We start from the raw sequence: 72089 nt of genomic DNA on the forward strand, positions 1-72089 counted from the left end.
CTACACACCGACTCGAGACTTGAGAAAAAGACCCATATCGTCCAAAATATATATATTTTGGCCGATCAGTCGTTGTCTGTGTATAGGCTAATTCATTGGTAAAAGTATGCTAAATAACAAATTTTTAGACCATCTGGGAAATAATTAAATAAATAAATCCGCAGCGGCGGCGAGAGTCACACTTGCGTTGCCGTTGCGCGCTAGGTCTCCCGTGTCGGACTATTGCCTCGTCTAAACTACGGTTTTCAGACTATTGCGGGAACTTCTGTCTGTCTAATGTCATGTCGAACTGTTGGAGTAAAAAGACGGTATTTCAGACCATGATCCGACACTGTCGGACCATTGCCCTGTCGGCTATTTGGGTGTCGGAAAAAAGGCTGGTGGGGTCCCCAGTTCAAATATAATTATTATAATAATAATTATTATTATTTATTTTAAATTATTGTTCTATGATTGTTGTCATAGTCCAGCAGTGATGATCTTAGTCAGATTTTCTACCTCTAAATCCCTGATAAAAGATAAAATAGAAATAGTAATAATACACAATATTGAATATCTCTCACCTGGTGGTGGTGTCGGCGTCCTCTCCCTCAGCTCCTGCATCAGTCGGGTGTTCTCCTGCTTCAGTCGGCTGTTCTCCTGCATCATGTTGCTCTTGTCCTTTTGTAGTTCAGAAATATCATTCAACAGCTGGGCATTATCTGAGCATTCTCGCGTGTCATTTTTTAGTTGCAAAATCTCATCCAACAGCTGGGCATTCTGCTGGGTCAGGGCGTCGCAGCTGGGCTTCTGGACATCTGTAACATTAGGATTGTTAGGTTTTGTTACCTTGTTTCTACACGGACCGATTTCAGTGTGAGTCACCACCAGTGCAGTGGAGCTGACAGATTGTAACATGCTACGTTCTACATGAAACTTGAATAAATGTGTAAGCAGCTACAGGTGCTTTAATCATCCGTTCTTGGAGTATGAGAGGCAGGAATGAAACATCATCCAGGGTCAGGTTGTTTGTGACTGAATTATCTGCAAACAGAGACCAGAAGGTGATACTGAACACAGTTGTGACTGATATAAGAGTGACTTAGAAAACATCTCTACTTAGCGACACCGCAGCCTGGGGTTATGCAGCAACATAATGTTTGTTGAAAATGGATGCCATCTTGAAAACTAGAAGCCATATTGAATTTATATTGGCACCATTTAATTTGTCATAAAATCATTATACTCTGTTCAGACGTTCAAGCTCTGCACGGAAAAACCTTTCATTTGATGTGATGTAAAGTTGGACCTAGGCATTATTAATGCCAAATGCCAATTCTTCTGAAATATTGACTTAATCTGCTGGATTAATTAGTGTGGTTTGGAAAATCAGAAAAGACTTAAAGGGACACTTCACCCTTTTTGCAAAAAAATATATGTTAATGACGTTTAGAAGCTTTAGATCACTTTTCTGGGGGTATTTATGTGTGTAATATGTGGTTTTAGATATTTTAGATTGTAGCAGTGAGCCTGTTGTCTCTGATGTCATGGACACTGGTCTCACTACCTTCCTGGACTACAATTCCCATAATTCTTTGGTGCACTGCTCCTCCTTGTGGATAGGGGGGAGAGCTGTCTTACTGAGACAACATGTAGTCCAGGAAGGAAGTGAGCCCAGTGTCCATGACATCAGAGACAACAGGCTCACTGCTACAATCTAAAATATCTAAAACCACATATTGCACACACAAAGACCCCCAGGAGTGTGTTCTAAAGCTTCTAAACGTCATTAACATATATTTTTTTGCAAAAAGGGTGAAGTGTCCCTTTAAAGGACAACTTTAGTTTTTTTCAACCAAGGGTCATGTTTTAGGTTGTTATTAGAGAAAGTAAAAGATGATTAATTTGCTGCTTTCTTTCGTTTTAGCTATTTTTCACAGCAGCATTCCAACCTGGTAGCCCCATGTTCGAATATGTATTTTTCTTTACACAATTTTATAGCGATTATTTACTATAGGCTAGTCATACTAGACCCCAGGAAATTACATCTGGCCACAATCCCAGGTTTTTCTTGTTGAATTACATAAAATAATGGAACCTTCAAATCATCATAAAGTGTTTGCTACCAGTAAGACGCGCAAACGCGGGAAGCGAACGCAGCTGGTACATATTTGGGTTTTTTTAAGATTTCTTTTTAAGTTATTTTTTTTTTAAGTTAAGTTATTTTTAAGTTAAGTTTTTAACTTAGCCATAACCATATAAGGAGTCCCCAAAGCAGCTATACGTACAAATATGGAGTGTGTTGCATCAATCACAAACAAATCACTCAGCTCCATATATGGGCACAAAGGGGGGACACACAGACACACAGACAGACAGACAGACATGATCTGCTAGGTCTCATAGTAAGTGCTCACTGCATTCGCAACAATAACACATGAAATGGATTACATTGGATTACAACTGTTTGCTTTAACGGCCACGCATGTACGTATATACAGCACGCCCCAAAAGATACACCCCACTACCTTCATAGCTTTATATACGCCCCAAAAGATACACCCCACTACCTTCATAGCTTTATATACGCCCCAAAAGATACACCCCACTACCTTCATAGCTTTTAGCAGCAGCTACAATCCATGTTGGTCTGGATTCACCTGCTGCTGCAAAGCTACAATCCATGTTGGTCTGGATTCACCTGCAGCTGCAAAGCTACAATCCATGTTGTTCTGGATTCACCTGCAGCTGCAAAGCTACAATCCATGTTGGTCTGGATTCACCTGCAGCTGCAAAGCTACAATCCAAGTTGATCTGGATTCACCTGCAGCTGCAAAGCTATACAATCCATGTTGGTCTGGATTCAACTGCAGCTGCAAAGCTACAATCCAAGTTCAGTAATTACCCAATACCCAATCTTTCTGTTTTATGAACACAAGGCTTTAAATGCTTAGTGTGAGGTATAAAATACAGCAGCAATTGTGTTCATAAAACACTGAAAGATTGGGTATTGGGTAAGACTGACGTTATGTATCTTTCAGGACCTTTCACTGCTTCGTCTCAACCATTACTCAATGGCTCTGGTCTCAGCCACCGCAGTGGATATTTTGACATTCAGTTTTTTTTTTTTTATGTTGTCACTACTGTTGGAGCAGCCATAAACTACACAGGTTCATCCCGATGTTCTGGGCATCTTTGTGATTTTAGTGTTAGTAAAAAGCAGGTCAAAGAGTAACGTTTGAGGCAGACTAACATCAGTTACTCTGCCGTTCACTGTAGTGGAAGAGATGCGCCTGGTGAGGGTTTAAAACCTGCAGCTACGTTGAGTCCGCCTACAGGAAATACGTAGGCTGCGAACATGAGACCCGTTCCTGGATTCGTCTATAGAGGAAAGGAAAGGTACTATGTTTACCCAGGGTAACTGGACTAAGGAAAGGAAAGGTACTATGTTTACCCAGGGTAACTGGACTAAGGAAAGGAAAGGTACTATGTTTACCCAGGGTAACTGGACTAAGGAAAGGAAAGGTACTATGTTTACCCAGGGTAACTGGACTAAGGAAAGGAAAGGTACTATGTTTACCCAGGGTAACTGGACTAAGCTCAAGAACTTGTTTACAGCCAGGCCCTGCTCATAGAACATTTCATGGTAGAGGTTCAATGCCTTGTTGTTTAACCATTTCCACTCACATCCGTAGATGTCTTGAATCCCCTGGCGGTCGTCTGCTGGCAGCAGGAAGTCATCAGTCTCCATCCATTTGTATTGTTGGTGCATGATGGACGATGTGTCTTTGGAGTGACCCAAACCCAGGCTGTGGCCCAGCTCATGGACCGCTACCAGAAACAGATTGTAGGAATCTGGATGGATGGAAGAAGAACTCCTTCAGTAAAATAAAATGTGTTTTTGCGTCTGGGGGCACCACCTCCTCCTACAGGTTTAAGGAAGTGGTGCAGGCAGATTCTGCTCCTGAGAGATTATTTGAGGGGCGGGGAGGGGGGGACGGGGACGACGACGGACGGACTGCAGAACAGAAGATAAATTAGTGTAAATTTCCGCAATATTATAAACCAGGAAAAATACTGCAGAGTAGTCCTCTTATTGTTGATCTGATTTTAATTCTTATTTTTCAAAGTAATGATGTGTTTTTTATTTGTTTGCATCCATCCAAAGGGAATGCAATGAATGAGATGAGTTGTGCACCATGCTCTGTTCTGTAGCATTACAGCTGAACTAAAAACATCTTTAAAACAACTAAGCCCTCATTGATGTTAAATCTCACACATTTCAGTTGAAGTGTCCTGTTAATTGTAACAAGTGAACAAAAGCCCCTTCAACTAATTCCGGTTGTCTCTATAGCGCAAAACTCACTTTGTGTCCAAGTGACACCATCTCTTACCTTTCACATCCTGGTTGGTGACGCTCCATTGCCTGTCTAAGTTGAAGTGCACGTAGACTGTCCTCCCAAGCCCAGGCTTGGGGGGGGATTCGGCATGTGCCAGGTCCAATGATGTAAAGTCATGGCCTGTGTGAGGACCCGCATAGAAGGAGATCAGGATGTCGGCCTTATCTTTGTGGTCGTCATAGATCAGCTTGTAGGGAATATACTCAAAGGCGAACGGACTGACATCCTTCCAGACTGTGAAGGCTCTACGGATGGCCTTTAATATGTCCTTAGGTGGGATTCTAGGTGGATAGTTCTCAATACTAGAGGAAGAGGAAGAGGCAAAGAGAGACAAACTAAGCAAAGCTGTCCACGTGGAGTAGTACATTCCCTAACTAACCCCACAGTAATCCCACAGGAAGACAAAACACGGTTTGGGTTTGGCCAGTTTGGCCTGACGTTCATCAAGTCTCGGTCAATATGAAAGTCTCCAATGTGTCCAGTTTTGTGGTAGATAATAAGGTGTCATGATGATGTATAGATTATTGGCACATCAATACAAATACCTGAAGACTGTTCTGTTTGTACCTGTAAGTGAGGTTATACTTGTCCCACTTGTCTCCAACCGCTTTGTAGCTGCTCAACCCCACGTTGGTCTTCTCAGGAATGCCACAGCGGGGTCTCTTCATGGCTCTGAGGGACGGGGGGGGGGGGACAAGGAGACATTAGAGCTGAAAATACCAGAATATAATGTCCAGTAGCCTACAATTTAGCTCTCCATGTCAGACTTCTTTAATCAGACCCGTCTGTCAGCAGTTATGGGAGTCAGGGGGCCCAGGGTCAAACTGTCTACTTTCCAATATAACATGGTAAAATATGTGACTCTACTGGCTCGCAGACTGATACTGTTGAATTGGAAACAAGCACAGGTTCCGACTCACACTACACTTATGAGAGATGTTATGCACTACTTGCAATTGGAAAAGATAAAGTTTGAATTGAGAGGGAGTCAAGATAGATTTTACCAGACATGACAACCCTTCATTGACTATTTCAATAGGTGCACGCTAACCCCTCCTACACAATAGATAGCATAATAGAAAATTGGAAAGAAAAGAAAGGTGTTTTTTCTTTATTTTATTTTTCTCATTTAAAAAAGAATGTCTGTAATTCACTTGATTTACAACAACATGTTGGAAAAGTCTGCGAGCAAGATTGTCTGTCCTGTTGTCTGTTTTGTTTGTCTGTTCACACTTGTCATTGTTTCACTGTTTTTTCATGTTTTTTCATTCAGCGAAAATGTGTCTCTTCAACAAACAGCAAAGCTTTTTAGTGTGTGTGTGTGTGTGTGTGTGTGTGTTGGCCGTTGGGTCAGCGACTTCAACCACTCAGCCGCCGCCAGCTAGTGGATGGGGGGGGGGGGGGGGGAGTGGGAGTGAGCGAGTGGCCGAGATTTTGGGTATTGGAATTTAGCTTTAGTGACAAGTGACACTTGGTGGTGAACAAACGCTATTTTCGTGCTTGGACAGACAGACAGACACACCAGGGCTCTATTTTGGCCTCTACTATTCCTGCTATATATGCTCCCCCTCGGTCCCATCCTCTCCAAACACGATTTATCCTTCCACTGTTACGCTGAAGACGTACAACTGTACATGCCTCTCACACCCAACAGCAATAACTCCTTCGAGCCCCTGATTAAATGATGCATATAGCTTGCAGAGTTAGTTCAGTCAGATATACTCGAGGGGTTTCATGCCGTGCTCAAGGGCGCATACATATACTCAAGGGTTCTTATGCTGCATTACTATGTGGGTGTATTCAGTATGTGTAAGACCCACATGTCATTCGCTGATGTGGCAGTCAGCTGACCAATTGGGCGGGCTACTTAAGCTCACTAGTCTGAATGGTCTTCAAGCCTTCCTTCTGCTATGGTTCCTGGTTGTTATGTGATGTTTGCTCCCACCACCATCATTCCATAGGGCTGGACTACACAACATCATCACCTAGTGACGGGAGCAGTCCCTATTGAGGGCTGGACTACACAACATCATCACCTAGTGACGGGAGCAGTCCCTATTGAGGGCTGGACTACACAACATCATCACCTAGTGACGGGAGCAGTCCCTATTGAGGGCTGGACTACACAACATCATCACCTAGTGACGGGAGCAGTCCCTATTGAGGGCTGGACTACACAACATCATCAACTAGTGACGGGAGCAGTCCCTATTGAGTGAAAGATTAACTTTTTATAAAATAAACTAAATATTGAAGGTGTTTTTTCTTAACTTTATTTGTCTTGTTAGCCAGGGCAGTGCAGTGCACTGTGCAGTCAGGGTGTTTTGTGATTTGTCAAAACTTGAGGGAGCTTTTTCAATTAATTATATCAAAATATGAATATACGAGTTAGAAAACTAAAAATATAAGAAGAAGAAAATAATAATACAAATTAAAATGCCCCCTCCCCTCATGCTGCCCCCTAGTAATATACTGTATGAGTCTCAGAGGAAGAGGCTCTGAGTGGCTTATTTCTCTAGCGAAGGGTTCAATGAAGGGTTGACAAAACCAAGGAGCTACATGAGTAGATGTAGGAGACATACGTGATGGTTTGCTGGTCCAACAGTCCAGTGACATCCAAGTTGTAGGACCTCTGCATCTCCCTGATGGCTTCAGACAGATCCTGGTTAGATGAGTCCCTGCTGTCCAGGGGAGCCAGGTAGCCATATTGTCTCAGCCATGACTGGTGGAGACACAAAGACAAACAAGACACCATTAAAAGGTTTGTTCCACAATAAGAAATAACAAAACACTTTGAAGGAACAAATACTAACTTTTATTTACAGGGAATCATTAGTAAATGAAAGAAACATGCGCAGTTGAGACCAAGGAAGCTGAACGCGGAAGTATTGGCTGCATAAAGCCCATTGGGTATGTTTCTGTCCTTCCAGGGAGCAACATGGAGTCCACCGTACGGTCTTCTGTCCTTCCAGGGAGCAACATGGAGTCCACCGTACGGTCTTCTGTCCTTCCAGGAGCAACATGGAGTCCACCGTACGGTCTTCTGTCCTTCCAGGAGCAACACGGAGTCCACCGTACGGTCTTCTGTCCTTCCAGGAGCAACACGGAGTCCACCGTACGGTCTTCTGTCCTTCCAGGAGCAACATGGAGTCCACCGTACGGTCTTCTGTCCTTCCAGGAGCAACATGGAGTCCACCGTACGGTCTTCTGTCCTTCCAGGAGCAACATGGAGTCCACCGTACGGTCTTCTGTCCTTCCAGGGAGCAACATGGAGTCCACCGTGCGGTCTTCTGTCCTTCCAGGGAGCAACATGGAGTCCATCGTACGGTCTCCTTTCCTTCCAGGGAGCAACATTGAGTCCACCGTACGGTCTTCTGTTCTTCCAGGGAGCAACATGGAGTCCATCGTACAGTCTTCTGTCCTTCCAGGGAGCAACATGGAGTCCACCGTACGGTCTTCTGTCCTTCCAGGGAGCAACATGGAGTCCACCGTACGGTCTTCGCTTCCTAACCGCTTTTAATTAACCTTGGGTGTAACTTCCCACAGACAGCCCATTCATCCAAACAGAACAGTCCTATCTAATTGTATTACCTAACGTGAAACTCACCAACATTGCAGCTGTACGGAAAGCTTGAATCATCCTGTTTCGATCTGCAATGTGTTTGTTTCATAAAAATGCACTGTACTGTTAACTCAACTTAACTGTGAGTGGACGACCCAATAAAGCATTAGGCCTACACTTGTTTACAAGAGGGTCCACCTTGTTCAATTCATCAAAACATTTAGAGACGTACAAATAGACACTTCTATATAGTCAAAGAACAGAACAGGAATTCATCATAAAGGAAAATAAACATATAGGGGGAAAGGGGTGAGGGGGTTCCAAGAGGAAGGGAGAGAGAGAGAGAGAGAGAGAGAGAGAGAGAGAGAGAGAGAGCTCTATTTGGAAATAGCCGGTCTACACACAAAAAAAAATTGTGATAAATCTAGGCCCCTTATGGTACTTTTTGTTGTGATATCAAGATGACTGAACCCAAAATGCAGAGTCACGACAGTATGTTCAAATATAAAGGTATTTATTTTAGCAATGAGGCAGCGGACAACAAAAACTAGCTTCAAGCTCAGGAAAACCCAAAAATGTCCAAAGGGCAGAAAAATGCCAAAACTGAAAAATACTATACAAACACAAATGCAAAGCGCAAAATACAAAGTCCAAAACTCAAACCTCAGAGGAGCATACGGAACCAGGAACACACAGGGGACATCGACAACATCAAACTATGAACTGACAACAGTGTCTTGCAATGAGTCCAGTTAAGTAGTGAGCAGGTGAATTGTCCAAGTGTTCACAGGTGGGCTGACGAGGGAGTTGGAGACAGGTGAGTGCAGGGACTGAGTGAGTGGAAGGGAAAAATGGGAGCAGGGCGGGTGGAGGGGGCCTGGAGGAGGGAAAACTGAGGCAGAGCAAAGGGGATCTTCAGGTGGGCGGCCAGGACGACGGCCAGAGGCAAGTCGGGTGACCTCAGGGGGACGTCCAGGAGGATGGGGGGCGGCAGAACGAGCACCATCGGGGGGACGGCCAGGATGCTGGGATGAGGCAGTGACATCATCCGGAGGGCGGCCCCGAGGCCGAGACGAGGCTGAGGAGGTGGAGTCAGGAGGGCGGCCTGGAGGCTGAGACGAGGCGGAGGACCGTGGAAGCGGAGCCGGGTATGCTGCAGGAGCTGGACGTGATGCTGCAGGTGACATCAGGGGTGCCGCAGGCGGAGCAACAGGAGATGCTGCAGGCTCTGGGGCTGCAGGCTCTGGGGCCTCAGAGGCGAGCTGCAGCGGCGGGGCCTCAGAGGCGAACTGCAGCGGCGGGGCCTCGGAGGCAAGCTGCAGCGGCGGGGCCTCAGAGGCGAGCTGCAGCGGCGGGGCCTCAGAGGCGAGCTGCAGCGGCGGGGCCTCGGAGGCAAGCTGCAGCAGCGGGGCCCCAGAAAACGCTGCAGACGACGGGACCGCAGAGGAAGCTGCAGGCGGAGGCGACGCCGGGAATGCTGCAGGCTGAGGCGACGCCGGAGATGCTGCAGGTGGGACTGCAGGCGGAGGCGGAGCTGCAGGTGGGACTGCAGACGGAGGCGGAGCTGCAGGCGGGACTGCAGGCAGAGGCGGAGCTGCAGGCGGGACTGCAGGCGGAGGCGGAGCTGCAGGCGGGACTGCAGGCGGAGGCGGAGCTGCAGGCGGGACTGCAGGCAGAGGCGGAGCTGCAGGTGGAACTGCAGGCAGAGGCGGAGCTGCAGGTGGAACTGCAGGTGGAAGAGGCAGAGCTGCAGGTGGGACTGCAGTCAGAGGCGGAGCTGCAGGCGGGACTGCAGGCGGAGGCGGAGCTGCAGGTGGAACTGCAGGCAGAGGCGGAGCTGCAGGTGGAACTGCAGGTGGAAGAGGCAGAGCTGCAGGTGGGACTGCAGTCAGAGGCGGAGCTGCAGGCGGGACTGCAGGCGGAGGCGGAGCTGCAGGCGGGACTGCAGGCAGAGGCGGAGCTGCAGGTGGAACTGCAGGTGGAGGAGGCAGAGCTGCAGGTGGGACTGCAGTCAGAGGCGGAGCTGCAGGCGGAACTGCAGGCGGAGGCGGAGCTGCAGGCGGGACTGCAGGCAGAGGCGGAGCTGCAGGCGGGACTGCAGGCGGAGCTGCAGGCGGGACTGCAGGCGGAGGCGGAGCTGCAGGCGGGACTGCAGGCGGAGGCGGAGCTGCAGGCGGGACTGCAGGCGGAGAACAGGAGGAGGGTGCTGCAGACTCTGGAGACGGGACCCCAGAGGACGCTGCACACCCAGGAGACGAGGATGTTGGGACCCCAGAGAACACTGCACACCCAGGGGATGAGGAGGGTGCTGCAGATTCTGGAGATGGAGAGCCGGCAGACAGCAGCTGACGGAAGCAGCCGAACAAAAAGCCCAGGGCCAGAGCTTCCATAACGTCAGGCTGAGGCCGGTCACCACTGGAGTTGACTGCCACGGGCTCTGGCAGGTCACCGGCTGAAAGGACTGTAGAGGGTGCAGAGGGCGCAGGCAGGACACCTAGGGAGATGGCCGGCAAGGGCTCTGGCAGCTCAGCAGGAGGTACAGTCGGTGAGGGTGCAGAGGGCGCAGGCAGGTCACCAATGGAGGCCGCCGGGGAGGGCTCGTGGACGCCGGGCAGCACAGCACCCAGTGGAGTGCTGGGCAGGCTGGGCGGAGGAGTGCTGGGCGGCAGAAAACAGGACGACGGAGAGCTGGGCAGGCTTTTCACAAAGACTGGAGACAAAGTCACTGGGGGCGAGGAACAGGGGTCAGGTAGCTGAAAAACACCCCCGGGGTCCCGCTGCCGTAGTATAGGCCCGTGACGGGGCTGCACCGCTGCAGGCGGGAGTGCATCAGGACGTGAAGTGGCTGCAGGCGGGACTGCAGCTGGACGTGACAGGCTGGGTGGCGGTGGTTCCTGCCGTTGTAGGCGGCCATGCCTCTTTCTAGCAGGCCCCCGGTTCCCCACACTGTCAGGACAGGCTGGTCGGGTGGGCTTGGTGACTGGGAGACCCAGTGAGACACCCCCCCGCCTGTTGACACAACGGGGACCCCCCGAGCCAGACGGGTGCCATAAAACGGATTTTGAGTGTGAAGTTCAGAACAAACTTCATCGCTGGGAAAACATGGAAGATAATCCACACTCTGAGTTTTCTGCCGGTTAGCACCAGGGCTAGTGGGACGCAGGCTGAACACTCCAACCCTAATAGAGTGGGCCTGCTGGGAAGCACTGGGAAATGAGCTGGTCTCAAAGTTCTCAAGCCTCCTACAAACCACATCAAAGTGGGGGACAAAATGGCTCACCCATGGCCTCTCTTTAAACCACTGTTGCTGGATAGAAATCTCCCTTCGAAGTTCAGCATGCAGGTTAGGGGGAGAGGCCACAAGACGATCCACATCACTTCCAAAAATCAACACCTTCTTTGTCAAAAAAAGTAGCTCTGCTGGGTTCATCTTTATGGTCAGTTCATACTGTTGTGATATCAAGATGACTGAACCCAAAATGCAGAGTCACGACAGTATGTTCAAATATAAAGGTATTTATTTTAGCAATGAGGCAGCGGACAACAAAAACTAGCTTCAAGCTCAGGAAAACCCAAAAATGTCCAAAGGGCAGAAAAATGCCAAAACTGAAAAATACTATACAAACACAAATGCAAAGCGCAAAATACAAAGTCCAAAACTCAAACCTCAGAGGAGCATACGGAACCAGGAACACACAGGGGACATCGACAACATCAAACTATGAACTGACAACAGTGTCTTGCAATGAGTCCAGTTAAGTAGTGAGCAGGTGAATTGTCCAAGTGTTCACAGGTGGGCTGACGAGGGAGTTGGAGACAGGTGAGTGCAGGGACTGAGTGAGTGGAAGGGAAAAATGGGAGTGGCCGGGGCTGACATGGTCTGAGGAGGGACAGATCCTAACACTTTTGTCCTAAATGTACCCTTTGGATCGGTAGAGTACCATATACGGTACTAAAATGGCCCATATGGTACAAAACTGTAGCCCTTAAAAGGTACAAATTAGTTTTTGGACCCCTAGGTACATATTTGAACCCATTCTGAGCTTGTAGACCCGCCTTTGAAGCAAAATGGTCAGTGATTGGCTGAATGCAAGTCAGCTTTCTGCTGTACTGGCCAATCACAGTGCATCTTCACCAGTCAAGAGGAACATGCCCAGCCACCATAGAGTATTAAAAGGATAGAGACTAAACTAACGCGAAGCTCCGCCCCCTCTGCTATTCATGTCAGTGGAAGTTGCTCAGTGGCGTTTTGAAGCACCCGGAAGGCTGCCGGAAGTACCGTCTTTTCGCTGATTCAGCATTTCACCGAGGTGCACTCTGGGTGCACTTCCGCATTTGGACACCAAAATTTGGTGTCCAAATGCGGAAGTGCACCCAGAGTGCACCTGGGCTTTACATTGGGCGCTCGGTTGCACGGGGTTTCCTCGTCAAGAATCCACGGGTCCGCCTGCAGTCCTTCCTCTTACCACTAGGGACCAGCGCTTCAACATTGGAGTGCCTAGCTGGCCCCTTGCCAGCCACCCACCAGCTAGGCGCCATTTTACGGTGCATTTAAGTTTGCTTAGCAGTGCTGACACAGCACTTTCCACTCGGGACTTTGGGTCGGTAAGGTAGCTACTAGTTAGTAGTTAGCGGGAGTTTGGGTCGTTGTAGCCGGGTGGCGGCCGCCGGCCAGACGGACGGACAACCAAACTAACCGCGACATGGCGACAGTATTCGTATTAGGAGGAGTAGACGTACGAAAGCTGTCCACCTTGACTACAGAGGAACTGATTCACAAGCTTGTCGCGGAAGCTGGAATAGACGTTTCAGAAGTCGAGGCAAAAAGGTTTACCGGTACGTATCTTTATTTAATGTTTGCACTAACTTACAGTAAGCAGTTTCATGTTTAGGAACATATAGGCTATATAAATAAAATGTTGAGCACCAACATGTCGTTTAACATGTCGGGGGAAAACTGAAATGGCGGATATACGCGCCAAAACGTGTTTTCCCTGTTACTGTGTTTTGTTTCCCTGCTCGCGGGAGCAGACTGGCAGTAGCATGTTCATTTATAATATTTAAAGCGTCATTCCACTGTCTTTATTTCGGGGTTGTATCATGATATTATGGTTTGCGTCCGTATTGTTTTGCGGGCCACCACGCAATCATTCACCACCACAGTAATACGTTCATTTGCCAACAAATTATCTGTTCATTTCTGGCGTGTGTGAACACACCGTGCTGCTGAAACACGGGCAGACAAATGCAAAGCTACACAGTGTTTCCCAAACTGTGTGCTCAATGTTGTTTGCGCACCGTCCGTGCGCAAACAACATAGCACACTCTACACGCCATGGCACCGTCAGTGTGTGTGTGTGTGTGACCCACGGCTCCGTCCCACACACGCATGCGTTGCGAAATTCGTCGGGTGAAAGAAAGTGTGCTGTGCTGTACTGTATGCCACTGTTGTGTTGCGGCTGTGTGTGTGTGCGTGTGTGTGTGAGCGCCCTTGGCCGTTGTGAAATACTTTCCGCCCTGGGTGCGTTTCCGCAGTTTTTATTCACTAATGCATTCATTATTCTGCTTATTTTTTTTCATCTCCTATTATGACAGGGATACATGTGTAAAACGTATTTTTCCATTTCACCAGGTCTTTAGCCTCTGAAACCTGTCCGTGCTGTCTGGTCTGACTCTAGACTGAACTACCTGTACAATTTGTCCTTATGTGGGGAAACGGTTAGTGTGGAGGAGGAGGTGTTTAAATGGCTTTAATTAAGTATAAAGTAATAAATACAACGTTTACAATTTGTCATATGATTCATTTAATTAAATCAGCTATACTGTGTGTGTGTGTGTGTGTGTGTGTGTGTGTGTGTGTGTGTGTGTGTGTGTGTTTCCTCAGAGAATGAAGTGGACGGAGAAACGGTGGACTGTGGACTAACTGAACAAATGATTGGCTTCCTCTTCGCTGGATCATTAAAAAAACAAATTAAATTTAGACAATTTGTAGAAAAATACAAAGAGGGTGAGACAGAGATTTGTTTACAGCCAATTGAGCTTGAAGAAGCCTCCCAATCTCATCTTTCGACGGTTTCAAGGCAAGTGCATCTCCATAAGATAGTTGTGCTTATTTGAGGCTGAACAGTTTTCTGAAAAACCTATGTTTCCATGTCAGTAGTGCTCAACCCTTTTGATGTCAAGGACCCCCAGAATTATCTGTATTTGGCTGCGGGCCCCCATCTGAAAATGTGTAGTTCCAGGGACCCCACCAGAAGCAAGGATTTGAGTTGAATTTTGATTTGAGAACATATATTCAATGATTTGTGCCATTAAAAAAAAATGGTTTTCAATGGGTAAAGTGTATAACATAATGCTTAAAACACCAAAAGGGGTTCCTGTCCTGATTGGGTTAAATGGGTATGCCAACATATTGGGTGATTCAGCGGTCCAGGCACCTGACTGGCACTGCCGCAGGTTCGACCCCCGATCCCCACGGACTTTACTGCATGTCGTCCCCCCCCCCCCCCCCCCTGTCAGCCTACTGTCTATCCCTCCTACAAAAAAAAGAGACTGGATGACACTGTCACAGAACGAATATAAAACTAACAAAAGAAAACTGCTTGTTCCATTGCAGTGCTGAACCAGCCTGTGGGAGTGTTGAACCAGCCCGTGTGAGACTACAACATATCACCATCTGTCCAACCTTTCCCCATGACGTTCAGACGGTGCTCGATGCCAGGGACCCGCGTCTCGTAGTGCCGAGAATACGTCACAAAATTACCAGTGTGCTGTATGAAAAACTAATGTTGCACAACATGTAAGTATCAACTGTTAACCATTACTATAACTTTAGTACTTGGCATTCATACATTGTTAGCTGATCTTTTAAGAAACCTTGAGTTTGTAATTGCTTTTTGGGCTAGGTATCCAACCACAGCGGAGTACGTTCAGGTTGCCAAGTCAGTGGTTGTGAAATACCCGCATCTTAGAGATGCAGAGGGGAATGGCTATGTAAGTTGTGTTTTATTCTCTTCAATCTTCAGTGATTTCTGTGTGTATGTACATGCGACGAAAAATGGCAGATCTACAAGTTCATAGCGCGGCACAAAGTGCCGTGCTATGAGCTTGTAGATCTGCTATTTTTCAATAGCTAAAGTATAACATTGCTTAAAACACCAAAAGGGGTTAATAGCCAAATGTGTTCCATTTTATCCAGACAACCTGGCATGCGTCCCTAAAAAGAAAATGTAAAAATGAACGTGCACCACTGCTCAGCAATACCGAGGTCCGAAAGATGAAAGAGAAGTATGGCCACGCAAAGAAGCCCCAACCTCCCTCTACACCTAGTCTGCACAAACGAGCAGCTAATCAATGTGTAAGTCATTTGTCATATCTATATATTTTGAGGGTGACTGTGTTCCAGGTTGTCCCTAGCTAAATGATGGAGAGTTGGTAACCAAATTGACTCTTGAGAGTGTAAATAGAAACCAAATGGACCCTTTTAATTTTCTAATAAGTCTTCACAACATTTGCCTGTTATTTCTTGTATGGTTACCACATAAATACAGCATGGAATTGTGAACAGAATCTCATCCAACAATAACAAAATGGCTTTGCATACGTGGGAGCAGGCGTTACACTGTGCAACTCATCCACATCTGTCTATGCTTTTTCCACAGGAAATACTGGTTGTCGGAGAGGATGCCACTTCTGTGAAGGCCCATGTTGCCGTTCTTCAAAGTGAATACCAGAAGACTCATCCAGATCTCCCAACTGTGAAAGATCTCATGGTGCGAACCTTCTCCTGGAGACGGCGTGAAATCATGGATGGGATCTCTGTGGAAGATCTACTCCAAAGCTATCCCTTCCTAAGGGCTCCTGGTGGAGTAAGTATAGTGCACAGCTGAATGTTGCAGCATTATCAATCTATCAGGGGTCATTAACTTTATCTGGTTACAAAAATATGTTCTCAAGCCCAATGGCTAGCAAATCTTAACATTTTGATTCCTTTTTAAATCAAAACCAAACCTCTTTGCCAAAAATAGATCTACAAACTCACAGCATATCGCAGCAACGCATTGTGATGTGAGCTTGTAGATTTGCTATTTTCTGCACATTTTCCCCATCACACAATTAGGTAAGCACCCATGTAATAATATCTCAAACTTGTATAGCGCTTTTACGCTTTACATTGGGGGCAGAGCTATAGCAACAAAATGAAAACAACCTCATGTAAGTCCTCATGAGTACCTAGGGGTCTCTGTCCCTGTTGAAAACCCATCTATGTAGTAATTTCAAATATTGTGAGATTGTATATAATAGGCATATGCTGAATATTAATCATTCTTGTGTTTTCTACAGTTTTCTGATGAGGTTGATCGAATCCATCCAGCCACAAGCAGCCTGTGTGATCGCTTCAGGGAGGGCTTCGCTGGTATTTTGCCAGAAGTTCTAAAACGTGCAGGAAAATCCCACGCAGAAGTCTTCAACGTCGCAAGACAGGATGCCCTGGCTGAAGATCTACCAGGTAGTGAGCACTTTTCTAATTAAACACGTTGCACACTTTAGTTTAGACATACTATTGGTCCGACTGTCACCAACAACCTACTTCAAACCCTAACCTAACCACAAGTTAGTTTCTGACCGTTGTTTCCTCATGTCGGTCCGTTGGTGTGCATCCCCACTTGATGTGATTGGTGACTCTTGCTATGTTTACTGCATTCCAGAAATCGACTTCAGGGCCGGGCTGATCATACTGCCGTCCATCTTCAAAGAGAAAATTGAAGTCTTCATCATGATGGGAGAGGTGAGCATCTGAATTGTCCTGCACGGTGTTTCACTGCTTTTCAGTTCTATCACCATGTAAACAGTTTAGAGCAGCCACAAAGCCTGTGTGAGCAGCGTACTCATCTAGGCACAGCATTTGGGAACCACTGCTCTCCTCCACTGTATGCAGCCCATGTCAATTGTATGGGTCATCCAATCCTACTACTACAAAAACATATATAATTGTGGGGCCGTACTTCTTGTCACACACTTTCATAGCTGGAAGCTGCCCGGTACAACCACAGTCTGACCTGCTAGCCACTGAGCAGCTCCACCGGAGCGGTTTGGATTAAGGGCCTTGTTCAGTGGTGGTAATGAGGGAGAGGCAACCGCTGCCCCACCCAGATGTATTGTGTTTAACATAAATGACAAATCTGTTCTTTCTATATAAATGCCACTGAAGTTACAAAATGTAAACTAGGGGTCTTTTTTTCAAGCCAAGGAACCCTTAGCAGTGACCCTCACCAATGTGTATATGATGTAGTGTTTGTTTACACATTAGCTTTGGTAATAATATGTTTGTAATGTATAGATGTGAACCATTCTTGACTGCATACATTACACCCACAGTGTGGCCATGAGATGGCACTGTAATACAACACACCAGTGCAGCTATGCAACACGCATGCTCAGGACTGAGCATGCGCGTTACACACACACACGGAAACCACCAACAACACACACACGTTCATCCACTCTCCTGTGAACGCTTCGAAATAAACCTGACAACTGAGAACTGCAATCACTCGTCCTGTCTGGTATTTTACCGAACATTACATGGTGTCAGAAGTATACAATGGCAAAGTTCCCACCGCCGGAGAGTTTTGACTTCAGCTGTCCTGAACTATGGCCTGAATGGAAAGAGAGGTTCCACAGATACAGAATTGCGACGAAGTTGAACAAAGAAGACGGGGAAGTGCAAGTATGTACCCTGTTGTATGCACTCGGCAAAGAAGCAGAACGGATAGTTAAAACGTTTGTCTACAATACTGATGGTGACGAAAATAATTATGATGTTGTACTGGATCTCCTTGAGAAATATTTCGTGCCGAAAGCAAACTTGATTCACGAGAGAGCGAGGTTCCACGGGCGATCGCAGAAGCATGGCGAAAGCATGGAGGAGTATATTCGTCATTTACATCAGTTGGCGGAGACCTGTGATTTTGGGGTCGTGAAGAACGAAAACATAAGAGACAGACTTGTGATTGGTGTCTTGGACAAAGAACTGTCACAGAAATTGCAGATGGTATCGGATTTGAACCTGGAAAGAGCATGCAGAATGGCCAGACAGTTGGAACAGATAAAAGTGCAGCTTAATGAGCAGCAGAGCGGATCAGCGTCAGCGGCGTTGTGTGAAGTGGCTCACACGCACAGGACATCCTACGCTGTGCGTCCAAAAGGTGCATCCAGGCCGGAGGGGAGAGACCAGCGGCAGGGCGGACCTCCCAGGCAGCAGCGTTCGGACGCGGGAAATGCAGCGCAATGGACGTGCATGAGATGTGGCAGGCAACATGGACAGAGGGACGCATGCGCAGCCAGGCGTGCGGTGTGCCGCAAATGCGGGAAAATAGGCCATCATGCAGCTGTGTGTCGCTCTCTTCAGGTCAGTGATGTGTACACAGAGGACAAGGATGAAGATCAAGAAGTAGAGACATTTTTCCTGGGTTCCATTACTGTGCATGACTCCAATACATCATGGCCGATTACACTACAGATTCAGGACTCAGATGTGGAGTTTAAAATTGACAGTGGTGCTGACACTAGCGTCATCTCTCAACACACCTATGACAGTCTGGGAACAAAGCCACAGCTGGAGCAGTCTCGGGCAGTATTGGATTGCCCTGGGGGCAGGTTGACAAACAAAGGCAAGTTCAAAACCTCCACATTCTATAAAGGGACTGAATATTGTTTTAACGTACATGTTGTTGAGGGGCCAGCAGTCAATAACCTACTTAGCAGAGGGGTGTCAGTGGCCATGGGCCTCATTAAAAGACTGCAGGAAGTGTCAAGTGTGCCCAGTGAGACAAGTATGCCCATTGATCCAGTGGGGCTCCTGAAAACAACCCCTGTGAAAATAAAACTAATGGACGGAGCGGTGCCATATTCAGTCAACACATCTAGGCGGGTCTCCGTACCCCTACTTCCCAAAGTAAAGGCGGAACTTCACAGAATGGTGAAATGTGGAGTTATTGAAGAGATAACTGAGCCAACTGAATGGTGTGCTCCAATGGTGCCTGTGCCTAGGAAGAATGGGGGAGTGAGAATTTGTGTGGGACTGAATCGCCTCAACAAAGCTGTGCAGAGAGAGAAATACATCCTTCCCACTCTGGATGACATACTACCTAAACTGGCTGGTGCAAGCGTGTTCTCCGTACTGGATGCCGCTTCAGTGTTCTGGCAAATACCTTTGCACAAAGACAGTGCCAAGCTCACAACTTTCATCACACCGTTTGGAAGGTATTTCTTCCACCGCCTTCCATTTGGCATCTCCAGTGCTCCCGAAATCTTCCAGAGGGAGATGAACAACATTCTCAAAGACCTTGAAGGTACAGCGGCCTTTATGGATGACGTGATAATCTATGGGGAGACCCCTGAGGTGCACGACCGAAGGCTGGAGAGAGTGTTACAGACACTGAAAGAAGCTGGGCTGAAGCTGAATGAAGAAAAATGCAAGCTCAGGCAAACACAGATAAAATTCCTAGGTCACATTGTCGACAAGCATGGTGTCAGACCTGACACAGGAAAAGTGGAGGCCATAGGAAACATGCAGCCACCGAGGAACACCACAGAGCTTAAGCGCATCCTGGGCATGGTCCACTACTTAGGCCGTTTCCTACCGCATCTGGCCAACGTCACACGCCCTCTCAACGACCTGCTTAGGGCTGACAGCGCATGGGTCTGGGGCCCAGCACAAGACAAGGCTTTCATTCAAGTGAAGCAGATGCTGACAGAAGCACCAGTTCTAGCCTTTTATGATGTCAAAAAAACAACAACTGTGAGTGCAGATGCCAGCAGCTATGGGTTGGGAGGGGTTCTGCTCCAAGAAAGTGGGGGACACCTAAGGCCTGTCGCATACTGTTCTCGTACCCTGTCAGACGCTGAGACCAGGTATGCACAGATTGAGAAGGAGTGTTTGGCTGTGGTCTGGGCATGTGAAAAGTTCTCAAAATACCTGTATGGCTTAGACGGCTTCATTGTTCACACAGATCACAAGCCATTAGTCCCGTTGTTCAACGTCAAGGACATTGATGCAGTGCCACTGCGGTGTCAAAGACTACTCCTGAGAATGATGAAATTCAACGCAAAGGCTGTGTACGTACCTGGCAGGCTGCTTGTGGTAGCTGACACACTCTCACGACATCCTTCGTCTGCAGCACTACACCTGGAGGCAGTGGAACTGGAGCTATCAGAAGATATTTTGGCCCTGGAGGAGGCCACACAGGCAGCGTGGCCAATGTCAAGTTCACGTCTGGACGAGGTCAAAGAGCAGACAAGGAACGACCCGGAGCTACAGGCGGTGATGCGGTTTGTGAGTAACGGCTGGCCTAGACGTGCATCTCAAGTCCCAGAAAATATCAAGCCGTACTATACAGTGAGAGATTCTCTCTCGACATGTCACGACTTGCTCCTCTACGGAGACAGGATTGCCATTCCCGGAAGCCTGAGGTCAGAAATGGTGGAGCGCCTGCATGATGGACACATGGGCATCGTAAAGTGCCGTGAGCGTGCCAAACAGAGCGTATGGTGGCCAGGCATTGGCAGGGCGCTACAACGTTGGATAGAGAGCTGCAAACAGTGCCAAGTGGCGAAGCCTACTCAGTCCAGCGAGCCGCTCATGCCAACCCCTTTGCCCGACAGACCCTGGCAGATGGTGGCCGCAGATCTCTGCGAAGTTGACAAGAAACACTACTTAGTGGTAGTCGACTACTTTTCCAGATACCTGGAGATAGCCTACTTACCTGACATGACAAGTGCCACTGTGAGATCTCGCCTCAGTGCTATCTTCGCCAGGTGGGGTTGCCCGTCTCTTTTCGTGAGCGACAACGGCGCTTGTTTCAGTGGGCGCCAGTTTCAAGAGTTTGCCAAACTGTATGACTTTCGTCACGTCACCACGAGCCCACATTTTCCCCAAGGAAACGGAAAAGCTGAAAATGCTGTGAAGATAGCTAAGCATGTCCTGAAACAAAAAGATCCCTCGCTTGCTCTTCTCATCTACAGAGCCACCCCCATTCAAGCCACGGGCTACAGTCCAGCCCAACTGCTGCTAGGCCGCCAGTTGCGGACCCCCATTCCTACACTGGAGGAAAAGCTAAATCCTCAGTGGCCGGACATCGCTCTGGTGAAAGCAGCTGACTCCAGAGCCAAAGCAGCCTACAAGCGTAACTATGACAGACGTCATTCCAGCCGCCCGTTGCCTCAGCTCAACCCGGGTGACTCCGTTGCTGTCAGACTCGACAACCAGAAAGGCTGGACAACTACCGCCACTGTTCTGCAGAAACACGACGCTCCTAGGTCTTACATTATCCGCACCAGTGAAGGTGTTCTGCGCAGAAACAGACGTCATCTTCGTCTCCTGGTCCAGCCATCGACACAGGCCGAGTTCGAGGAGGAGCAGGTGGACGCGGAGGTCGACAACGAGCAGCAGCCAGAGGTCGACGACGGGCAGCAGCCAGGTGAGCCAGCAGCTCCTCCGCCGCCAGCTGTCACCACGTCAAGAGGCAGGGTGGTGAGACTGCCGTCTCACCTGATAGACTTTGTCCCTTGACAAGACACTCTGTAGTCAGTGCATGCCGCACATGTTGCTAATGAGGCAGAATAACCCTCAGCATCTGTGTGGAGGGTAACCGGTAGTCTACCCGGGAGCCCTGGTTTACGCTATTTTTTGTTGTTGCTGTTTTGTTTTGCACAGCTGTGTTAAAAGAAAAAAAAAAAAAGGAAGGAAAAAGAAAATGGGGAATAAGAAAGAATTGTATTGTTGACAAATGAAAAAAAATACCTAAGACAAGAAACATGTTCACTGTGTGCAGAGTTAAGCAGTCTTGCAATAATGCCTTGTTACAGAAGTTTATTGATTCAGTTATTATTTACACAGTCTTCAGTTAAGTGCACTCTTTGTTACTCAAAGGAAGGAAGATGTAATGTATAGATGTGAACCATTCTTGACTGCATACATTACACCCACAGTGTGGCCATGAGATGGCACTGTAATACAACACACCAGTGCAGCTATGCAACACGCATGCTCAGGACTGAGCATGCGCGTTACACACACACACGGAAACCACCAACAACACACACACGTTCATCCACTCTCCTGTGAACGCTTCGAAATAAACCTGACAACTGAGAACTGCAATCACTCGTCCTGTCTGGTATTTTACCGAACATTACAATGTTGACTTCATGTTAAAGTTTATTTTCAGTCATTTAACCACTTTAACCTTAAATACAATTTTTATTTTGTCTGCCGCCCCTTGACCAAATTTCTAAGCTCACAATGTGTCAGTCATGAGCTTGTAGATCCAATATGTTTGGCAAATGTCCCCAGAAAAAAGAACGATGCGGTTCAAAGTGGTTGATGTAACAAGTTTTGACACATATTTTGAAAATATTAATTTTGCATGTTTTGCTTTATGTAGGGGGATGCTGCTACGCCCAATCCAACCATACAAGTCATGGACCAGGACTGGAAGATGGCCATCGCTGGACGGGTGCGGTGTGTGGTGAAAGTTGACGGTGCGGACGTGTGCCAGTGCAGAAGCCTTGATGAAGCCTTCATAACAGCCTTCTGTATGTATTTTGTTTTCAACCTTGCATACCCACCAGGTCTGAAAAAAACTCTCACTTTCCTTCAGCTGCGCATCGTCAATATCAAGGAAGAGGGAGACAAGGCCATTCCAACAACCATACTGCGGGTGATTAACGCTCTGTGCACTGCAAATAATTAACCGTCTGTACTAGATCACAATGCATCAGTGCCCAAAATGCACTAGAAAGGTTTTTACCCTCTCAAAGTTAATTATACATATTGGACTAGTTCATGCACATCAACCAAATTTTAGTATCACATGTGGTTTAGGTGATTGTCAGTCAACATTTACCAAATATCCTTCTTGTCATGTGTTGACATGTGTACAGAAAACACAAATCAAGATTTAGATCTAGGCCTATTGATAATGTCTACGTAGAGCAACCAAGTGTGGAGAATGAACCAAGTACTTCTGATGAACACCAAAGTGTGGAGAATGAACCAAGTACTTCTGATGAAAACCAAAGTGTGGAGAATGAACCAATAGCTTCTGATGAATTTGATTCCAGGCCAGATTTAGATCAACTACTTGAGGATTTCAAAGATAATCTGTTTGGCTTTGTGCTTAAATGCAGAGAGAAAAACCTTCTAAATGTGTCACTTCAACAAGACATTACAAATGATGTCAAATTTCTATTTCGTTTTTTCAAAGAGAATTATGATTCATTTATTTCTTATCATCTGAAAAAAGGTGGTTTTGATATTTCAAATTGCCCCGAACTTCAGCAGGTTTTACACTCATCAGATTTCTTTGATAACGCTTATGAAGCAGTCCGTTCTCCACACATGATTCAAGAACACTGTAAATCCAAGTTGAACTATACAAAACCTGTACACTACACATTGAAAAGCTCTTCTGGCCAAAAAGTTGGATCCTTTTCCTATGTTCCCATTGCTGAAGTTTTAAAGAAGTACTGTGCTCATGATGACGTCTGGGATCAAATACTATCTGAAAATAACCAGGTCATAGATGAAGAGCTTCTGACAGATTATAGAGATGGTCTTTATTTTAAGGAGCATTCTGTTTTTAGAGAGCATCCCGATGCTTTAAGAATTCATCTTTTTGAAGATGAATTTGAAATAGTGAATCCTCTTGGAGCCAAGAGAGGGAAGCATAAGCTATGTGGATTTTACTACACTATTGGAAATATGAGTGGAAAGTATCGATCTCAACTCGGCCACATTCACTTAGCCATGTTGGTTCAATATTCAACCCTGACAAAATATCGGAATGCCATCTTAAAACGAATGCTAGATGACCTAAAACAGCTTTCAGCTGAAGGCTTTACTGTAAGTGTCCGTGGAACAGAGCACACAGTTTATGCTGCTGTAGCAACCTTTTCAGCTGACAATCTCTCTGCTCACATGATTGGTGGCTTCAGAATGTGTTTTAGCTCGGGTAGAATTTGTCGTAACTGTATGGCAACTCATGCAGAAATCAATGACGCATTCCTAGAAGATGATTTTGTTCTGAGAAACACTGAAGTCCACAAATATCATCTCCAGTGTGTCCAGCAGAACAAGTCCAATGTAGCTGTGTATGGTGTAAAAGGCAATAGTTATTTTGATTCACTAGGTTATTTTGATGTGACCAAGTCTTTGCCCCCAGACATCATGCATGATATGTTGGAGGGAGTTGTTCCACTGACAATGAAGCATGTTATTTGCGAGGCACATAGAAAAAAGCACATCAGTATAACTGAGCTAAACGAAGAGCTTAACAAACTCAGTGTAGGTCAGAATGACAAGGCTAATAAGCCTGTGCCGTTGTCTGAACGACTCCAAACTGTAGGCATTGTAGGATCTGCTACTCAAAAATGGTGTCTTTTCAGATTATTGCCTTTTCTAATGGGGCAACGTGTTCCTCCTGGCAGCAGTTACTGGCACGTGTTCTTATTATTGCGAAGTATTGCAGATGTTGTCATGGCAGCTAAGGTGCGGAAAGATGACCTAGCATGTCTTCCGTTACTTATTCATGAATTCCTTTCTGAGATGAAAGCGGAATTTGGAAATGTACTAACGCCTAAATGTCATTTTCTTATACATTATCCAAGACTTATGTTAATGTATGGTCCCCTCCGTTCTCTTTGGTGTATGAGATTTGAAGGAAAACATCAATATTTTAAGAACCTGGCTAAGAACACTAGAAATTTTGTAAACATAGCTATGACACTAAGCAATCGTCACCAGTTCAAGCAATGTTGGGAATTTTCAGCTGCCAACATCTTGGGTGATTTTGAAAAGGTGCCTGGTAAAAGTGTCAGCACACCATTTTTGTCTCTTCCCATTACTCTTCAGACTGCTCTAAAAACAAATGATAAGTTTAACTTCAGAGCTACAGAATTAGAGGACAAAGTCAGTCAACGTGTCTCTGAAGTAACTTTAGACAACATAAAGTATGCAGTTGGAGATGTACTGACATTAGACCTTTTACATGTTGAAAGAATTCCTGTATTTGTACAGATCAAATACATTCTTAACATTGATACCATGTGGGTGCTTGGCAGTAAAATGTTGCTTCCATTGTCCTTTGACTCACATTTTCATGCTTATCATGTAAAAGTAGACAGTGACTGGATGTTGCTCAAACCTGGAGACGAATTGGACCACACATCGCTTGACACATATTCAGTGGATGATCATTTGTATGTTGCGTTGAAACATTTCGTATAGATCTTTTGAAAGGAATTTGTAGTTTTGTGCAGACTAGCTGGATGTCACAGAATTGAGTACAATTCCCCCAGCATTTCAGCAATGCAAGACTGTTAATGAACGGCTCAACAGGCTCGATGCATCAGTCTTGTGTTGTATAAGTGCTGGGGGAATTGTACTCATTCATGTTGTTTTTTATTTTATTTTATATAGTTTTACATGTGTGCACTAAATGTTGATGTTGTATGTATTTTATATTTTTACATGTTTGCACTAAATGTACTCGAGTACATGTTGCACAAAACCTAATTTTGCACTAGGTTGTTCTTTGCACTAGGTTGTTCATGTTGCACAACCATAATATTATTGCCCAATTGACCTGCACTTTGGGAAAAAATAAAAAGTTATTGAATGTTGTTCATGTTTCTGAATCCATTTTGTATTTGTACATAAAGGTACATTGTTGCCAGTAGGGGTACAGAATTACTATTTTAGAGGTACAGGAATGTTATTTTAGAGGGGTACAGAAATGTTATTTTAGAGGTACAATGTTGTCCATATAGGGGTACAATGTCACTATAGGGGTACAGAAATGTTATTTTAGAGGTACAATGTTGTCCATATAGGGGTACAATGTCACTATAGGGGTACAGAAATGTTATTTTAGAGGTACAATGTTGTCCATATAGGGGTACATAAATGTTATTTTCGAGGTACAATGTTGTCCGTATAGGGGTACATGAATGTTCTTTTCGAGGTACAATGTTGTCCGTATAGGGGTACATAAATGTTATTTTAGAGGTACAATGTTGTCCGTATAGGGGTACATAAATGTTCTTTTAGAGATGCAGGCAAAGGTACAAAGTTGTCAATAGGGGTACAGGAATGTTATTTAGAGGTACAACCAAGAAGGGTACACCAATGTACCAATACCAAAGGTACATTTCTGTACTCAACTAGGGTACTCCGGGGGTGACAAGTGTAAGAGAAGTTTTGAAATGAGAATACTATCCACCTGTTGGCTGTCCGTCAGAGGACCTATTCTTACAGGAGGCCAATGTCTGACCATGTTTGACCACTACTGACCACACCTTCAATGTATTCTCTGCTCTCATGTGTGTATAAAGGAGAGCAATGTATAGGGCTCGTGAGGCTTGCATGCGTGCAGTCTCCCTGGGCTGGTGATCCCTTGTATTAAAAAGTATCATTGTTTCATACCACTCTCTGCCCTGTGTATTTCTTAATGACTCTGATTTGAGTTCTAGAAATATCTTTGACAATTATGGCGCTGTGTGAGCACGGTTTTTCCACTGTCCGTCAGCATTCTCTTTTTCAGGATATAGCGCTGTAGATATGAATCTGGGTTGCTGATCGACAGGGATAACACCAAAACGGACTTTGGGGTAAGAGTGGTTTGACTCAATGTTTAATTTAGGGTTTTGTATTTTAAAGCTGTGTCGTTACAGATACAACCGTACAAGATACTAGTATTCTTAAAAGGGTGACATTTCCCTTATCAATTGTATTGATAAATATGTTTTTGGCTATAAGGCCATGTGGTAGTATCCACTCCAAGGGTGACATTTCCCTTATCAAGTATTTTGATAAATATGTTTGTGGCTATAAGGCCAAGTGGTAGTATCCACTCCAAGGGTGACATTTCCCTTATCAAGTATTTTGATAAATATGTTTTTATGTGGTATTAATAATCCACTCTAGGTTAGAAGTCCTTTATCAGTATATCACTGGCATAAATAAATAGGCTAGAAGTCCTTTATCAGTATATCACTGGCATAAATAAATAGGCTAGAAGTCCTTTATCAGCATATCACTGGGATAAGTAAGCAGGTTATAATCCTTTATCGGTATATGACTGGTATAAATCAACTGAAGTCCATAGTTATGTTGCGCGTATAATCGATATGCCGATGTAACATCTCGATCATTAAAACAGGGACAAAGGAAAATAGGCGTGATATTGAACTACACGTTTAAATAATTATTTTCACATTACAGACGATATAATGAATACGTTGGCAGTAATGTAAAGTGAATATAATTACAGATGTCGGAGCCCGTAAAATAGAACAGGATCAAAATCGTTGTCCAGTAGCAAGCGAAAAATGAAGCCCGTATAGTTAGGCATTTATATAAAAAAAAAAACGAAATAAAATGTCAATGGGATGGAGCAAGTATAGGAATATCATACAAATAGCGTCCACTGAAATTCTCTGTCATTTCTCTCCGTGTGGGACCGACAAGCTCACCGGGGAGGTCAAAGGAGAATTGTGAGACAGCAAATTGTATGAGATTAATTCATAGGTTCTGTGCGTAAGACTCGAGCAGCTGAGTATGAATGTGCAATGTAGAATGTACACTTACATATGGATGAACGGAAATACTAGTATTTTGTAAAAATCAATCATGATCTTATAGTATGGTTGTGGCATTTTGAACAAAATAGTATAAAGAATGTACTCCTGGTAGTCAGCCAGGAATAGCACTTTCCATGGTGTCACCACGAAGAGTGAAGGGACAGCAGTGTAACCTTGTTGGCATGTGTCAAGCAGGATAGCAGAGCAGTAGGTAGGAAATGGTTAAAATTCAAGTATTCAAAGTAATTAACTAACAGCAACATGATTAACTAATTATTTTGGCCATATAGTATGCTATTAGTCTTATCATAAATGTAATGACAGTATAGCAATGTTCCAGTGCTATGGCTGGTTAGGAAAGGTGAAGCAAGGGGGGGGAAAAAAATAATAATAATATCTATGTATATGTGTATATATATATATGTATGTATATATAGAGTAATTGTGCTTTGTCGCTTCCTATATGTGGACTAAATCGATAGGCAAGATTATACTCTAAGCATTAAAAAAAAAATATATATAGGTAGATTATAGTATTCCATATAGAAAATAAGGTAATGTGTGTAACTATCATCATATTTTTTACCTAGTCAAGACAGGAACCCCTGTGTGTTTTTCCTGGGAGATTTCCCGTTTTGTTTTGTTACTATACAGAATATATCATTGTGCATTTTTTTGAAATACTAGAAGGTCCTTAGGGAACCTAAGGTCAGATTTAGCTAAATGGACATTTGTCAGGATAAGCAGTGTAGAGAATAGATTCCTTCACCCCCATCTTCTATAGCAGTGGCTACACACAGGAGAGAAGGCGAGCAACGAGATCCTTTGGGTGAGTGTTAATGAGTCGAGTATTAAGTTCAGTGTTACAGTATTACAGGAGAAAGTTTCTAAAAATGTATTACGTAATCGCTATAGGTATACTCTGTAACAAGTAATTGTAGAATTCAAACATGGGCTTACTTGAGTAAATTTATATTAGTTGTGGCTATATTTAAGAAACCCTTTCAATTTAGCAGATCAACAAGCTCACAAAAGTGTGCCCGCATGTAGAACAGATATTTCGACATGGCTAAAATGTATGAAGGGCTGAAGTATGTGGGTTGGGACTATCCAATTGAGCGCGAGACGCAGTCCCACCTAAATATACTAATAGGTCCATCCATTAGGGATAATGAAATTGGAATTGTGTTGGTCATATATGAACAAGCAGAAACTTGAGTTACCACATTGAAGCATTGAGTAATGGTATTATATGAACCTAAAGTGAAACGTGTGGAACTCTTACATGAGTCTTATTAGCAGAGTTGATTTACCAAACATAGAAATGAATAGTACTGTGTTTTTGCGTAACCTGTTTATTGTTGAACCACTGATAACACTACCTATCACATCGCACAGTTGCTAAAGAGAGGTCAATACAAGCCACATGCACAGTCAGTAGACTGTCCGGTACTCGGATTTCTGAACAATGTCTGCACTCTGCATGTGTTGGTTTGGGGCCCAACACGGCAGGAAATGGCAGGAAATGACATTTTGGGAACAAGGTGAGTGACAGCGTGCACTCGGACAGATGAACAATGGACTGTGGGCTTGATGAACTAATGATTGTTTTTTTCTTTTCATGTGATTGAACACTGAGCGTCTCGGGGGCGATGTGCGGTTGTGGTGGTGGTGTGTCGGTGATCTCACAATGAGTGGGTGAGTAAAAGTGGCTTATGAGCCAAGTGGTATTTCCGCTACGATACATGCCTAAATTAAGCAGTTTCGAGACACAGGTAACAAGACACTCTCCTTCAAGGGGGGGGGGGGGGTCATTGAGCTTGTGAGCTGAGGTGACCGTATAGTTTTATATACTGGTACTTCTGGTAGTAGGCCTACACTAGCTGACATTTGACATTTTTGGGGAATATACTTTTGATTCAATGTGGAGTATGTAGTGCTGGCTTGTAAATATGACCATACCATTTTCCTATAGTCAATAATATAATCAGACAATGGAATTAAAGTTTTAGGACTCACATAGTGAGTCTCATAGTGAATTGATCCTGATGTGAATAAATATCAAGGAACAGATAGTTTTAAAAGGCATAATGATTTCTTGAGAGGAACCAAAAATGTAGGGGCCTATATAAGATTACGCTCAAATCAGAAACCCCTACAGGCCAAAAGGGGATGGAATTTTGTGCAGAGTGGTCAATTGCCACTCAGATATAACATGCAAATAGTGGTCTGTAGTCAGAGGCAAGTTCGACTCTACAGATTGACTTAAGTATAGGTAGATTAGAAATGCGTAAACGATATTGTACCCTTAAATAAAATGGATAGTGTACAACGGTATAGAACATTAAGAGATATGTCATTTGTGGGATACGAAAGATTTAAAATCGTCTGCAGACTAGAGTATTCCTATTTAAGTGGCCTTGCCGAGCCATGAGGCCCATAGAAGAGCCCATCTCCTGTTTCTGTAGCGTGAGGCAACTTGATGTATAAGTACACCCCCTGGACATGACACTAGTATGTCGCAGGGATTGAACCCCAGTCCAACCCTCGATGCTGAGTGTCAAGCAGGGAGGCACTGGGTCCCATTTTTAGAATATTTGATTGACCTGGCCGGGGGTCGAGCTGCGACCTCCCAGTCTCAGGGCGGTCAGCCGGACACTCTGTCCACGAGGCCACTGAGCTGGTCATTGTTTTAGTTTTTAGGTAACTGGTTTTAAATTACGTATAGCATGACATCATGTCACTTAAGTAACAGGTGTCCGTGCTGGACACCCCGGTGATTCAGTCTGTAAGATGCGACTCCTTATAAGTCAAAGGGATTTATGAGTCCCACTTCAACAACAAGGCGTTCTAGAAGTCACCTCAGGTGTTAGATTTAACAGTCGCTGTTGCATTGCAATCAGTCTGTGACTGTCATGTTTCCCTATGGGATAAACAATGGTCAGAATACCTGCAATTGGATACTTGAATCCGATTTTGTCTGTATTACTTGTAGCAACAAATGCGAGTAACGTCAATTTTGAAAGTGAGAGCTTCGTCCTTGTAAGTAGAATAAACTTGCAAAATATCCCAAGAAGGATCGAGTGCAAACAGTTGTCACTTCCAGCTTGCATCCTTGTGTTAGACAGGGATTTTTCTATGCCATAACAGAAGGCAGCAAGGATCAGTTCATTAAGACACATACACATTTGTAGGATAAGCTATGAGGCTCAATTTGAATTGGGTGTCTAGCGGATCATATAATTTGTCCCAGGAGGCCAAAGGTTTAGTTATGCATAATATCAATTGTATTTCTATATAAAAAGCAGTACATGGCCATTTATGATGATGTACAATGGAACACCCCTCATTTTGCAGGTGTGGTTTTCTATATTTTCTACTTGCCAGTTGAAAGTTATGTTTTTGTGCAAGTTACAAGTCATGTAAATATTAGCATTATTATTTTATCAATGAGAACATTAGAGTGCCACTTTCACAACCCACATGAGTGTATTTGTGGCTTAGTCGCCTCCTGCTGTAGCAAAGTCTCTTGGTGTCATTAACGGTGTCAATTTTGTCACCTTCGTTGTGACATTGTGACGGCATTGACCATAATATTACAAGTCCCACAATGCACTGCGAGTGCATTGTCACGTATTAAGGGCCCACAAGCGCAAGCATGCGTCTTCTCTTCTCTCACTATTGATCAGCAGTGAAAGTATATCACTTGTGGTCAATTTTCAGCTACCCTTCTCCCCAAAGATGGGCCGTGTGTTGAAACACAGTCCGGCCCTCGACTTGTACCTCAATCTGTGAGGTTGCAATCTTGTAGATTTGTAGAGTCTTGTAGAGTTGATGATCAGTTCTTAAGTCTTGGGCTATTTGCATTCACTAACGCTGTTGTCACCAATTAATCCAAAAAGCTGACGTTTACGCAGACGAGGGGGGTGGAGGTAATGCGGTTTTAGTAGTATTTTGTATTTTGGCCAGGTCTGATCTATGGGAGGGAACTTGCAGATCAGCTATTTTCAATAAGCGAGATTTAACAGTTAAAAAACCACCAAATCTACATTGTATTATATTTTGTTGATTTTTCTGAATTTATTCCTAGATGTTATCTTTCCGATTTGTTGTTTTCTAGATAATGTGAGATGAGTTTATTTGAAGTTAGGGAAAGAATTATGTAAATTAACAGTATCGGCTTAACGGTAGTCCTAAATATGTTTTAACATCCCATTAAGGGGGGATGACCAGATCCTGGGCATGCCATTAAGAGGCGGATAAGGCCGTACCTTTCCAGCATGATGTATAATCTAGGAATGGCCCATTTTAGCTTATTAAAACTCGCTCAGAATTGAGTGCGTCGGTAGAAAGGACAGGATTTTTAGAAAAAGCAGATCCCAACTACAGGGCCAGATACGTTTATGCTTTATTGTGTATATATTATATATCCATTGAAAGAACAGGATTTTTAGAAATAGCAGATCCCAACTACAGGGCCAGATACGTATATGTATTATTGTGTATATATCCATGGAGGGTCTTTCCTCACCAATGTGCTCAGTCTGAGTCATGCAGCTGTCAATCAAACAGCTGACTTGACTCCTTCACACTGTCATGTAAACTGATACTCTGAGGGCATTCCCAGAGTGGAAAATAAGGAGAAAGTTACAGTTAGTGGTAATAGGTTGGTGGGGTTTTAAATAGCTTGGTAATATTATCCCTAGCGATTGTGAGCAGTTCTCTCTGTCTGAATCAGAAAGAAATGCTCACAGGGGGGGAACGCATAAGCTAATTTAATTCATTGCATAGGCTAGGTAATTTGATTCATTTGATAGGTATTGGGACATATAGGTAATTTAATTAATTTGATAGGCAGTGGAACATTTAAATTTAATTCATTTTAAAGGCCCGCTGACACACCCCTCGGGAGCTAAGAACTGCTATCAAACAATGCTATCATGATTCTGACGTCAGAGTGGCGAGGGGCTTTCCCCAACGACTTCTATGCGGGCTCGCCGGGCTTGGTGGCCGTGGTAGCATAGCAACTTATGCTACTATTTTGGTGTCACATTTAGCTTGAATACTGGGTGAAAGTCTCATTCCAAAAATTATTTTTTCGCAACATTGTTCAGGTGAACTGTGTGTTTATGCTTGTTCATTGTAATAATCAATATCGCTATGATTATTTTATTTATCGCCGCGTCGCTCCGCATGACAACATACAGTCTAGCCCGTCTCAGATGCAGGCTGCACACACACTGGGGGACGGACGGACGGACGGACGGACGTATAGTCTCTGGTCAGGTCCCCGCATTGAACTGGGCATGTGTGTACACACACACACACACACACACACACACACACACACAACTTTTAGCCGTGGCTATAGTGCATGACAGCGGGGAAGAGAGCAGATTCCGTGCCATTGCATGTGTGTGTACATGTGTGTGTGTGTGTGTGTGTGTGTGTGTACACACATGCCCAGTCCCCCGTAGAGGCTCATGATCTCGTCCGCAAGACTATGCCTCGGCATAGCGATATTTATTATTACAATGAATACAAACATAAACACACTATAGTTCACTTGAACAATGTTGTGGTAACTAACTACGGTATTACAGAGTGAGAGCGAGGGTGTACATGTCAGCCTGCGGCTGAGAGGGGAAAAGAACAGTAGTCGCGCTGCTCTCACAGTGGCCAGACAACAGCAGACGTCCGTAGTCGCGACTGTCGCGCTGCGGGGCTGAGAGGTCTCAGAGCGGGCAGACAGGGGTGTTGGCGACCGGGGGAACATGGGACTCGACTCCAAAATTTGCGCTTGTGCTGCAGTTCCCCTAAAAAACCCCACGCCAACCTCAATTGCATTCAAACTAAGCATTTCTGGCGAAAAAATATTTTTTTCAATTACATTTATAGCCAATATGACGCTAAATGTACCGTCAAAAACGCTAGCCTGACCTATAGCCACTTGTTGCTAGCGCCGTAGCCCCGTTTCAAACTGTTTCAAACTGTTTTCAGTCAGACCACGTGATGTGCTGTACCACCCATATTAATTTCGGGGCGTGTCAGCGGACCTTTAAGTATTTGTAAATATTTTAATTATTTGTAAGTAAATTGGAGTGACTAGTGAAATAATTCATCATGTTTGATTTATTTGTAGCTTTGTACATGAGTAATTAGTAAACAGCAACATTAACTTGGGGAGTTGGTTTTGTTGGTGTCAATGGCACCTGGCCAAAAAGTAAGCTGAGTCTGTGACTGAGGTCAAGTACTGAGGTCAAGTACTGTCCTATTGGTTAGGCCACATGAGTTAGCTATGAGTGTGATCAAGGATGAATGACCCGGGTATGGTTGTGTGGTGTGTGATGTTTATTGAGTATTAGGGTTGCTGTTAAAATGTAAAATGTATCACGATGTGTAACATGTTATCTTTAGGTAAAATCATTGTAATGTAATGAAAATTGTTCTTTCCTACTTTCCAGGAAGTCACTGTTAATTCAATTGTTCCTGGGTGGCGAGGATGGCTGATGTAACAATCAGAGATGGCTCTAAATGTGTGACAATTTAATGAATATTATCTTTTTCCCATTGTGCACGGCATGGTTAATATGGTAATATTGACTAACTCACTAAAACCTTAGATTAACTTGTCTAGGAAGAGTTTGTGGTATTGTGGTAATAAAATGCAATTGCAGGAGGACATTACAAGGGAGAAATGAGTATCTGTCTAACACATTACGTCGACAAGGTAAGAAACAAATCCCACAAAAGAGACACGAATGTGTTACAGATCTGACATTATTGAAATATTCGGATTGGCATACTGAACTAGAAGTATAGTGTAATAATCTGATGAAATACTGTGTAAAGATTCAACAATGTGCAACATGTCTATAAAGTTAATAACTATAAAGGAGAGTTTTAACCAGAAATTGGACAACCATGATCAAGATAGGTCTTAAATAATTAGGAATTACCATCCGAGAAATTTATAGAACAAATGTTTTAGTATAGAGTGTAGGGTTTGTTTTGTTTTTTCCAGCTCTGAAATCCAGAGAAACATATCAGGAGATGTGTTTAAAAAAGGGAAAAAACCCCAAATGGAAACAAGGAGAACGCAATCTGGGTTTGTATGTTGGGTAAATATACACATACATTGACATTAGTCTACTGTTTTATGAAAACAATTAATGTAAAAATAAATAATAATAATGAAATTAATTCTATATAACCACCTTTTTAATCATGGTGGGAATAATTCAAGTGAACAAATAATGTGCACAAGGTGTTTTTTTCCCCTCTATAGTTCTGAGGAACCTGACAGATATAAATATGTCACATGGGCTAGTGACACCCATGCGTGAAGTCACATCATCATGTCCATCCTACAAGGCTCCCAAGGCCGAAGGCCCACTCACATTCAACCCCGGTCACCCCCCAGTGACAGATGTGAGGAGAGCCAGATAAAGAAGGAATGCTGTGCCAACCATGGGGAAAAAGACTAGATGCCATGAAGCTACAACTTGTGACACAACGAACATTTGTGTGGAGAAACCAACCACGCAACCACTAATACACCTGAAGTGCTGGCTCATGAAGTGATCGCTCACAAAAGACAAATCGAGGATCGTAGGATTGGAATTTTCGCCCAAGAGAATGGGTTTTCGCCCCTACCAGCCATCAGAAGTGTCCTGAGTGTAATGAAAAAAACAAGTGATCGTCTGACATTGGATACACTTGAATGTAAACCTTGCCCATTCCAGGATATAGTCCATATATGAAAGTCATCTTTTTGTAGTAAATTTGCATAGAGTATAGTATTTCATGTTCTTTGGTGTCAATTAATATTCATATTCATATAAATTAATATTTAGATTAATTGACAAAAAACTAAAAGGATGGAATGTAAGAGAAGTTTTGAAATGAGAATACTATCCACCTGTTGGCTGTCCGTCAGAGGACCTATTCTTACAGGAGGCCAATGTCTGACCATGTTTGACCACTACTGACCACACCTTCAATGTATTCTCTGCTCTCATGTGTGTATAAAGGAGAGCAATGTATAGGGCTCGTGAGGCTTGCATGCGTGCAGTCTCCCTGGGCTGGTGATCCCTTGTATTAAAAAGTATCATTGTTTCATACCACTCTCTGCCCTGTGTATTTCGTAATGACTCTGATTTGAGTTCAAGAAATATCTTTGACACAAGCCATTTGTACCCCAAAAGGAACAAATCCGCCATGTTATTTTTCTGTGTGTACAAGCTCAGAAAGCACCCTGTGTGAGCTTGTAGATCAGCTTTTTGAGGGGCGTTAGTGCCTCCTATGCCCAGCTTTCCAGGTTGTGTAAACACAAACATTGGCTTGTGATTGGCTGATCACCGCATAGCGATGATTTGATTGGCTGAGCAAAGTACATATTGAAGATAAAAGTGAGGGCAGAAAAGTGAAGACGGAGCACACACACACACACACACGCATGCGCGCGCACGCACGCATGCACCTTTTGCAGAGCAATGCCCTCTTACATCTTATCTCAATTTATTTACTTTAATAATGCCCTACTTTGTTACTGTCACACAAAAGTAGGAAAAACAGCAGATCTACAAGCTCAAAGTGTGGCACAGATTTAGAGATGATTCTATGTGTGTGTATTTTCTAAAATATAAGTATATATAGAGCCCTATACTAAATGAAAGAGTGTTGAGCGTGTGTGTAAAGTACGTATGTGGATGCGTGCGTGCGTGCGTGCGTGTCGACACATGTTCAGTCAATAGCCTGGAACAACAGCGATCCTTGAGGAATGGGTCAGAGATTAGATTATAGGTCTCACACGAGAACATCAGTCTGTAAACACAACTGTCTGCAGTGGGTCGGCCTAAAACTCACCTTGGAGCAACACAAGTCTGAACACACTTCAACCTATACAAGCAGAGCTGGACAGAATAGTAGGCTACAAAATATGACCCGGTCAAATTTACTCCACTACAAGTAGAATAGCTCAGTCAAAATGTAAGTACGAGTAAAAAAAAGTACTTGCTTTTAAATGTACTTATAAGCATTCAAGACTAATCACACCACACCAGCTCAACATACCCACCAAATAAAACTATCATCCCATTGCTGAAAATAGTTACAAAATGTAATTGAGGGGCCTTTCATAGGCTACATGGAATGGGAAATAGAGGGGGGAAAATGGAAATGGTAGGGTTTTATTTTTGTTGGTATTTGACTTTGCTACTGATGATTGTAAGCAACAAGTATTGCATTGTGTGTTTGAGCTGACAGGCCCTTTTTGATGCCAATCAATCAAGTCATCTCGGGTCATCTAAAGCGGCAGATGCAAAAATAACTAATAACCCATCCGTTACTACATGTGGAGTCAACTCCCGCAATTACCTTCTTCCCATAGTGCGCTGCAACGTAACTAACGGGCCGCAAAATTCTAGTCCCCACAACTTGTAAAGTTAAATAACTAATTAGCAATGGTGTAGGCAAACCAGCTATGGAAGTGACTGCAAGCTGCTGTACAGCCTGTACATTGGATGGAGATGAATCACTATGGCATTTTCATTGTCCTAAATGTTGTTGAATTTTAAACATTGTCATTCATATTATGTAGCATACCACGACTTGTCATATAGGACATGATAGAAAATGACTCTGTTCTTAATGATATTAAAAACAATGAACACAGTGACCACAGCCCCTTCTTTCTATACTGTAAATGTTTTTTCCTTTTTCTAACCCTGTATATGATATTTATATCTGTACCCATTCTTACAAACTGTTAATACATTAATCAATGAATCAGGTACAACTGTTGAGCAGGTGTCAGAATGAGCTATATCTAGCTGAATTACATTCTGGTGGGCTACCAAGATGAGACAAAATTACAATATATTTATTTCATTATAACCACAGCAATGTTATATTTACGTTCCATCTCTTCTCCCAAAATAGCCGATCTATACAGCTTATGGAAAGTGGTTTCCAAAGTGGGTTATGGGGACCCCCAGGGGTCCTTGAGAGAGTTCCAGGGGGTCCCCATAGCTAAATGATAGTTTGGAACCAAATGGACCCATAAGGGTCCATTTGACACTCTCAGAGTTAATTAACATTGATTTTACAATATAAATCGGGGGTCCCTGAGACAGAAATGCTATCAAATGTGTGTGTGTGTGTGTGTGTGTGTGTGTGTGTGTGTGTGTGTGTGTGTGTGTGTGTGTGTGTGTGTGTGTGTGTGTGTGTGTGTGTGTGCGTGAACACAAAATGACCGGAACTACTTCATATTTCACAAAAACCAGAGCAGAACTCCCACAACGGGACTCGGGCAATCAATGAATACAGTTGCTGCAACCATTATATTAACCCTTGTACTGCCAGCCCCAATTTTTTTGTTTGGGTAACAAATTGGCTTATTTTTAATTCATCATTTTAACATTAATAGAAAGATCTGATGGTTTGAATATATCGTTTTGATGAGACTGGCGATCCTAGTGTCTTCTCCAGAATTGCCACCAGATGGCGAGAATGCACCATTATGCTGATTTTGACAAAAATAGAGGAATCTAGGAGAGTCACTTCCGGTTCAAATGATCATCAACATCCGGTATTAGTTTGACCCAAGCCACTGCGGTGAATCTCGTCGATGCTAGGATAATACCATATTTTTCATTACTAAGTCATATTAACCCCAAATCAACCCCAAAACATCGCAAAATATCACATTTTTCACAGCGACGCACATAGAGACGGCGCGCGTGCGCGATGGCGCACGATCACGCGGATTTCGGCCGTTTTTTGGTAGATTACATCTAACATTAGCGATATTAGCGAAAAAATGCTAATTTTTTCTCATTTGAAGCCCCAATAAATAACAGTCAATAAATTCCGTTTAATCCGTTTATGGCATGTTTATATTTTTCGATTAATTCCGTTTATTCCGGGTTTAGTAGTCCAGGAGATTTCATGCAGCTTAAGTTAGAAAACACTATGGCCCTCATTTATCAATCGAGTGTAAAATCTGCCACAGATTCGAGTGCAGGTTTCGTAGTACACCCACGTCGCCACGGCATTTATAAAGTGATCGCAAACAGCTGATCCTTCCTTAATTTCGTTCTGACGTTAATAAATGTGACGGCTGAAATCTATCTGGCACGCCCTATGAAATCAAGCCTCGCCCTCGTTTTTGCGACCTGAAAACGGCAATACGTTTCCTGAAACCATGGTTACATGGACTTGCTGCCCCAGCTCTCTCATACACACACAGACGCACGCACGCACACGCAACTTGCAACTTGTTGTATCTTAAATAAATAAACCTGCATGAATTAAATAAAGCTGTAGGTCTGTTTCTCCTCTCGCTTCGCTTCCCCCTTGCTGCCCGCCTCACCCCCCCCGCACGCTGACGCACATATCGCAATTTGCAAGCAACTGTCACTGTCTGTTGTTAGTTGTACAGTTATATTAAATTATTAAAGTATTTTTAATTTAATATACAACAAGATCTATTAGTGAACGAAAACCTGAACCTGTGAACCATGAATTAAATAACAAATAGGCGCGCGCGCGCGCGCGCGCACACACACACACACACACACACACACACACGCTGCTGTTTTGCATAGGTGCTGCTCCTCGATCCTGATCCTGTCCTGTCTGCCTGTCTGTCTGTCCGTGACACCGTGATCAACTGACCATGCACGTTCGACAGTCTATTTAGATTGCCTCACAGTCGCTAGTCGCTGCAGTGGATAGGCTGTCAACTCAACTCAACTGTCAATATATGAATGTGCAGCTAAAACCGTAGCCCATGTGGCTGGCACTGGAGGAGTGGTGGTGGTGGGCTGGCTGGGTAGCCTACATCTCCGATGCGGTTCCCACTTGCGCTGGCGGTACATTTGGCATTCGAGTGACGCGTCGGGTTTATTAAACGAGGAGGAGATTGCACATGTAACTCCAGAAAGACATCGGCCTACTGTAGATTAGGCTACAGTATATAGGCTACCCATGCATGTTGGGACTCTCCGCAGCTGCAGGCAGCACTGCACTATAGGCTATACTTTCCAACGTCATGGAAATATTCCAGCACAGACAGCCCAAATCCTCGCATGTATGCGCTCATGCAAAACACTGTTTAAATGGCTTAAATCAAGTGCGATTTTAATTGTAAAGTTGGAAAGCTCCTATAAATTTAATATGACACAAAGACACATCTTGTAGGTCCATTCCTTTTTTCTTTTTCTTTTTTTACATGTAGCCCATATACATACAGTTTTATATTAACATTTTAGGAGTGAATACATATGTTTCGATGCCTTTGGCAGCCTCTCAGCTGGTCAAACAATGCTGCTCCGCCGTTCTGCGACAGAAAAACATGCGTACGCCAGCTGAGGAGCAAACGTGGATTTTCAACGTTGTCACGTTCAATTTCAAGCTTTGGCGGAAATGGTAAATGTCAAAAATGTCGGTAATTTCGGCGTGCACCCATATTTTGGCGTACGCACGGTTGATAAATGAGGGCCTATATCCCTTCAACATTAAAACAATAATAGAGCGTTCTCTGTCTGTACGTCTGTGAATATATATGTTAACATTAAAACAACAGACTACATATAGAGCGTTCTCTGTCTGTAGGCCTGCTGTGGATATTTCCAAGCTGTTTCCCTGTAGGCTACACGCTGCGTGGCCATCAGTCAAGACATTAGAATTCACGAGTCATTTAATAAGAGAGGACCGCTGCAATTACGTGTTACAGCCACAAGGTGTCACCCAAACACCACTCTAATATAATTACAGTAACCAGTAGATTAGAAGGTTGCAACCACTTCACAGTTGATAGACGTAGCTCATCTCCACCAGCTATAGCTGACGGCTGGCTGCACTCCGCGCGCGTGTGTGTGTGCGTGCGTGCACATTTCTCCTCAATATGTACTTGCTCACCCAATCAAATCATTGCTATATGGAGTGAACAGCCAATAATCAGCCACACAGACACATAAAGCTGAGCATAGGAGGGGCTATAGCGCCGAAAATAAGAACAATCCTGTCTACAATAGTGATTTAACCCAGCATTATGCATTTGTGAAACAAATGCACACACACACACACACACACACACACACACACACACACACACACACACACACACACACAACCATCTGGAGCAAAGTGCAGACCCGGTGCCCCACCCCTCCCCCCAGGCAGACAGAAAGTCTTCTTTATTGTTGAAACTTAAGTAAATAAAATACTTCTCTCTCTCTCTCTCTCTCGCTCTCTCTCTCTCTCTCTCTCTCTCCCTCTCTCCCCCCCCCCTCTCTCTCTCTCTCTCTCTGCTGTGATGACATGACAGCATCTAAAGCGATTCTGACCTGCATGGAACCTAAATGGTCCAGTTGGTCAAATGACTCTGACCATGGAACCAAATGGACCCGCAGTGGTCCAGTTGGTGTCTGTTGATTCTTTACCTCCTCGTTGAAGGTTCCGTCCTCGGCGTCAGCGAGAGCAGAACAGAGGCAGAGCAGCAGCAGAAGATTGAGGAGAAACTTGAGGAGAAACATAACTTCTGTCTTGGTGTCAGAGGGTGAAGTGAAATCCTGGAGGTGCCAAAGAAAGACTGACTGTCTGCTCCTACTTTTAAAGTATGGAGGGGAGGGGCGGGGTGTGGGGGGATGGTGAAGGAAACATGACCCTTAGCCCTTTGCTTTGTGGCCGGAGAGAGAGAGAGAGAGAGAGAGAGAGAGAGAGAGAGAGAGAGAGAGAGAGAGAGAGAGAGAGAGAGAGAGAGAATGCCCATGCAGGGCTGAACTAGGCCAATATCCTTTACTTATATATACAGAAAAGATCTATTAAATTCTGGAGCCATATTAAAAAGAGTTACCATTATAAAGCCCTTATAAACCCTGCCTGTTACCATTATAAAGCCCGGGCCTTGCATGCCAACAAGAGTTGAACCTCCAAAGGAGCCCCCCTCAGTCAGCTGGTTCTGAAACTAGCTGACCTCTCACCTTCTGACGTCACAAACCCCAGACAGCCTCAGTGCAGCTATACACTATATCACTCAGAAGATTAGACCCAACCAAATTATAACTAAAGAAAGAGATAAATACATCACATATTGGAACGAACTCACACAATCACAACACAAACTAGAAACATATTTGGCTCTAAACAGACAGTATACTGTGGCAGACTATACCTAACCACAGTAACTGATAAAAACCTGAGAAAGACTTTGACAATGTACAGACTGAGCGATCATAGTCTGGCAATAGAGAAGGGCAGACACAGACAGACCTGGCTGCCCAGAGAGGAGAGGCTGTGCTGTCACTGTGATGACGGAGCTATAGAGACAGAGTTACCGTACACCTCTTAACACAATGTAAAAACTACACACTGTGATGACGGAGCTATAGAGACAGAGTTACACTTCTTAACACAATGTAAAAACTACACACTGTGATGACGGAGCTATAGAGACAGAGTTACACTTCTTAACACAATGTAAAAACTACACACTGTGATGACGGAGCTACAGAGACAGAGTTACACTTCTTAACACAATGTAAAAACTACACACTGTGATGACGGAGCTATAGAGACAGAGTTACACTTCTTAACAAAATGTAAAAACTACACAAATATTAAAGAGGAGTTCTTCCCAAAATTTGAAACAAATTTTCCAGAATTCCGAAATTTCTGGGGGAACAGAAAGACTGTGCCGTGTTTTATTTTCTGCACCACCTGCTTTATCTTATTTTATTTGTATAATATTTTTCATGTCATTGATATTATGTTATGTTGTTGTTTGTCATATCTGTGATTGTGCTTTGGCAACACATGTCATGCCAATAAAGCCTGTTGAATTGAATTGAATTGAATTGAATTGAATTGAATTGAGAGAGAGAGAGAGAGAGAGAGAGAGAGAGAGAGGGGGGGGGGGGTGAGAGGGGGGTTAAGGAGGGAGCAAGAGAGAGAGAGAGAGAGAGGGGGGGGGGGGTGAGAGGGGGGTTAAGGAGGGAGCAAGAGAGAGAGAGAGAGAGAGCTCTACTTGGAAATAGCACATCTACAAGCTCAGAGTGCATTGCAATGCGACACGCTGTGAGCTTGTAGATCAGCTTTTTGAGGGGCGTTAGCGCCTTGTGGCAGTTCACCCTGCCACTGACTGTATTGATCAGACTACAATGAGTTTCCTGTGTTATTTTGTCTTGGGGTGGTATTTGTTTGACACTATATTGTAAGTTTGATGATTGATTGCTAATTGGCTCCAGGGTAGAGAGCATGCTAACTGGGTTTGTGTGGGGAACACACCAACTTGACTTTGTATATAGAGACACTTATGTTTAATTATATTACGGAGATAATTTATATTGTGTATCATGTAACTCTACAATGTATTATGACTGAACTGTGATGTCTCTGGACATTGTGAGGTAATGTATTTTGAATGAACTGTGAAGTCTCTGGACATTGTGAGGTAATGTATTATGAATGAACTGTGATGTCTCTGGACATTGTGAGGTAATGTATTATGAATGAACTGTGATGTCTCTGGACATTGTGAGGCCACTGGTTAGATTGTGGAATCGATCCTGGGTTGGTTTGGTCCATGGGAGGGGCCTGGCCTTTTTAAGAGGGGGACCTGCCACTGCACAGGAGTCAATGTAGGACTGCCCAGGCAGGAGAACAGACCTATTAGAGCCAACCAGGCCAGTGAATGTAAATACTTACTTTGTGTATTTCTTGTAAACAACCATTTCATGTGGACACTCAAAAGGTGAATACAAACGGATTGTTTTTTGCATGGAAAAGACTAGCCTGCTATTTTTGCCATTTTTGGGAGTATTTTGAGAGCTGGTTCAGTGCCCATTTTGGCCTACACTACCTTCACTCAGACCAGAGTGTGACACGCCTCCTATGCCCAGCTTTCCTGGTTTGTGTGAACACAAACTTGCTTTACATAGATATTACACACACACACACACACACACACACACACACACACACACACACACACACAGGCGGTGGCGGAAACCATGCAAGGCACCAACCTGCACATCAGGAGCAATTAAGGGTTCAGAGTCTTGCTCAAGGACACTTTGACACTAATTCTGGAGGAGCCCACAGGGATCGAACCGGGAACATCCGGTCACTCTACCGCTGAACCACTGCCGCCCAAACATTGTCTTGTGAATGGCTGATCACCCCATAGTGATGATTTGATTGGCTGATCACCCCATAGTGATGATTTGATTGGCTGATCACCCCATAGTGATGATTTGATTGGCTGATCACCCCATAGTGATGATTTGATTGGCTGATCACACCATAGTGATGATTTGATTGGAACCTGGAGACCTGACATTCAGTACTTGGGTCTTATGATCAACATAACTGTAAAACATAAAGTCTATAATGTGCCACAGACAAGGCCTAGTCTTTGCCACAGACACATACAGTACGGACATATTGAGACAATTTACAATTACAATTTAGGCATTTATCAGACAATCTTAATCCAGAGCGATTTACGTTAAGCAAGAACAAAAGCATGTCAATACAATACATCACATACATAAAAAGTAGTTATCATGAAACATGCGTAAGCTATAAGAACGTAACAGTGGATAGTAAAACTATATATATAAACTATACATATACTATACTATAAACTATACTTATTACATGGCTTGGTTGAATGCTTGATTCTGATTGGTCATTGGCTTAATTCAGCGGTGAGTTATGTCATCATAATGAGCTCTCCGCTTTATAACAGACCTCTGCCTAATCAAACCCTCTGAGCACCAGCATCAAACCCTCTGAGCACCAGCTGCGTGGCCGCGCCCCGCTTTGATTTAGCCTACTGCTGTTTCCAACATGACAGCCATGATGTCAACACACACACACACACTAGTGACACACAATGTCATTTACAGCTAAACATTGCTCTCAAACATGTTTTTGAAAACATTTGAGCGAGAAATAAACAGACGAAGCCGTAAAACCCGAAAATGCATTCTATTAGATCAACTCACTTCCTTGTTTTAACCTACTGTCCGCCCCAGCTATGACATCTAAAAAAATAAAGACGAAAGTCATAAACAAACATTTAAAATAAAACTTGCATGCATGCAATGAGTGTTGTGCGTGCGTGTAAAGGTTAGTCAACCCCACTGCAGACAGTTGTGTTTACCTAGACTGTGATGTACTCATGTTTACCTATAGACTGTGATGTACTCATGTTTACCTAGACTGTGATGTACTCATGTTTACCTAGACTGTGATGTACTCATGTTTACCTATAGACTGTGATGTACTCATGTTTACCTAGACTGTGATGTACTCATGTTTACCTATAGACTGTGATGTACTCATGTTTACCTAGACTGTGATGTACTCATGTTTACCTAGACTGTGATGTACTCATGTTTACCTAGACTGTGATGTACTCATGTTTACCTATAGGCTGTGATGTACTCATGTTTACCTATAGACTGTGATGTACTCATGTTTACCGTCCTAGACTGTGATGTACTCATGTTTACCTATAGACTGTGAGGTACTCATGTTTACCTATAGACTGTGATGTACTCATGTTTACCTATAGACTGTGATGTACTCATGTTTACCTATAGACTGTGATGTACTCATGTTTACCTATAGACTGTGATGTACTCATGTTTACCTATAGACTGTGATGTACTCATGTTTACCTATAGACTGTGATGTACTCATGTTTACCGTCCTAGACTGTGATGTACTCATGTTTACCGTCCTAGACTGTGATGTACTCATGTTTACCTAGACTGTGATGTACTCATGTTTACCTATAGACTGTGATGTACTCATGTGAGACCTGGGAGTGCATTCTTCAAGCATATAATCTAGTCTGACCCATTCCTCAAGGATCGCTTCAGTTCCATGCTATTGACAGAACATGTCGACACACGCACACACGCACACACACACACGCACGCACGCACGCACGCACGCACGCACGCACGCACACACACACGCACACACACACACACACACACACACACACACACACACACACACACACACACACACACACACACACACACAGACACGGGGGGGAGGGGGGAATTCCATACTAGAAGGCTTTCTTACCTCTTACCATAAGCCCTCATTGAATTGCATTGAATTGAATGGGGCATTTGGGTGTTGTGCTAATTCGCTTATATTTTTAACATATCATCTCTTCATAATGTAAATAGTATCCCAAGCGGCACACTTTACTACTTATTTTGATGGAAATAAGCCAATTAGCACAGAAACCCAACCCCCTGAGGGCTTATATGTGGGGAAATATAGCCAATGCACTTTTGCACAAACTAACACCTGGACCTCTTTGGTGGGGACGTAACGACTACAAAGAAAGGTAAGAAAAAAGCCTTCTAGCATGGAATTCTCCTTTAAATCCTGAAATATAATGATGTACTGTGCACATGGAAAAGCAAGTGATTAGAAAACAAACTGTAACATGTCTTCTTTCATATGCCTGAACTGATCATATGACACAGGTCTCAATGTTTCATAAATAATGCTTGTTATGAGCTGGTCCAGCTTGCTCCATTCACTGCTTTGTATTCATGGGACTTCCGGTTCCGGAAATAATACAAGAGAACTTGTATCATGGCGGACCCCCTACGGTCGCGGCCCACCGGGAAAATGCCCGGTATGCCCTGTGGCCAGTCCAGCCCTGACCAGCCGTATCCACACCTGGTCTTACCGGGCCTAGGCCCAGGTATTTCTGAACTCGGCCCAGCCACACGGGGGGAAAAAGGTACACAAAATATATGATGACAGTAGTGTCATTACATAACATAATGTGAACGCAATCACTGCATTCAATTTAGCCAAATACGGCAGTGGGTGTATTATTATTATTCATCTTGTCCTATGTGGATCCGAAGCCACTGGCACTGCCTAGTTTGTCCATCTGTACCTGCATAGATTGATTGGTCATGCCTGCCTGAGGCCTGTCACCATGTGCTTGTTTCTAGAATGTGGCAGATTTGTTTGTCTTCACACCAGAAACTTGTGTCTTTGTTTATGATTAAATATAAACGAGAAGCCTCTCTGAGAGTATCCTAAATGTTAGCTTCACAATGCCAAACGTCTGTTGTAAAGTGTTTGGAAAGAAAGGGATTAAGTCAGCAGTCCTTATAGAGGAGCTATAGCCTAGCCGCAATTTGCAACTCTAGATTTTTTTACAATGGGCTGAATCCAGAGTTGCAATACCCTCCATCAACTTCCTATGCATGTTTTTTGGTTTGTGATCTCCTGGTCTTAAATGACGTTAAACTCACCAACTTTGCAGCTGCAGTCCAAGCTTGAATTATCCTCTTTCAATCTGGTGTCGCTTGTTTATCATAAAAGTCCCCCGTAGACATGTTATGAGCTACTTTCTGTCCAAAATATTCCACAACTATTATTCCGAGCCGCCATCTTGGATTTCTGCGACAGGCCGTAAAACAAGACGTGAGGGAGAGGGCATGTTTAATAGCATGCCGTGCCTGACGGGGCGGCGCGCTGCGTCGGCCTCTTCTTTGGGTGTCTTACCTGCGTGTGCCTGCGTGTGCACACCTGGTGCACATGCAGTGTCGCCATCTGCTGTTTGCAAATAGAATAGGCCTGCTAAAAATAAAAGAAAACTAACGGTCGAGCTGCCTGTATCAACAATCATGTGACATAATAATAATTCATAACACCTGTGGTTGCGCCGATGTCGGACTATAATTGATGTCACACCCAACACATGCACCCTCTTTCTATTCCTGACATATTTCAGAAGGGACAAGATGTCACAGTTAATAGATGATATTGTTTTCCCTTTCCCCCTGAAAGAGGAACAAAAAATGGTGCTTTTAGACCTGTTAGACCAACAGAACGTATTTGCGATTTTACCAACAGGCTTTGGTAAATCAGCTTGTTTTGGTCTCTTTGGAGGACTGATGGACAAGGTAAATGTTGAATACATACATACATGCGCACAACACACAGAACACAGAACGTTAGTGTTACGGTGAGGGAGACGCGCGATGTGGGTTGTTTAACTTGTTTGCAAGCTATATTTTATTGTGAACAGCACATCTGTGAATAGTTACTTGCGCAAGCAGAGCGCGCAAGTAATCATTTCGCTTGGTCTCTTCGAAGTGAAGCCAAGTTTTCTTCAACCGTAAGTCTGTGCCTGGTTTGCTGGGACCAGTTACAACATTACGTCATCCTTGAGAGAGTACATGGTGTGTATATGACGTAATGTTACAAGTTACAAGTTACAACATTACGTCATATACACACCATGTACTCTCTCAAGGATGACGTAATGTTGTAACTGGTCCCAGCAAACCAGGCACAGACTTACGGTTGAAAAAAACTTGGCTTCACTTTTTGGAACCAAGTAACCACAGTATACTGCTAATCAAATTACAACTACATACTCTGTATGTAGTTGTAATGTGATTTGTAATTTGTAAATCTGTGCCTGGTCTGCTGGGAACAGACTACACAGATGACCATATCTCTTACGTCATCACTGAGAGCTAGTCATACATATACACACACCATGTACTCTGGTCCCAGTTCTCAACGATGACGTAATGTTGTAACTGGTCCCAGCAAACCAGGCACAGACTTACGGTTGAAAAAAACTTGGCTTCACTTTTTGGAACCAAGTAACCACGGTATACTGCTAATCAAATTACAACTACATACTCTGTATGTAGTTGTAATGTGATTTGTAATTTGTAAATCTGTGCCTGGTCTGCTGGGACCAGACTACACAGATGACCATATCTCTTACGTCATCACTTACTATTTACTATTACTATTTTTCATATAAAGGCAGAAGATAGTAGAAAAGATAAAGACACACGGTTATTTGATCTGGATTGCACAAAAAGTAAACTATCACAAACAGGAGGTTTACCAACAACACTCAGTATAGCAATTGGTGCACAAGTGATGTTGACTACTAATGTAATGGTATCTGATGGATTAGTCAACGGTATCAGAGGACTTGTTGAGTATATTGACTTTGAGAAAAACGACACCTATGTTACAGTAATACTTGTTAAATTCCAAGACAAAGATGTTGGTCTTAATGCGAAGTCTAATAGTAAATATAAAAATTACCCAGAAGCAGTTCCAATATACAGACATGAAGCTATAATTTTCCATGGAGGCAGAAGAACAGGATCAACAAATAGGTTTCAATTCCCGTTGACATTAGCTTGGGGATTAACTATTCATAAGGTTCAAGGTTTAACTATACAAGAGATTGTCGTATCTATGAAGGGCTCACGTTTTAACCCGGGACAAGCCTATGTAGCATTCAGTCGAGTGAAAAGGATAAGAGATCTATATATACTTGATTTTAGTCCTAAAAAGATCAAAGTAGATAAGAATGTAGAAAGAGAAATGATACGATTACGACAATCACCTCTAGAAAATCCAAATATACGGAAGATCACTCAATTACCATTAAAACATTCATTAAAAATTGGATTGTTGAACATCAGAGGTTATCTAACACATTTACAAGATATAAACTCAGATTCCCAACTCGAAATGTTGGATCTAATAGCTTTTACTGAAAAATACTTAAAGAAAAATAATAACATTACTTTTAAATTAAAAACAATGAACACCAATTACAAAACAATCAGGAATGACAGAGAATATGATATAGGTGGGGGAGTTATGTTTGCTATAAAAGAAGATATTGCCATTGAAATAATTCAAAAAGAAATCGAGATATTAGAAAAAGTAGAACACGTATGTATACATGTAAAAAATAAAGATCTATATATCATTCTTATGTACAGATCACCTAAAACAAACCTTACGGAATTAAACACATTTCTCAAGAAAATGGTAAAGTATCTATCATCTCCGACTTCCACAATTATGATAATAGGAGATTTCAATGAAGACCATTATACTGAAAAAGATATAAATATAAAGACCTTCATGTCAAGATTAGGCTTTAAACAATTAAATACAAATCCAACTACAGATTTCGGAAGTATTTTAGATCATGTATATTTCAACAAATTTGAAAGTATTATTACAGAAATTGAAGTTAGAGACACATATTACTCTGATCATGATTTAGTATTAATATCACTATAGTACAAAATTAAATACATTTAAAACAATTGACAATTTACAATAAGTAATAAAATAATTATACTGTATAATATATTTTAATTCAGTTTATATACCTTTTTTTTCATCACATATCAATGATTCATTTTTCTGTAAAAAAGTAGTTAGGTAGCAAATAGTTACACGTAATGATTATACATTTCAAACGTTCCTTCACAGAGATACTGAGATGTGATACTTTCCAGCGGTCGAAAGTACTTGCGCGCTCTGCTTGCGCACTAGTAGGCCATTTATGGCCTACTAGTGTGCAACAAGCAAGTATGCACTCGGCAGAGTGCAGTTCTAGTTACTTGCGCAAGCAGAGCGCGCAAGTAATCATTTCGCTTGGTCTCTTCGAAGTGAAGCCAAGTTTTCTTCAACCGTAAGTCTGTGCCTGGTTTGCTGGGACCAGTTACAACATTACGTCATCCTTGAGAGAGTACATGGTGTGTATATGACGTAATGTTACAAGTTACAAGTTACAAGTTACAACATTACGTCATATACACACCATGTACTCTCTCAAGGATGACGTAATGTTGTAACTGGTCCCAGCAAACCAGGCACAGACTTACGGTTGAAAAAAACTTGGCTTCACTTTTTGGAACCAAGTAACCACAGTATACTGCTAATCAAATTACAACTACATACTCTGTATGTAGTTGTAATGTGATTTGTAATTTGTAAATCTGTGCCTGGTCTGCTGGGAACAGACTACACAGATGACCATATCTCTTACGTCATCACTGAGAGCTAGTCATACATATACACACACCATGTACTCTGGTCCCAGTTCTCAACGATGACGTAATGTTGTAACTGGTCCCAGCAAACCAGGCACAGACTTACGGTTGAAAAAAACTTGGCTTCACTTTTTGGAACCAAGTAACCACGGTATACTGCTAATCAAATTACAACTACATACTCTGTATGTAGTTGTAATATGTAGTTGTACTTTCGACCAGCGGTCGAAAGTACTTGCGCGCTCTGCTTGCGCACTAGTAGGCCATTTATGGCCTACTAGTGTGCAACAAGCAAGTATGCACTCGGCAGAGTGCAGTTCTAGTTTCATTACTAGGTTTGATAGCGACAATGTTTTGGTGTCCCCCGATGATGACGTCAACTTTTTGGTAAACAGTTTCAACGTGCGCTGTGCGTCCATTCTGGATGACGTAGCCCCCTTAGCAACACGCAGCGTCCGCCCAGTGAATCCCTGCCCTTGGCTTGACAATAACATCAGTGAAATGAGACGAAAATGCCGCAGGACTGAGAGGAAATGGAAGTCCTCTCAGTTAGAGGTCCATCGTCTCTACCTCAAAGACCTAAGGGCGGAATATAATGATTCAGTAGGGCGTGCCAGGGCTGCATATTTTAGCAACATCATTTCATCCAGCAAACACAACCCCAGAATATTATTCCAAACCATCAACACACTTGTCAGCCCCCCTCCCCCTGCTACACCTGTGTTGTCAAACGTGGACTGTAACAGCTTCCTTCAGTTTTTTATTTCCAAGGTTGCCTATATCCTGTCAAACATCACTCCCTCCCCTTTCCCCCCTCCCCCTCTCCAGCGCACCATCCAAGCCTCTCTGAGCAGTTTCTCACCGGTCTCTCTGGAGGATCTCACCACTTTAGTGAGCTCCATGAAGTCCTCCTCAAGCCCACTAGACATCTTGCCCACTTCCATGCTAAAAAAAGTTTTTAGCTCCGTTGGCCCCAGCTTAGTGTCCATCATTAATACCTCATTGGCCTCTGGCTCTGTCCCAGCCTATTTTAAGGAGGCGGTCGTACAGCCCCTCCTCAAAAAACCAAACCTGGACCCCACCATCCACAACAACTATAGGCCCATCTCTAAGCTGCCGTTCACCTCTAAATTACTGGAGAAGGTTGTTGCCGAACAGCTTACCTCCCACATGACACAACACAACATTTCTGACAAATATCAATCTGGTTTCCGTAAACATCATTCCACGGAATCTGCACTGCTCAGAGTGTCTAATGACATTATGATGTCCAGTGACTCTGGTGAGTGCTCGGTGCTGGTCCTATTGGACCTGAGTGCGGCATTTGACACGGTCTGCCACAGCATTCTATTGGAGAGGCTCAGCGAGTGGGTGGGCATCTCCGGGAGCGCCCTTGATTGGTTCGCCTCGTATCTGAGAGATAGATGTTTCTCAGTTGCCGTGGGCCCTTTTAGATCTGACCCTGCACCCCTCTCGTGTGGCGTTCCACAGGGGTCTGTATTAGGGACACTTCTCTTTGCCATTTACATGTTACCTCTAGGCCCCCTCATAAATAAATTCTCTGGCATCAAATACCACTGTTACGCGGACGATATTCAGCTCCACTGCTCTTTCAAACCGGACAAACTGGACATTTTAACCACCCTCCAGGAGTGTTTGCTCGCTATTGACAACTGGCTGGGGAGCAGCCTCCTGCAGCTGAACGCAACAAAAACGGAGGTGCTGATTGTTGCTTCGGACAAGACTGTCACTAAAGTGGCTTCCTTTATGGGGTCACTCAAGGGAAACATCCGCCCACACCTCAGAAATTTGGGTGTGGTTTTTGACCAGTCCATGCACCTAGACAACCACGTCAAATCACTCACTCGCACCTGTTTCTTTCACCTCAGAAATATTGCAAAACTCCGGTCCATCATCTCCCACTCTAGAACTGTCCGTACATGCATTTATATCTTCCAGGTTAGACTACTGTAATTCACTTTTCACCTGTCTCAACAAAACATCCATTGACAAACTACAACTGGTTCACAATGCAGCTGCCACATTACTCACCAGGTCAAAAAAGTCATGTCACATCACACCCATTCTAGCCTCACTGCATTGGCTCCCAGTACAATACAGAATACATTTCAAAATCCTCACTTTCACCCACAAAGCACTCCACGGCCAAGCCCCTGCCTACATCACCGAACTGATTCAACCCTACACAAACACACGCTCACTCCGATCAGCCGATCAGCACCTCCTCGTGGTCCCCAGGACCAGATTAAAAACTAAGGGTGACCGTGCCTTTGTAGTGACAGCCCCTAGACTGTGGAACGCCCTCCCCCTGGACCTAAGAACTGTCCTTCCTGAGGCCTCTTTTAAAAAACAACTGAAAACATTCATGTTCAGACAGGCATTTGGTCACCTATAACACTGTTTTTCTACTGTTTATGTTTTTATCTGTGTGTTTTTATTGTCTTTTTTGTTGCTATGTTTTTTTTTCACTGTTGACCCTGTGATAATGGCTGCCTGCTCTTGTTACAGTTTTATTTTTGTACTATTGTAAAGCACCCTGTGCACTCGTGCTGAGAAGGGTGCTATATAAATAAAGGTCATTCATTCATTCATTCATATACATGTCTGGGCATGCCTCTATCTCGACACCCTCTTCTAAGCACTTTTCGTAGGACGTAAGACATCATCATAACAAAATAACCGCGCCGTCCCTCGGCGATACAATTCGTGATAATTTTCTTGTTTGTTCGAGTTTGATGAAGGAAGGGAGACCCGACTTTAGATCCGTACGAGTCCATCATGGGGAAGTTGGGTGTTTTCCGACAGCGACACACTACACACACAAGACGCCTCACCTGAAACAAGCAAGAGAGGAGGCGTTGTTGAGAAGTTGTTCAGGTTTATTTTCAAAGGGGTAATAGGGAAAGGAGTGGAGTGGTAGAATGTTGGTGGCTCTCCAGGTTGGCCAAACTCAGCATGGAATCCAAGCACTGAGGAGGAGAAGGAGAGGAGGCGTCAGTCTTCAGAGCAAACAATCACCAAGGCAAAAACAATAAAGGCTGGAGCTGCAAAGTTGAACAGCTGGGAAAAGCTACGTAAGGCTAAACTGTAACTAGCTCTATAACTTAGTTTAACAACACTAAAGCCTGAGCTGTACTTTACCATACGTGTTGACACGAGAAGCTCTGGCGTGGAATGAAGGGCAGACTGGGTTCTTGTAGAGGCAGTGCTTGATTGCAGTATGGAAGACAGGTGCAGAGGATTGGTGCAGGAGAGCAGGTGTGCTGAGTAGAGCCATGGAGTAGTCAGTGAGGGGGGAGTGGCTAAGCAGTGCTTGCATGTGGAGGTGAGGAGGAGTGAGCCGTAACACAGGAGCCCTCCCGTCCTGAGTTTTCAGGAAGGGAGGGGGAGAGGCTTTTTTTTGGGGGGGGGATCACGTGATCGGAGTGTTGCGCTATGATCCAGTGCTAGTTGGTAAAGTGCTCGGGTGTGCAGAAAGGCGATTGAAAGTTATCAATAAAAACATGCAGTAAACGCTCCCGCATTCAAACGGTTAATAATTGATCTTCATTTCTTGTTTTCTTACATGCATACTATGCAGTTTATTATTATTATTATTATTATTAAGAACTGCAAAAAGTAACGGAAGTAAAAACAATCGGATCCCAATAATAACTTGGACAGGTGTTGTTTTGAATTGTACAGTTTTATTTCCATCAGTGATCACTAGACAGAACTGTTACGGAGCAGGTCCTTCCCACCACCCACATGGGCCTGCGTGGTCTTGGAAGATTTCAGCCGTGAAAATCTGACTCCTGCATGACACATGGAGGAAGAAGAGGATTATGTCTCAAGAGATGGAACTCTGTACTAGAAATAGGCCTATGTAGTATTGTCACCGCTGAATTAACCCAATGACCCCACTATACTGTAGACTGTTATCCATTATCTGAATAATCAGACTCGTGTGTAGGAGCATATAGCCAGAGGTCAAGTACTTAGCACATCAGAAACAGGCAAAGATGCATAGATAGATAGATAGATTTCTTTATTTTTGTGTCATGCACCAAAGGCGCCCAGCCCACATGGACTTACAGGACACGCCATATCATTGCTTCAATATTGCATAACCCTAACCTCCCCCGGGGCAGACACCTAAACCTAACCACCCACGCTCTCCCGACCCCCAGCGCACCTCGGACCAATGCTCCTTCGGAGCAATGGTCCGTCGGATCATAGGGTGCTTCCCAGCAAAAATACCTTTCCTAAAACAAAATTCCAGTTTTTCATAGTCCTCCAACCAGAAAAAGTCAGCACAGATGGTTGTCATTTTACAAAATAATACATGTCTTAATTCTTCATATAATGGGCAGTAAAACAAAAAAATGAATTTCATTTTCAATTTCTTTCAAATCACACACTAGACAGACTCTGTCCTCCTCAGGAGTATACCAATGAATCTACCCGTTTCTAAAAGCTAATGGTAAGGTCCCAGAATGCAGCTGTGCACAAAAAGATCTCTGACTTTTGGATATATTTTGTGTAACATAAGGATCAGGGCCATAATTATTTTTTAATAAGACGATATGTTCTTAGTTTTGGTTTGTACCATAATTATATATTATTATACCCAAGGATGCTGGCATACGAGATACGGGCTGGATACTCCCAGGCCCTTCTTGAGAACGTTGATCAGAGGATATGGTCCCATGCCACAGAAATTGCCATTGAAGTCGTCCTGGTCAAGAGTCCAGACCATGGCTCCACCAAAACCACTCCTCTTCAGCCAGCCAACCTGTACCAGTTAACAGTAACCAGTTAACCTGTACCTGTAACAGTGTACCAGCCGACCTGTACCAGTGCGTTAAAATAAATGACAAAAGCAGGAACTAGAAATGCACTCTCATCGAGCTGCCACCTTGCGCTTCGCACACAAGTTGGCCATGAATGGCCTACTTGTGCACCAGCAGAGCACGCAATTTATATTTGACGCTTGTAACTTCCTCCCTCATAAATAACTTAAATCTGTTACGTCATCCACACATGTCACACATGTTTTTAGATAAACATACATAGTTAAGTCATCACCCAATCCCTGATTGGCCGAGCGACGCCACCAACACACGCCACCAAAGACAATACACATTCCCTGATCCCGGACATACGCAGCCGAATACAGTACTTGCGGCCGCTCTGCTCGCGCAAGTAACTAGTAGTGTCTACAAATCTGAGCGATTATGTGAAATGCTGCTATGCACCTTGCCCTGATAGCTGACAACGTTGTCGAATCCAACCCAGGTCTGGCTGTTGTAGGCGTAAGGCACCTGCTGGGCGACATCCCAGACGTCTGTGACTCCTTGCTGTTTGAGGAAGTGACAGATCTGAATGAAGCAGAGACAAGCCATTAGAAACAAATGTGAAATCTATACTGTATGTATTAGTTTCTATATAGAACGCAAAACCTTGTTGCACTGGAGACGTGTACAATCTCTGCCTCTGACATGGCTGTACAAGTCTATTTATGTGCAGTTTGTTTTGGTGAATGCACGTCACCTTTTGCCTACATTTCCACCTATAAGAAAACATCTGATATTTAACGGCTAGGTTCCAGGGTGAGTTAAATACCTCATAGTAGGCCCAGGTTCCAGGGTGAGTTAAATACCTCATAGTAGGCCCAGGTTCCAGGCGTGGCGGTGAATTGACCGGCAGGTCCCGGTCCAGTGCTTGGAGCACCGATACCGGTGTTGGAAGAGGAAGCCAGTTTGAAGGTGGTACCGTAGGTGGCGAAACCAACCAGCAGCTTCTCAGCTGGGGCGCCCTGGTTCTTCCAGTAGTTCATAGCGTAGTTCTATAATATGGACAAGGAAACAATATACAGCATAGCCTTTCAGCACACATTTATTTTCCCCGTGCTGTCCTTGAACACAGTGGTGAGTTGTCTACTACCATCTTCCATCCTTGTGTTCTGACATTATCTGACCGACACTCCAGAGCGAGTGAAATCTTTTATAACCACCAGCAGTCCAGCAGCACCTATCCCTTTCCTTCAGCGCACCCGCGCGCGTGCATGTGTGTGTGTGAGTTTGCATGTGTGTGGATTGTATAGGCTAAGTGAGGAGTTGGACAACGTTAACAACAAACGTTTTCAAATAGTTTTTCTCAGGTCTTTAGTGGCGTTTGTCCTGTTGTTGGCATAACTCTACTGTACTGTCTATGTCTGCGACGCACGGGTGAGTCAAATTATTAATTCATGCGGGACCTGCGTGTCATAAAAAACACTGACCCGCGCAACACTAGCGCACACGCATTTCGCCTTGTGCCTGGAGGGACACTGAAGGTTGCCTATAGCAACCTGGGCGAGGTATAGAGGTTAAAGAGGTATGTGCTTGGCTTCTGCCGGTCCATTTTGATATAAAGGTTCGGCTATCAAAGGGTAATCATGATAACCCGCGGCGACGAGGTTAATTATGAAATTCGGTATGTTTCTCGGGATTCTGCTCTGAAGATGCCCGCCACCATCGGATTTAATTTTGCCGAAAACGTGGCTTCAAAGCGGTCTGTCGCGGTCCGGGTCTGTACTATAAACCAATGGGGTTCACTGTGTTTTGAATGTGGAGGAACCTCCACACTCACCACGTTGAAGTACATCATGGCACCCTTGTCAGCTGGGCCCTGCCACACAGGACTGTTCTCTCCAGTAACGTGCGCCCAGGGGCCGTGGAAGTCGTAGGTCATCACATGGAAGTAGTCCAGGATACTGGTGATGAAAGGATGTACAGGAGTCAGGGGGATTTGAAGAAAATATTAGTGAAAGTGCATAGGACAACCAGGAAGGTCCAATTTTTCAGAAATCTATGATATCATTTTATTTTTTTTCTTTCCGCACACTGTCTTGGGAAACTGCTTAAAGGATGCTATTTATTATTAAATTGTCATTTCGGTGAAGATCGATTTCTGATTCTGAGCGACTGTAAAGACGAATCGTATAAGCGGGGAAGGAGGCGTCACATCATATTCAGAGCTTTCGTTGCACCAGACTGTATGACGGAAGCATTTGAAAATTGTAGGAGCTCAACAGACACAAATACTCATATAGCCTATAATGCCCATGCAGCCAAATACTTGTTTGTATGTTTGTGTGTTATCTATACTGACGCTCCGAGCTGGGAAACTTCGTATCCAAGGTCGATCACTCCCTTGTCGGCAGCTACGGCAGCGGTGAGCATCAGACGAGGGTGGCCGTTCTGCTGACCTTCAGCCTCGAAGGCAGCCAACAGCTCCTGCAGAGAGACAGGAGGTGGTGAAGAGAAAGATTTCCAACATTTCAAGGTGCCATTAAGGTGGTTATCTTGTAACATAATAGAAGGCTGACCTGACACAGGACGGTGAAGCGAGCCTTGTCCTCAGGTGGGGAGCCACGAGAGCCTGGGTACTCCCAGTCGATGTCCAGACCATCAAAGCCGTGCTGACGCAGGAACTTGATCGTGCTTTGGATGAAGGTCTGACGGTTAGCAGGACTGGACACCATGGATGTGAACCTGGGGGGAGGGAGAGAGAGAGAGAGATTCATCCAAAAGAGTGCCTTTACAGTATGTGAGGTTTCATGTTTAATACTCACTGAGAAGTTCCTACGTTCCATCCACCAACGGCCAGCAGGGTCTTCAGAAAGCCGTTCCTGGACAAAACAAAACAAAAATGTAAATCACTTTGAGTCCTAACACCTTTGTGTCAGCCTGATATGTAGGATAGAATAGATAGAAGTGACACGCTATACGAGGTTGTATATCTGCTATTTTTGAACAGCCAAAGTATATGAACTAATGGTTAAAGTGGTTCAAATCTAAAATGACATGCAAATGTTATAGCTTGATAAAAGCCACAACAGCAGCCCGGAGGCTGCAGCTCAAGAAAGAAAGTATAAAGAAGCATCACGTCAACTGGGAGATTAAAAACATAGCCTTAGATGTGTGTGTGTGTGTGTGTGTGTGTGTGTGTGCTCACGCAGTCTTGAGATACTGGAGCTGTCCATAGAGCGTCACATCGTTCCACTCAGTGGTCGTGATCATGTTGTTGTCTATTCCAGCGAAGGCATAGACGAGGTGGTCACAGAGACACGGGTCGATGTCGGTGGGCATGAACTTCCCAGCACCGTGACGGTACTGTCCCCAGTTGGTGAAGTAACATGAGAGGATGTAGGAGGATCCTGCAAGGGACGAGTGTCAAAATAAGGGCTTGTTGTTGATGTTTTTGTTTTTTGCCGTTTGAGAGTAAAACACACCAAGTGGACAAAGTCTTACCTAGCTGCACGTGCAGCAGGAGAGCCAGTCCTGCAGAGAGAGAGAGAGAGAGAGAGAGAGAGAGAGAGAGTGGAAAAGGAGTGGTGGTTGGGTCAGAAAGGACAAGCACTAAGATTTATCCTCCAGTTATTAATCTATAATATGACACATAAATCCTTCTACTTATTATTATAATCATCAGTTACGATATGAACCATACTGTTAAACAACTATTTCGAACAGAAAAGTAGATGCGTTTCATGGTAAATCTAAAGATACAGTTCATTTCCTCTGCTGCTCTGCACAGAAAAATGTTTTCCTCGATAGCAATTAACTCGACTTACCAACGCAGATGAGAAGCTTGCCCATGGTGCGTCTGTACAACCAACTGAAGGCCAGAAGCCTCTTATATACCTTATATTCCTCTCCATATCTGTAAAACATGTTTGATCATGTTTGATAATCTTCGTTATTCTGATAAATCATTTGTTTGGTCAGGAGTTAATTGCCCTTTTCAGTTTTCCACTGGCGTTGTTAATTGTGCCGATAACGTGTTATTCAACAATGATATGATTTGCAGACAATTAGAAGTCAAATGAAGGTTATACAGGTTTGTACACATTCCACCGCACACACTTTTACAAGGCTGTGAAAGATGATGATGATTCAAGTTTCTTTATTAGGAAAAAAGACCCCTTGAGATGTACCATCTCGTTTTCAAGGGGCTCCCAACACAGATACATCAATCATTATTGTACATGTAAACAATAAAACAAAACAAATGACAACATACATGGACGAGACAAAACACTAAACATTGCAGACCACATTACGACATTGAATCCAATCATAGAACACATTATGAAAATGCTACATCCTATACAATGCAAAAAATAAGATAATGATAATAGTAATACAAAATAAAATAAATAAACATAATTATGGCATATTTACCGATAGCAAGAACATACAACTTTAAAGTAAGAAGACAGTTCACTTTTAAAAACTGTGAATGTTGGGATGGATCTAATGTTAGCTGGTAAAGTATTCCAGTCTGTATGGGCTTTAAAAGAAAAGGCATGTTTACCAAATTCAATACTAACCAAAGGAACAGTAAAGTGTCTGTCCTGTCTTACAGTGGAGAATAACTATAAATTAGACTAAAGTAGACATGGAAAGGCTACTGATGCATATGAATTATTAACACAAATGTAGTCAATCTTTTGTTTCATGTTCTTTTTATCTGGATGATAAGAAAAGATAAGCAACACACACACACACACACACACACACACACACACACACAGTGACACACTATTTCAGTGTTATGCAGAGGCTGGTCTCCACTCCTGAAACTACGTTGTGTTTATACAACCACCCTTCAATGGGCCAAATTCACAACGGCGTTTACGATGATAACATGACGTGAAGCTAGCGGAAAGGCATTTACGTGGATTTCCCACATTCATTTGGAATTCATGGAAATGGCCGTGAACTAGACGATCACGTAGGTTGGTCGGAAACTCCGTCAAATCCTAACGGGACGTCTTTAGGTGGCGGAAAAAATTGCGGAAGCATACACTTGCGTATAGATTTATTCAGAAGGCTTTAGTCTTCATGCTGAATCAATAAATTGTTCCCAAATCTCAGATATGTAGGCATGTGTCCCCAACATATTGGTCGATCAGCACAAAAGAAACGATAGCCTATATAATAAAAGCTGAGTGCACTTGTATGCCTAAATGCATGCATTTCCCATACAGAAACTGCCCCTGCAAGCCCGACACCTTTTTTATTTATTCATTAGGATATTACTATAGCATGCGCGATTGCGCTTCTCACTTGACAGCTTTCTACTCGCAGTGCAACGCGTTGTGAGCTTGTAGATCGGTTCTCGCACATAACATTGTTAAAAAACAAACTCACAATTATAATAAGAACATAGGCTTATCTGCATTCTGCACTACGAATCCAACATTGTTTAGTGTAGTAATGCCTGCAGTAGGCGGCAGGCCTATTGAAATTGTTTTGTTACGGAGCTCCTTGAGTCAGTTGACTGTGTAGAATTATTAAATGAATAGACTATAGGCTATATTCATAGCAGTGACCGCGGCTGCAAAGGCTTTTTTCTTTTTTTGACAGACCAAACTGCTGTCTGCTGAGTCATGCTTGAAGCCTTTAATGGTGCGATATGGGGCGTGGATGCAGATGAGGTTGTCGGGTGCTTTTCCGATCACTTTGCACGCGCTGCATTCAGTATGACATACACCTGCGATACGCCTGCGTACCTGTGGTACACACCACTCTCTGAATAACACGTCATCTCAACGTAGCTTGATCGGACGGATAAATACGATATCTGTTTCCGCCAGTGTAACGGATGGTTACTTTGTAAGTAACACCCAACATATTTCATATGTATGGGGAATGTCCCCACCTCACACCCAACATATTTCATATGTATGGGGAATGTCCCCACCTCACTTGTGACGTGGATATCTCTTTAAGACACAGCAGTTGTACTGGCACGCACGAGTATATAAGGCCCAGGTGTGCGTGATTACACTGGTTTACTTGATCGACACCGCTTCTGAGCGACATCGAGGTGGAGAGATAGTCTCTTCACTCAGAGAACATAGGTTACAAAGTAACCATCCGTTCTCTATCGTATAGAGACTATCTCTCCACCCAACATATTTCATATGTATGGGGAACTCTGTAAGACACCTTGTGAGGAAGCGAAGCAGTCCCAGAACCCCAAAGACAACACCAGTGGGCTCCGACCCAGCACATACTGAATTTTTAATTATTTATCATGTATGTTCAATGTAATGTATTTACAACCCCTGGAACGGCCGGACAGCCAGATGCCATCCGCCGCCAAATGCTCAGGTGCTAGGCGCCACCCAGAGCCCGGCCCCGCAAGACGCTAAGGCCAGAGACCACAGGGGTGAAGGGCCGCCCAAGCCAGCCCACCAGACGCAAGGCTGGCTTGACTGGTGAAGGTGACAATGACACCCACCACTGAGTAGCATGCGAGACCGACTCCCCGAAGGGACCGAATGCTGCATGTTCAGCCGGTATAACCGGGTGAATGTACATTAGATGGAGTAGACTATGTCGCCGCTGTGCAGGTCTGTCAGAGACGTACCTTTCCACAGCGTCCCCAGGTGGAGTGTGCCTGCCCTCCAGGCGGCACTGGTACTACTACATGTTTGTGTGCTGGATAACCTCTGTGATCCATGCACTCTCACTTGAAGCACTCAAAGAGCTGGTTCGTTACTCTGTGGGCCTTGTGTGGCCCTGGCATACGAATCTAATGCTCCAATAGGGCAGAGTGGCGACTCCGTCTCTGTATGTCGACTGTCTGTATGACGATGGTAGGATAGAGCTCAATCACCTGATTGAGACATGCCCTTTTGAAAACCTTGGGGAGAAAGGCCGGTTTGGGGCATAAGACTATACCATCATCCGGCATAGGCCTGCAGAGCTCATTATGGATTGACAGAGCTTGCAACTCCCCCATTTCTCCTTACAGATGTGACGCCGACAAGACTGCTGTCTTGAGCATGTCAGGCTCACTGACTAAAGGTCGTAGAGCCTCCAGAGCTAACCCCAGATGGGCCTGATTGGGTCCCTAACCTGAGCTCCTCTGGGCTTCAGGGCACCTTTCAGGAAATGCTCTTCTTTTCTTTGTAACGAGGTTACTGCAGTCTGCAGGGCCTGTGCTCCCGCTCAAGTCAGCCTGCCGAACACTCGGTTAGCTGACTGTTGAAGCCCTGTTCTCCGGACCGGAATGATCCTTATGTCACATCCCAGTTTTACAAGTAAAAGGTGGATGGCCTTCGTTTTTGTGCATAGTTCCCATCGCGTTTATGCTGCGGAGCTAAGCACACACCCAGTGGGAAGGGTGCTGGCTTCCACACTGATACCACATGTGGTAGAACCTGATAAATACTGACTGCGTCGATCAAGAGGCTGTCCCACAGATCTCAGATTGGAGGGCATCTCGCCGTAAGCCCATGCGGCAGCGAGGCCCTGTGTGGAATCTGCACATGTTCCTGTTGGGGCTGGCCTGCCTGCCCACCTATATGCCTGCTGGATTGTTTTACAAGTCAATGAGTGAAGTCCAGTCTTGGAGACTATCTGCCTAAGACAGTTAGGCCCATTTACCCTGCTTCGCCACCCTGCTTAGGAGGGTGGGAAGGGTGAAAATCAATAGACTGACTGGCTCACACTCCGATCAGGCCGTAGGGCAAAATGCAGGGATTGATGGCGACAACACCTAAGCATTGCCATGTAGGAAGCGGCAGCACCCCTCACTGACAGGAACATTCTTGTGGCTGACACTGCTAACAGCAAGAATGCTGTCCTGTGAGAAGCCCTTGCAGCCCAAGTCTCCACAGGCTTAATTGGCTCATGCCGTAAGGCAGACAGTACCACTCCCCGAGGAGGGACTGCTGGCCTATTGTGTGAGGGATGAACGGTATGAGGACCAACTGGGTGACTATTGTGTCGCCCTTGTGTGGGACAGCGGCCCGCCATGTTGCCAGATCCCTGGCCCAGCCACACGATTACCGGTCTCCAACACACAGAATTACACCCAGGTGTTTGAAAGGCCATGCCGTAATACAACCTTATGGTGGTTCTGCTCACCCCTGACAGTCTCGTCACATTCTGCTGTGTGAACAGCAGTGTGAATTCGCTGGAACAACGTGGAACGTGTAAACTGACGCTGTCAACGATACGCCCACGTAGTGCATGACTGTGAATGACAGATAATGCACTGGCCGCATGTTCAGAAGAGCCGGAGGCACAAAGTGCACCATGATTGCCCTCAGCCCTAAGGGGCGGAGGCACAACCTGAGGGTGGCCCGACTCACTAGAGCAAGGGACAGAGTCCTAACACATGCCGAGGAGCGCTGCGGACTGTGAGAGTTGACGCCTGCAAGGCCTCTTGTCGAGGTGCCGGCTTAGGTGCCCAAAGTGCTGCAGGTGCTTGGCCACGTTGTTGTGGCACTGCACCTCTGAGCGAGCACACATCATTCAGTTATCCAATTTAGGATGCAGAGGCCCTCCCGCCAAGGACTGCGTCCAATCGGGGGGCTAGACATATGCCGAATGGGAGGACACGGGACTCGAAGGTTCTGTCATCTAAGACAAGCCGGTCAGTGCGTCAGACCCGGGATCTGAGATTAAGCATCCCCGGTCGAGCATGGCAAGCCAGTCGCCTTGGAGGATGGCCTGTAAGACCCTCAGCCCTTCCTTGCCAGGAGTGCCCACCCTCCCGAAGACATAGTGGAACCCACCCAGGGGTCCACCTGAATTGTCTTCCAGGACACCCGCTGTCTCGAGAGACAGCGGGTGGGGTCTGGGGCCTTAACTGTCAGGACTGAGGGATGGGCCTAGCCCGCCGAGCACATTTTAGCCATACCCTGCCGGTTGGCCTGTAGACAGCGGGTGGGGTCTGGGGCCTTAACTGTCAGGACTGAGGGATGGGCCTAGCCCGCCGAGCACATTTTAGCCATACCCTGCCGGTTGGCCTGTAACCGGACCCGTAGGTCCCTGGAACTGCCAAACCTGACTGGGGTTGCACAGCCTGAGGGGCGACCGAGGCAGGCTACTCATGGCCTTGCCGGAGCATTCCTGCACCTCCTGTGCACCTCCACAGCCTCCTTGGGATGCTGTAGCAAAGCACTGGCCTTTTGGCCAAACATGGCCGGCGGTTCAATAGGCAGCGTGGGGGAGCTTGTCCTCCTATCGCAGCTTGGCCTGGGGCCGTCAATAGCATTGCCTGCTGCCGCTGCCTGGGGAGCCTGAAAGCCAGTCGCTGCAGCTCCTCAATAAGGTCCGGGCCCTTATGGTCACATAGGCGCCACATATAAGCCGGTGCTGAAGCAGTGACAGAATAGCCCTGTGTTGACTAGCTGCGCCTAGATAGCCATAGTGCATTCTCGGGATGAGAAGGAGCTTACTTTGTGGTTTCGAACCGGTAACCGGATTATACCATGCAAGTTTAGTGCGTGAACGGCCTTGCCGTGATACACCGTACAGAGTATTCCGCCCGACAGCCGCGGCACACTTGAGTTGCCGAAATTGGCGAAACTACATCACGGACGCGTGAGCTGACACTGTCAGCAATACGCCTGTATACAGTAGTGTGCAAATGGCTGTCATTTCAGGGCTTGCTCCTGGCAGACTCAGCACGTCCTGTCTGTGTAACTGAACCAAGTTCCACAGACGGAACTACACCATGGTCACGTCAACTGACACAGTCAGCAATACGCTGTATAGTGCGCTACTACACCTGAACACGGAAGCTGGCTGCCACGGCAGCGATACGCTCATCCTGTCTATGACAGGATCCACGGTTCGGAGGATGAGCTTGCTCCGTGGCGTCCCCCGTCCGTACAGGTTCTACCACGCAGTCTACACCGGAGTGCGTGAACGGCTTTAGCTGCAATACACTCAAGTGAGCTCTCCCTCACGAGGCGAAGCAAAAAGACAGCACTACGGATGCGGAAGTCGCCCCAGCGATTTAATTGCTATAGCCTGGCCGGGCTGTTGTTTTGATTGATTGATTTACTAACAGTTTGCAGAATTACAGTACATTTCAAGTACACTCAATACAAATACTGTTAACAGTGAGTGGACGACACCATAAAGCATTACACTTGTTTACAATAGGGCCCACCATTTTCAATTCATCAAAACATTTAGAGACGTACGAATATACACAACTATATTCACTGCGCACTCGCAGGTCCACTCCAGCCCACAGAATATGCAGCATGGATGCGTGAATTGACGCCATGCCAATAATACACCCGTATAGTGGGTTTTATTCCACTGCCTTTAAGGATTACCGGGCCACTGGTCCTGTCTGTGTCACTGCACTCAGATCGACAGACAGGCTACACCACAGGAGCGTAAGCTGGCGCCCCGCCAGCAATACCCCTGTATAGTGTGTTATATGGCCGTCGGATTCTAGCCTCTAGCCTCAACTGGCAAGAGGAAGGAATTCATACAGGAGTCAGGATCTTCATGAGCTGCTATCGCATGACCAAGGAACCCACAGGTCACACACTGGTCATGGACATCCTCTGTGGGCATAATGTGCCCCACACAGCCCCAGAGAAACCCCTGCTGTTTCCATTTAATTCAATACCTATATAGACTATTATTTTAATATGTTATATTAAATAAATACAAATTTAACTGTTTAAACATGCTCAAAAAAGAGTATACCGGTAGTAATGTGCTTGAGAAGTGAGGGCATAATTTACCCTATGTGCAATTTACACTGCTGTCTCTCAGTCACATATTGATATTCATGTGTTGTTGTTTTGTTTTGTTTTTTCTCTTGGTAACATGTTTCATGTGGACCCCAAAAGACTGAGACGGGTCTGTCTGCAGACTTCAGATATGGGCGTATCCTATTGGGGGGGTTTCCTATGAGGGGGGCGTTTCCTGTTCCTCGTTATTATCCAATGGCGTCGTTAGATGGTAAAAAACTACAAATAAAAGTTTGAAACTAAGACGCCATTTTAGACAAGATGGCGGAACATTCACCGAAGCGGCAACACGTCGAAAACATTATGGTATAGTATACTTTTGTTTTGATTGTAAATGTATTAATTGTAAATGTATTTTTTTAATAACACATTTGTCTCGTTAACAACGTAAATAATCGACTGTCCAATCTCGTTAGGCGTTAATAAAGTAAGTAGCTTTGCAGTAGTAGTAGTAGTAAGTAGTTTGTTTGTGGTGTTAACTTTAATATAACCAGAGATTAGCATAATGCTACGTTTAGACCGGTAAATACATTATTAAGCTTGGTAATAATACCAATTTGTGTTACTTAAACTGATAATCTAATCATTGACCTGCTAAGTTTATCGTAGATGCTTGGATGGGAGGCTAACCGGCCCATATATGCTAACCCGGTAGCACTTTGTATGGTGATTGATTGATTGATGAATTTTATTAACAGATTTGGAGAATTACAGTACATTTCAAGTACAACTCAATACAAAAATGTCAACTGTGGATAACACCATAAAGCATTACACTTGTTTACAATGGGGTCCACCTTTCAAAAACAAAACAAACATGTACTGTTCTATAATACTAGGTCTGCCCTACATACTGTAACATAATAAAATAATGTTATGGATTTGGATAGACAGAGAAGCATATGGTGTTTGAATTGAGCAATAGATGTGTGGTGCTAATGTAAGGTTGTGACTGTTTACAGTTAAAGTAGTTGTCACCTACAACAGAAGAGAGAGCGAGTATTGGCCATTTCTTTAAATGTGAGCTGCTAATCAAATCAATATGAAACAATAACACTTCAGATCTGTCTTCTATATGTAACATTATGTATGGGCATCATCAGAAGACTGTGTTAAATTAATATCTGTCTGGTCGTCCAACACATGTTTAATGGCTCACCTAACACAATAAAAGACGTTAAAGAATGTAACATAATACAAACTATCTAATATTGATAAGACAAAACACTAACTATTACAGGAATGATGTGTTCTCACTTAAGTTATTGTTTTCTTCCAGAGTCACCCAACAGTATTTAAAGGAGACCATGCCTTTATTCCACCAATCCCAGATGGCCCCAATTTTAAATGCAGAATATGCAACAAGGTTGGGGACTATGGTAAAATTGTTGCACATCTTCAGTCCCACCGGCTGACTGCTCTTAAACATGGAGGTATTTATTTGTATGAATAAATGTTGCAGCCCCCAATTGTATATATTAACTACTTATTTCAATGTGAATTTGAATACAGTTTACACATTTTTATTGCCTTTTTTTAAGAATGAAGTTATTTCTAAAATGCATTTTTCTTTATAGATTACATTATGTACAGGTGTAATGGGCAGTGCATCAAAAGTTCACATTTCCACTGCTGCTTCTGTGGAGAAAGCAGAACACCACAGGCAATTGGAAAGCATCTTAAAAGCTGTGCTGAGCATCCTCAGCACAGCTCCGACATGCCTTCTCCAGCCTCTGCAGGTAAATCATTGCACTTGTACTGCACTTGAATAAAACATTAGAATTGCTTAGTATGACCTGCTTCCCCCAAAACACACCTTAGAGATGGTGTAAATGAGGAATGCTAAGCTGTGTCCCATCTAAGTTTTCTTCGCTGTCACCCCTGCAGCATACAGAGGCCCTGCCACTGCCAGCCGCCCAGTGTTCGATGTCTCCACCATGGCCTCCACAGCATCTCCAGTCCCTGCCACTGCCAGCCCAGTATATGCCCCCACAGCATCTTCGGGCTCCTCTATAGCCTCTGCAGGTAAATCACTTCATTGTTATGTGCTGAACTTGAATGCAGCATCAGAATTACTGACTAATCTGGACATGGTGTAAATGCAGAATGCCAAGCTGGGTCCCATCTCTAAGTTTTCTTCGCTGTCACCCCTGCAGCATACACAGCACTCGGAATCCCTGCCAGCCCTGCAGATTTCACTGCACCTAGAGACCCTGCACCTGCCTCTGCCAGGCCTTTAGTGTCCAAAGTCTCCAGAGTGGTCCAGTCAACGCCCAAAACAACAACTTGCCCTCACTGCAATACTAAGTTATTGAAGAAAAACCTCAAGACCCACATTGAGAGACGTCACTCGTCATCAGTTGTCGAGATCACTGCTACACATCATCTGCCGTCCCAATGCTTGGACAGCAAAAAGGGCATTTTTGCTGTTGCAAGAACTTTTTCTGGTCTTAGAAACCCCATACATGTGCAGAAATTGACATGGGGAAACGCACACCAAGTTGTCTGTGAGTTAGACAGTTGCGAGCAGGCATCAGAATTCACCAGAAGAAGTGGCTTATTAGGGTTTCAGTGTGTCCATGTCAGGTCTTTAACATACTGTGCAACTTCATGTAAACCAGACATCACACTGAAAGAAGAAGTTCTGTCAGACATGGTTGGAAAGAAGTGGATCTCCGAAAACACCAAGAAAATGTGTCTTCTCCGAAAGGAGAAAGCAGAGTCTGAAAACAGCCCGCTCAGTAGAGAGGTCACATTTTGCAGTGGAGGATCCAGAGTCTATGTATCGGTACTGGAATCATGCACGTCATATTATTCGAGGTTAGGGAGAGTGCCTGTATGTTATGACATAAAGTTAAATACTTGGAAGTGCCAGTGCCCCCAAAAGACATGTGCTCACAAGTCCATAGCTAAATGGCACTTGAACCAGACCCGACCTGAACTATTCCTAAAGGTCCGAAGTACAGACAGTGACGTGTTTGAGACATTCACCCAATCTGATCCTCAAGGTCACAGTGCCGATGACAATCTGTATCTGTACCCACCTGAGGGAGCTGCTTTGACCTCTCTGATAGCATACCTTTCAAACAACAAAAAAATGCCATCTGTTCTGCCAAAGGATGTGTGTTCACCATTGAAAGTACAGACTCTGACCAAAGATGTGTGTTCTGAGCATGTAGTGATCCAGCCAAAACGCCTCATACCATTTGAGAACTTTTGCACTGTGTGCACAGGAAGAAATCCCCTTTCAGAGCCCATGTTGATCACACGCAAAGCCAACATCGTGACATTTGCTGGCATACTAAAAGGTATTTTTAGTTTGAGTACATAAAGGTTGTTCCCTATTAATTTATATGCTCTATTTCAATGTATCACTTTGTCTAATTACCTAATGTGGTCCTGGGCTCTACACACACTCTGTCAACCGGGGGGGGGGGGGGGGGGGGCACTGGACTGACCTCATGTATGCATGGTTAGATGTAGCACATGGAAGGAACACGCTATTCCAACCAGTTCCTTTCCCCTCTATCAGGCACCCCGGCTGAGGGGGAGGCAGTTTAGAGGCCAGGATTACTTATTATATCACACTCAGACACGATCTTACAAACGGCTGTCTAACAATCCCATCACTATGTACCAATCCCATCACTAATCTACATGTATTTTCCCAGATGTGTCCACATACTGCAAAAGATGTGGGGTTTGTGGACAATTCTATCGCTATCAAGAGTGGACAGAGGGGCTGCACAACTTTGATGACCACACCATCTTGTCACTCCATCTTTGCCTTTTCTTGAGACAGTCTGTCCAGGTAATTGACACTCCTGTATGCTTTAATGCAGCATCCAGACTAGTGCTTTAATGCAGCATCCAAATTGTGGTGAACATTTGCCAGAAATTACTATCTACAAGCTCACAGCATGTTGATGGTAATATAAGCTTGTGGATTGGCTATTTTTGTCCAATTACAGTTTTAATAAGAATAAAGTGGATATTCATTTAACCCATTTAGACCTGGTTTAACCTATAAAATATTTCTTTCATGCCAGGAGCTACCTGAAGTGGTGTTTTTTTTTTTTAGGTTTTCAGAAAACCGTTTCTAAGTAAGAAAGATTTTGTCAAGCATTGTGACCTCATTTCAAATTCTATTTCAGAACCACACTGCAGTGGGACGGGCCTTGGAGATCCTGGAACGGACAAACCATGAAGCATATCCAAACCATGACTCAATTCTCCATGGGTATCTTCACTTCGAGGCAATGACAGCCCATGATTATAACTTCTCATGTGTCCACTGTGGCGTCCATCCACCAGAAAGGAGTGTTTTCTATGCCAGGTAATTACTGTTCTGTCTTTCTTTTAACAGTCAAATGTCACCAAATACTGATTTTGAGCAAAATGTCTTGCAGTGAGTGAAATTGAGGCCCCCCCACCAGAGTTTGACGGGCATGTCGACATTGACGAATTCTGGCAATCAGTTGACCAAGAAATTGTCTGCAGAGGGTTTCTGAAAAGTAAGTTATACATATTAATGTTCATGTAAAGGGAGTATCCTGTACAAATTTTCACCTTGTCTTGGCCTATGTATACTGTGCCTACAAGTCGCTGTGTACCCTTATTGTCTTGTATTGCATATATTGTAACTGTATGCTGCGAGCAGGCCCCTGGGGTCCAAGACAAATTTCTCCCCCGGGAGACAGAAATAAAGTAACCTTAACCTTACCTGTAGCGTACATGTATCTAGAAAAAGAACACTCACTTAATGATCATCAGTTCTGGTCCAATATCAAGTTTGAATGGCCTAAATGGAAAAAATGATATTGCCTATTTAAATTTGTACATTTCAGTTTAAACTAAGTCAAATATTACAGAATGGATAAAGCCAAATTTGTAAATTCAGCTGTAATAAACGTTGGTGATTGTCTGTTACAAAATGATAATTGCAGGTCTAAATGTATTGAATTCATTGATATTTAAAGGGATTGTGACATTTAAAACACATTTTTGTAGATATTTTGTGTTCTTTGGCTTTTCTTGACATCAATTTCACCAAAAAAAACCCAAATTTGAACATTCAGTGTATTCTCCGCTGTCTGGACTTTTGTGAATAATTATGCAAATATGACTCGTGGCTTGGACGGCGGAGGCCTACGTAATGTAACGCTAAACCCCGCCCCCTCTCCTCTGCTCCCTGTCTACCAATTCTACTACCCGCCCCCCTCCTCCTCATCCCCGCCCCTCTCCTCTCCTCCACCTAGAGCTCTCCTCTCTTCTTCCTCATTCTGACCGCGACTTTGTTTCAGTATAATAATAATAATAATGGCTTCTAGAGAAAAAGCAATCTGCTCCGTTGTCGGCTGTGTCAATCAACACAAGTCCTTGCACTTTCCACCAACTGGCCTAGATGAAGATTCACGCTCTAGGTGGATGCATTTTATTTTTGACGGTAACGTTCCAACCAAGCGATTCTTGGTGTGCGCACATCATTTCACCCCAGAAAGTTTTTCAAATCTCGGACAAGTTCAGAGTGGATTTGCAACCAAACTTTTTATGAACCCAGGAGCAATACCAAGCATTCGTGTCCCAATCCCAACTATAAGTATTTATACTGCAATGATTTGTGTTAAATTGTTGTGCAGTACTATTTGAGTGGACTCACAATAAAAAATCAATCGCCTGCAGCACTCCGAAGTGCTTAAGTTCATGGTAGCCTACTTTTAATTTATAGTCAATCACTGCCACTACCCGCATTTGCTGTGTGTTTGACTATTATTAATCTTTGATTCGTGGCGTGCACCAGCTGTTGTAGATTGCTCATTATTGTTCTTGTAATGCGATACAGTGGAATAGCAACGCAGCCAACGCTCGTGTGATATAATCCACGTTAAAAGTATGGCGAATAATGATAGGCTATAGTCATTGAGTATGATATCGATGACGATGACATTACACAAGTTTATGTCGACGTGGTCGTGGGGTGAGATATTGCAGGAGTTTCATAGGCGCGTTCGGAAATAGCGCACTGAGCCCACTGGCAC

General features: G+C 44.2%; 2 protein-coding genes across 2 annotated transcripts; both read right to left on the reverse strand.

The window, feature by feature from the left end:
- Nucleotides 1-500: 500 nt before the first annotated feature.
- LOC308323512 (matrix metalloproteinase-14-like) lies at nucleotides 501-41126 on the reverse strand (the record flags this gene model as incomplete). The annotated part of the gene is made up of 7 exons (XM_080775240.1): nucleotides 501-508; nucleotides 564-797; nucleotides 3667-3834; nucleotides 4374-4681; nucleotides 4947-5051; nucleotides 6962-7101; nucleotides 41034-41126. The coding sequence occupies 7 exons, from the start codon at nucleotides 41124-41126 to the stop codon at nucleotides 501-503; spliced, it is 1056 nt and encodes a 351-aa protein (XP_080631366.1).
- A 13148-nt stretch (nucleotides 41127-54274) lies between these two features.
- Nucleotides 54275-59200, reverse strand: LOC308323513 (acidic mammalian chitinase-like; the record flags this gene model as incomplete). Its single annotated transcript, XM_080775241.1, has 11 exons — nucleotides 54275-54295; nucleotides 55129-55275; nucleotides 55739-55861; nucleotides 56143-56328; nucleotides 57114-57237; nucleotides 57636-57760; nucleotides 57853-58018; nucleotides 58099-58155; nucleotides 58482-58683; nucleotides 58778-58807; nucleotides 59101-59200. 11 exons carry the CDS (start codon nucleotides 59198-59200, stop codon nucleotides 54275-54277), a joined length of 1281 nt encoding a protein of 426 aa, XP_080631367.1.
- Nucleotides 59201-72089: the final 12889 nt, after the last annotated feature.

Source organism: Protomyctophum bolini (genome assembly GCF_963924005.1).
Source record: "Protomyctophum bolini genome assembly, chromosome: 11".
NCBI lineage: Eukaryota > Metazoa > Chordata > Actinopteri > Myctophiformes > Myctophidae > Protomyctophum > Protomyctophum bolini.